Source organism: Cavia porcellus, unplaced genomic scaffold, assembly GCF_034190915.1.
Source record: "Cavia porcellus strain 051 isolate PalLab524CR breed Dunkin Hartley unplaced genomic scaffold, mCavPor4.1 scaffold_10, whole genome shotgun sequence".
In the NCBI taxonomy this organism is placed as follows: Eukaryota; Metazoa; Chordata; class Mammalia; order Rodentia; family Caviidae; genus Cavia; species Cavia porcellus.
This window is the reverse complement of record NW_026947493.1, coordinates 88,495,363-88,567,451: the sequence shown is the minus strand read 5'-3', so window position 1 is coordinate 88,567,451 and position 72,089 is coordinate 88,495,363. Positions and strand designations below refer to the sequence as shown.

Sequence of the window (72,089 nt, the reverse complement as noted above, 5' to 3'; positions counted from 1 at the left end):
AATCAAAGAAACTAGAATGAAACCATTCCAACTAATGAATGCAGACATTATAAGGCTTCAAAGCAATGTAATGGTGAATCATGATTACTATAAACTCTTATGTACTCTTACCATTTCTTACATTAGGGAAACTACATGGTATTTATACATGTGGCTTTGATTTATTTCATTTATGACTATGGTCTCAAACTGCATCTGTTTATTTATAAATATATCAATGTGATCATTCTTTATAGCTGAGTAGTATTCCATTGTATAAAAATACTACAACTTTTTTATCCATTCCTCAGTTGATGGACACTTACGTTGTTGCCAAAATCTGGCTATTACAAATTGAGCTGCTATAAACATGGGTGCATACATATCACTGTGGTATGATGTTTCAGTTCTTAGGGGATATGCCTAGAAGTGGAATAGCTGGGTTGAATGGGACTTCCAATCCCAGCCTTCTTAGAAATCTCCAGACTGACATCCACAATGGCTGCTCAAGTCCACACTCCCACCAACAATGCAGGAGAGTTCCCTTTTCCCCACAGCCTCTCCAGCATTTGTTGTTGGTAGTTTTCTTGATTCTGGCCATTCTTTCAGGAGTCAGATGGAATCTCAGTGTGGTTTTCTTTTGCATTTCTCTAATGACTAATGACGATGAACATTTTTCATGTATTTATTTCCCATTTGTATTTCTTCATCTGAGAAGTGTATGTTCATCTCAGATGCCCATTTTTTGATTGGGTCTTTGAAGTTCGGGGGTCCAATTTTTTTAAACTCTTTATATGTTTTAGACAAAAGTCCTTTGTCTGAGGGACAGTTCGCTAAGATTTTTTCCCAGTTTGTGGGTTTTCTTTTCAATATGCTGGAGATTTCTTTTGACGTGCGGAAACTTTTTAATAAGATGTGATCCCAGCTATTGAATCTGGGAAATATTTCCCATGCAGTTTGATTCTTGGTCTTGAATTCTCTACCTACCCCTATGTCTTTAAGATTTTTACCTCCTTTGTCTTCCAAAAGATTTAGTGTTTCTGTTTTAATATTCAGATCTTTGATCCATTTAGATTTTCATTTAGTACATGGTGATAGTCATGGGTCTAGTTTTAGTTTTTGGCATATGGAGAGCCAGTTTTTCCAGCACCATTTCTGAAAGAGACTGTCGTTCTTCCAGTGAACATATTTGACCCCTTTATGAAAGATAAGGTGGTTGAGTGTGTTGGCAGTTGTGGTTGTATTTTCTAATCTATTTCATTGATCTTCAGCTCTGTTTTGATTCCAGTACCATGTTAATTTTATTATAGTTGCTTTAGAGTATAACTTCAAGTCAGGGTTTGTGATGCCTCCTGCCTTGCCTTTACTGCTTAGAATTGCCTTTGCTATTCTAGGTCTCTTCTGGTTTCAGAAGAGACCTAGAATTTTAGGATTGATTTCTCTAGCTCTATGAGATATGTTGGTGGTATTTTTATTGGGATTGCATTGAATCTGTATAATAGTTTGGGGAGAATGCCAATTTTCACAAAATTTTTCTTCCTATACATGAGCAAGGCATGTCTTTTCATTTTCTGAGATCCTCTTCAATTTCTTTTTTTCAAGATATTATAATTTTCTCTGTATACAACTTTTACTTCTTTTGTGAGATTAATTCCTAAGTATTTCATTTTATTTGGATGTTTTATTTCTCTCTCAGTGATTTTTTTGTTAGTGTATAGAAATGCTATTGAATTTGAGTATTGATTTTGCATCCAGCTACATTACTGAATTTCTTTCTTATATCTAGGAGTTTTTCAATGGAGTTTTGGGCGTCTTCTATGTAGAGTATCAAGTCATCAGCAAATAATGATAATTTAACTTCCTTTCTTCCTATCTTTACCTCCTTTATTTCTCTCTCTTGTCTCTTTGCTAGGCTAGTATTAAATAGGAGCAGTGGTAAGGGACCTCCTTATCTTGTACCTGATTTTAAGGTAAAGGCCTTCAGTTTTTGGCCATTTAATATGATGCTGGCTGTTGGTTTGTCATAAATGACCTTTATCATATTGAGGTAAAGACCACCTATTCCAATTTTCTGTAAGTTTCTTATCATTAATGAATGTTGGACCTTATCAAGTTTTTCTGCATCTATAGAGATGATCATGTGATTCTTATTTTTGGCTCTATTGATATGGTGGATTGCATTTATTGACTGACATATGTTGAACCATCCCTGAATGTCTGGGATGAATCCCACTTGGCCATGGTGTATAATCTTTTTCATGGTTTGCTGCATGGTTTGCCAATATTTTATTGAGGATTTTTGCATATGTGTTGCATCTTTTTCAGTTGGGTCTTTCTCAGGTTTTGGTACTAGAGTAATATTTGCTTCCAGGAATTACTTAGTAATAAGTGCTTCCCTTACAATTTCATTAAAGAGTTTGAGGAGAGTCGGTATTAACTCTTCTTTGTATTTCTTGTAGAATTCCGCAGTGAATCCGTCTGGGCCTGGGCTCTTCTTTGTAGGTAAGGACTTAATTACATTTTCTATTTCATTAACAAAAATTGGGTTATTCAGCAGTTTTACATCTTCTTGATCCAGCTTTGTTACTTCATACATTTCTAGGAAGCTGTCCATTTTTTCTATGTTATAGAACCTATGAGAGTAGAGGTTTTTGAAATAGTATTGATGATCTTCTGTATTTTCACAGAGTCTGTAGTGATTTTGCCTTTTTCATTCCTTATTGCATGAATTTGAGCTGTTTCTTTCCTTTTTTAAATAAGGTTGGCAAGGCGCTTATCAATTTTATTTATTCTTTCAAAGAACCAACTCTTTGCTTCATGGGTTACTGGATTGTTTTATTAGTCTCTATTGTATTTATTTCTGCTCTTATTTTTATAATTTCCTCCCTTCTTTTGACTTTGGATTTGATTTGCCCTTCTTTTTCTAGATGTTTGAGGTGTAGCATCAGGTTGTTTATTTGTATTCATTCTATTTTCCTGATGTGGGAACTCAGAGCAATAAACTTTACTCTGAGGACAGCTTTCACTGCATCACACAGATTCTGGTAAGTTTTATTTGTATTTGTATTTGCTTGTAGGTATTGTTTAATTTCTTCTTTAATTTCCTCTGTGACCCACTGATTTCTCAAGAGTGTATTATTCAATTGCCATGTATTTGTGTGGTTTTTGCAGTTTCTTTTATCATTAATTTCTAGTTTCATGGAACTATGATCTGGTAACATGCAGGGATAATTTCCTCTCTTTGGCATTTATTTAAATATTATCTGTGGGCTAGTATATGGCCTATTTTAGAGAATGTCCTTTGTACTGCTGAGAAGAATGTATATTCTGATGTTGTTGGAGGGAACACTCTATATGTGTATCAAGTCCATTTGTTCACAGTGTGATTCAGTTCTGTTGTTTGCTGATTTTCTGCCTGCTTGATCTGTCCGTTGGTGTCAACGATGTGTTAAGCTCTCCTGTTATAATTGTGTTATGCTAATTTGATTTTTCATTTCTATTAATACTTACTTTCCATAACTAGGTGCTCTAAAATTTGGTGCATATATATTTAAGCTTGTTATCTCTTCCTCTTGAAGTTTTCCCCTAACCAGTATGTAGTGACCTTCTTTATCTCTTAGGATCATTCTTGGTTTGAAGTTCACATTATCTGCAAACAGAATGGCTACCCTCATTTTTTGTTCGGTTCCAGTTACATGAAGTATTGTTTTCCATCATTTGGCTTTCAGTCTGTGAGTATCCTTTTGGGTTAGATGGGTTTCTTGCAGACAATGTATGGTTGGATGTTGTTTCTTGATCCATTCTGACAGTTTGCTTCATTTAATTGGTGAATTGAGACCATTTACATTAATGGCTATGCCTGTTATATATTGGCTTATTGTTGACATGTTATCTTTCTGCTATTGCATCTTTGTCTTTCCATTCTGGTTAGCTGTCTACCTTGCTTAGTGGTTTTTCCTATGTGTCTCTAGACTGTTTTTCAGTATTCTTTGTAGGGTTGGCTTGGTGTTCGTGAAGTTCTTCAGCTGTTCTTTTTCATGGAAGTATCTTATTTCTCCATCCATTTTGAAGGACAGTTTTTCAGGGTACATAAGTATAGGTTGAAAACCATTTTCTTTTTGGATCTGAAATACTTCATCTCATCCTCTTCTTGACTTCATTGTTTGTGTTGAGAAGTCTGCTTTGATTCTGATAGATTTTCCTTTATGGGTGATCTGTCTTTTGTCAGTCACAGCTTTTAATATTCTATTCTTATGATGGATTTCTGGGATGTGATTATTATGTTTCTAGGTGTAGTGTTATTTTGCTTATGGCTATTTGGAGTTATATATGCTTCACTAATCCTTTTATTGTTATTATGATTTAAAGAAAGTCAAGACAAAATAAAAAACAGGCAGAAATAGTACATACTTTCAAAAAAAATAAAAAGTAATAAATCACTAGTTGATGTATACATATTGTCCCCCCACAAATAATTGTTCATGATAGAAAAGTGGAACATATAAATGGGAATTCAACTAGGGAGACTGCAAACAGTTCTGTTCAGCTATCCAACAAAAAATAAATAATACGGCTATCAATCCTATACATTTAGACACCTACACATTTATCCATATCTTCATTTATGTTGAGACCTAACAAAACTTACTAGATTAAAATTCTTTTGAACAAAGATTAATAATACTGCTGGATTTCACATCATAACACTCCGGAATCAGCACTGGTACTGCAGTGCCCCTTTTCTTCAAAGTATTTCTGCATTTCATCATGTGTCATAAGATCAGTTCTCATAAACTGTTTATATGTTTCACACAAGCATGAGTCTTAATATGTATTTCTATACTTTCTATATTAGAATGAGAAACAGAACAAAGCAGGACACAACTAAACATATTCCTAGAGACACATAAACTAAAAAGACACATAAAACTGCTGTATAAGGAGTTGTACCATGGTCACTGTGCTGTTTCTTGTTATCATCAACAGAATTGGCTATATCATCAGATAAAGTATAATTGAACATATCACTACATAACAGAATTAATAGAAATATAACTTTGTAGATAGTGTAGAGCTACAAAAACAGGTAGTAATCAAATTAGAATAGATATCATGGTGAATCATTTTCATTTTCAGTATAGTTGTCTATACTCCTCAGCTTGATACTAGTAACCTAACAGTTTTAAATAAAACCTGTCAATAATAAGCAGCAATCAAGTCAGATTTAACTAAGATAAGTCATGATACAACAGTGTAAGTCATACAGGGATCCTGATTGAGTTAATAGGAAATTAAAGATGACCACTGTGCTACGTCCTGATATCTTTGGGACAGCAGTCTGTGCCCTCAGATCTAGTGCTTGTATACCAACTAGAACAGAACAAGTTCCAACCAAGCAGAGTGGTGCGAGTAATAAGGGTTTTAATTCCTGATACACTATGAGCTATATCTTCTGCTGGTTTTTTTAAAGACTATTTCTCCTCTTTACTCCCCCAGAATGAACTGTGTACTTCTGGGTCTCCTCAACACTCACGGTTTTATATTGGGGGGGGGGGGACCTGCTATTTACCCAAGTATTTCTGAACTTTCTCACTCCTGAACTGGGTTTTTAGTTCTGTTTCTTCATTTATTAAAGCCTGTCTGTTCAACCTGTCCATAAATACTGTTCCAGTTACCCCTATTACTCTCTGGTTCCCTATCACATCGAGTTCCATTTTCTCATATTTGATTTTGGTCCATATAACCTTCTTTAGGATAATTATATTTCCTATAAAGAGCCTCTTGGTGGACCCTACCTCTTGATTCACTCTGCCTGTGATTCTCTCTTTTTTCGCTTAAGTTAATGTATCTAGCCCATCTATATTAGAAATTATATCCAACCTTCTCTGCCTTGTTTCTGTTGTGTTCTTTTTCTATCATTAGTTGTCTGTTTGTCTTCTTCATTTTGCTTTCTAGTCCATTCAGTGGGGCCTCTCTGCCACTGTGGCTGAAATCCTGATGCTTTTCTCTCTCTTTAGAATGTCTTGCCATATTCTCTGTAGAGTTGAATTGGTTTTTGCGAATTTCCCCAGTTCCTCTTTATTCTGGAAGCATCTTGTTTCTCCATTAATTTCTAGGAGCAATTGTGCAGGATACATCAATCTTGGCTGGAGGTTATTTTCTTTCAAGGCTTGGATTATTTTGCCCCATGCTCTTCTAGATTTGATGGTTTGTGCTGAGAAGTCTGCTGTAATTCTGATGGGCTTCCACTTGTAAGTGATCTGTTTCTCATCTCTGACAGCTTTTAGTATTCTGTTCTTATATTGGATTTCTGGAATCTTGATTATTATATGCCTGGGTGTAGTTCTGTTTTGATTGTTGGTGGCTGGAGTTCCGTATGCCTCATACATCTTAGCATCTTTTCCTTTTCCTATGTTTGGGAAGTTTTCCTTAATTATTTCTGTGAATAGCTTTTGTAGTTCTTTGTACCCCTGCTTCTTCATTCACATTCTTTATTCTCAAGTTATAGATCCTCTTGTCATCTTCTAGCCTTTGTATTGTTACAGCTTGTTTCCTTGTTATTTTTAAAAAGTTTTTCCTTTCATGTTCCTACATTACAAACCTGTCCTCTAGTTTAGATAATCTATCCTTAGTTTCTTTCAAGCTGTTATGCCAGCTCTCAATAGAGTTTTTAGTTTCCTGGTAATCTCTTTTAACCTCCTTCATGTATTCTATGTTTTCTCCATCAAACAATTCTCCCCCTTTTTTTGTCCTTCCATTCTACCATCTGTTTTTTCTTGGGAGGTGTTTAGCAGTTCTTTAATTATTCTATTTATATCTTCATTTACTTGTTAAATACTTCACTTTTGAACTCATCTATGAGGTCCCGAAGATATTGCTTTATGTCTATTGGTGCCATGCCTGCTTCTGTTCTCTGTTCTCATTCTCCTTTGCATTTACCTTTCCTGGTTCAGTGTTCTCAAGATTGGGGACCAAAAACCCTTTCTTGTTTCCCCCTCTTCTTATATTTTTTGTTCCATCCAAACTATAGGAGGCCCAGTTTCTTTCTTTGTCCCTTTCAGTTTGTTTGAAATGTGCTGGCTAGGTGGTCCTGCCCACTGCAGTGTACTAGGAGGTACAGACCCAGGCAGCCTATGTTGGGCCTGCCCCTGCAGGTTAACCTACTGAAGGCTTCACTGTGTTAGAGTGTACTGCCAGGTGCAGGGACTTGGTTTGGGCTAGCTTATTGGGCCTCAGTCCATGGCATCACCCAGGTCAAGCACTCCCCACCAATCTCACTTGAGAGAGGAATATGTGATTGAAGTCACTGCAGTACCGTGTTCTGCAGGCCAGTCTGCCTGGTCCCAGAATGTCCTCTGTTGGAGCCTCTTTGTCTATGGAAGGGTCTTTATTCTTTTCACTCACCACAGGTCGATGCAGGGTCGATGCACCCCACCAACTCTGCTCTCAATTCAGTTCACTGATTCCTACTCTCAGAGCGTTTGCCTCTCCAGTGAGTTGAAACTAGCAGGCTATACCGGCTACACCAATTCAAGCATAGTAGCAGCAGTGAGTTCAATCCATGAGTTCAAGTGGTGGCACCAAGACTTCAGCTGTTCCAATCGTAACACCGGGACTGAATTTCCAATTGGTTTCTCTCAGCTTGGTTTGTTCCTGGGTTGGCAAGGTATATCTCCCTCTGTTTGGGACTCCCCGTGCCACACCATTCTGGAATCTAAGCTGGCTATCTCAGAGAGCCTCTGTAGCTGCTGTTACCTATCTGCCATCTTTTCTCGATCGTGCTTCACTAATCCTAATGTCAGTTTCCATTCTCATGTTTGGGAAATTTTCAGCTATTACTTCTGTAAATAGCCTCTTGATATCATTTGTATTGTTCCCTTTGTTTTCATTTATCCCTATCAATCTTATGTTGTTTTTCTTTGCATCATCTTGCAGATGTTGAAATGTTATTTCTTGATTCCCTGTTATTTTTAAAAGATCTTTCCTGTCCTGTTCACTAGCTGCAATCTTGTCTGTGAGGTCTGAAATTATATCTTCACCTTTGTTGAGGCGGTTTTGCCAACTTTCAATGGAATTTTTGATTTCCTGTATATCTCTTTGAATTTGCTTCATGTATTTTGTTTGTTTCTTATATTGTTCATCCAGGGACTCTATCTTTTTGTTTTGTTCCTCTAATTTTTTTAACTGTGCCTTCTTTAGATGTGTTCAGCATCTCTTTCATTCCTTTTATCATATCTTCTTTTACCTGGGAGATTATTTCTAGTTTGAATTCCTTTAAAGCTTCCTGGAGTTGCTTCTTTATTTCAGTTGTTATTATTTCAGATATTTCAGACATATGGCATATATTTTCTTCTATGTACATGGCTCCTAGGTTTTCTTTGGATGGGCTGGAGGTTTAAGATTGCATTTTGGTCCTTCGTTTTGTCATTTTCCTCTATTTCTGTGTTTCAAGTGTTATTCCAAGGCTTCCCCTGGATGCGTTGGAAATTGTCTCCTATGCCCTAGACACCTCGGACTGAATGGAGGTTGCTGAGTGTGGTCCAGTCAGGTCCTCAGGCCCTCTCATGCCACCTTCAGTGTTCCAGGTAGCTGGGCAGGCACCTAACCACTGTGCATGATGGGCTAAAGCTCTCACCCAGGCAAAGACCAATGCCCTGGAACTCACTTCACCTGCTCTCAACTCCCATAATTGAAGAAGATCACTGGGCGTCGGTCCACAAAATATCCAGAAGCTAGTCTAGTGTGGCTGGGAGCTGGGCAGGTCCTTGAGCTCTGGGAGTGATGATCTTAAAGTCTCCTGGGGCTTGGGATGTCACGTAGACTCACCCCAGCCATCAGCTGAGTTTCCCAGTTTAAGAGAAGGTCCAAGTGTTGATTTCTGAATTATTTTTCAATAAATGTTCACTTGTTTCATGTTACTATCATTTGACATTTGAGCACATTTTGATAGAATTTTAAACAGCCCACACTACTTTTTTGGAAAACTTCTAGCATTTTAGATATTTGACACTGGGTAACAATAAAGAGCCAGTATATTAAGCCGCCCCTATGAAATGTCTCTGTAATTTTCACAACTGTGCTTTTATGTATGCCATTTATTACAAATATCAACCCTAGAGCACTATCCAAGCTTGCCTGGATATTCTAGTTGGTGCTCAGAAGACCAGAATGCTGAAAATTTCAAATTGTCAGTATTAGTCATCTTTCCCATTGCTGGAACAAAATAACCTAATACCCACAACTTAAAGGAAGGAAGTTTTATTTTGGCCATGGATTCAGTTCATGGTTAGTTGGATCCAAGCCAGAAACCTAAAGAGAGGGTATGGCTAAAGAGAACTGCTTCATTCATGGCAACTAGGGAGTAGAATAATGCCAAGGAGAAAAGGTGAGAGATGCAACATACACTCGTAAGGCCACACCTCCATGATCCACCCAGACACACTTCGAAGTGTGCTCCACCAATCTTGAGAGCAAATGTTAAAGTCAATTATATTGAAACTATCCTTTTAAATTTGCTTCCCAAACACATCTTCTTAAACTATACTATGGCTTATATAAGAAGCTTCCCCAAACAGCAGTGCAAACATTAGCCCTGTAGCTCCATATTTGGCATCTGGGTTACTTGGTGGTAAAATGTGAGTTCCAAAGTGTTTGGTGGTCCCATTCCATGGCCTTTCCAGTCACAGTCCACATAGTCAATCTCTTGAGCTGGCTCCAATTATACCTTCCAGCATTCCTTGGCTGACATTACATATTCTTGGAACCTCCACATTTCCAGAGTCCCTGTTGTACCTTCAGCTTTATTCCCACAGCTTCTTGTGGTGTCCTCCCAGGGGTTCCTTGCTTGGCCTCTCCAACATTTCTTTGAATCTTAGATGCCTTATTGACCTCACAATTCTTTCATTTCTGAATGCCAGGAAAACCAGTAGCATGTGGATGACATCATGATCTGCTGCCAAAGAAGCAGCATTCAGGCCCCCTTTGACAATGGCTGAAATAGCCTCTCAGTGCCTGAATAGTGGAGCACAGTATATAATACTAATGGACCAATTAGTATTATAGGAAGCCATTTTCAAAACTTCCTAGGGATTATCTTTTTAAATGAAAGGTTTATCTTCTCACACCCATGAGCTGACCATCTGAGATCTTGCTGATTCCTAAGGTATCCTCAAGCTATACTCAAGGCATCTTTCTTTTATTTGTTATTTGGCTTCTTTTTAATACTGCTATTATCTTTAGCAGCTGTACATTCTTTGGTCCCAGCTTCACATGTGGTTCCTTCTGGACCAAAATTTGAGGTTTTCACATTTTTCTGTTCTTGCATTTGGCCTCTTATTCTCACCGTAAATCTAAATAAAAGCATCCAGGGGTATCTACACCAGTGCCTTAATGTTGAACTGTCTTAAAATTTCATTTATTAGGTTAATTAGTCTGCAACAATTTCAGTCTCCTAAAAATCTCAAGACATGGGTGAAATGTAAACAAATTTTCTATCAAAGTGTAACACTTCCCTCTAGTAAAACTGCCAGTGGAATCCTTGTGCCCAACTGAAACATTCTGAGGCTAGTTATTTACTATGCACATTCTTATCACTATCCAAGTCTTCTGAGTGCCAAACAAAATCACCCATTAAACTATCTGAAACATTCTAGGGCTTCTCCAACTCAATTCTCCAAACCTTTTCATAAGCCATTTACAAATACGTAAACTACCTGATCAGGTACAGTTTCAACAACCACCTCACTTCTTTATTTAACAATTTTCCATGTTAGTCAGTTTTCACATTATTGGGACAAAACATCCAACACTTACAACATAAAGGAGAAGAGGATTATTTTGGGCAATAGTTTCAGTACATGTTTGGCTGACTCCAAGGCAGACAGGCATGGCAAAGGAAAATTGCTTAGTTTGTGGCAACTGGGAAGCAGAGATGAACAATGTTAGAGAGGAAAGAGTGAGAAGGCAGAGATAGATCCTAAGGAGCCACCCCCATGACCATCCTTGAAATGCCTACAAGTGCATCTGCTTATGTCTGAGGTGGATTCCAGAGCCAATCCAGTTGAAACCACCCTGCCCCACATGCATAAAAAGCATGGTGATAAAATTTCTCCAGTACAGCAACCAGAAAGCATTTATTTCTACAGATCAACCTATTTTCTCTCAATTGATAAACTGATACTCTGAGTTATGTGCTTTCTTATTTGATAATCCTATCAAATTCAGATGTATTGGTTTCAATCAGTTGCTGCAGTTTTATCCCAATTTGGGAATTTGATCCAAAAGCAATTTTGCTTTTAATATTGTATTAATGCTTTTTACTCTACTACATAGATTTCAATATCATCAACTGTCACAAATCCTATTTTAAGGTAAGGTAGATGTATGTACAGCCCACTGGACCGACCTCTTATACTAGGCCCCAGATCATACCAAATCAAATGAGTCATTCACCTTGAATGCCACAAAATCAAGCATATAAATTCTGAAAACAAGACCAGCTGAAGGCCTGGATCCCATGGTAATATCCTGCATGAGTCTAGCTGAAGCTCTAGAGTTCATGGCAATGTCCTCAACAAGTCTAACTGGAGGCCTAGAGTAACAACAATGTCTCATGCAAGTCTGTGTTAAGGATCTGTACTAGAAATGTCCAAAGATCAGTGGTGGAAGCTACAAAGCCTATTCCAGGGGGATGAAAGATCTGTGCCAGAAGACTGAGGGATCTGCACTGGAGCCAGAAGTGATGTTCAAAGTAAGGACCAAAGCTTCCCCAAAGAACCACAGCAACAGTAAGGACTCAAGGGCCTCCAATGATGAGAACAGCTGAGGCCCTATCAGGAAAGCCAGAGTTACAAGCTTCTTCAGCAAACCGTCTCACCTTCCAGTTCTTTTTTTATGTTGTTGACAGAAATCATTTGGTGAGTCATCCATAACTAGCCCCATGCTGATTTAGTTCAGCTGGGTGTTACAAGGTCATCAGTAGTTAATCGACCACAAGACCTAGTCCATTCCACGGCAAAAAGAGGGGAGTGCCAAACTATTTTATATTTTGAGCAGGTCTCTTCTTCTTAAAAAGCAGTTTGTTTAATGGAAGATATTAGGGATAGAACTGATGGGCTCAGAATGCTTAGAAATGCTTCAGTGGCTTAATTGAGATTTGTAAAGTAATGACAATGACTTTTTTTTTTTTACCTTACAGTTATCAAACACATCTGGAGTCCACATGATAGGATCTGAGTTGGGATAGATTTGGGTAACATAGTTGCTGCCAGTTAAGTAGGGTTGTTGTTTACCTTGTTTTTTTTTTTTTTGTCTTCACCTCTTTTAATGATTTTGGAATCACATCTAACAGCTGTCCTACTGAGCAAATGGATGGGCTTCTCAAGGCAAAAAGGCAAAAGTCATTGCCTAGAGTATGGAGTGTAGGGTTAAAAGGCAGAGTTTCCAGGTCACTTATCTGGCTCCAACACCTAGTACTTTGACCTTTGGAAAATTTATGTAACTTATTTAGGTTCTAGTTTCCCCAAACATAATATATACATGATAATATAAACCATATAGGGCTTTGCACATAACAAATACAGTTAAGCATGGAAATTGTAAGTATAGTCTCAGGCACAAATTTGATCAGGAGTGCTAGCTGGCAGAATGTTGAAGTAAGAGAGTAGAGAATGTAAAGCTGGAGAGCCAAAGGATCAGGAAACAAAGGAAATGACACTGACAGACAAGTAAGCAAAACAAAAAACCAAAACAAATCACTGGAAATCACATATTCTTTCTTTCCATCCAGCTCATTATCTCCAGTTATGTCCATTCACATGGCATAGTTTCCTTTGTTAATGGAATTACCAACTTTCTAGCTTAGTGGTTACAATATCTTAAAAATCTCAAAGGAATTTTCTGTTCAAGTTTATTATTTAATGCATCTAGCTGCAATCTGAATACAGATGGACCAACACATGTTGTTCTAGCAAGGAGAGTACAAAAAAGGTGTTGCCCCACGCAGGCATCAAACAGTGACAAACTCTGATCTCTCCAAGAGCACAAGAGAAATGGTTTATCAAACAAGGTTTAGAATCCAAAAAGAGAAAAAATGTTTTATTGACCTTATCAAAGCCTTTAGCTGAATATTTATTAACCACAGGGTTTTTATTTCATCCACTTTGGAGTTGATATAAAATGCTTTGCTAATTGTAATCTCCAAGCCCATAAAATTGCACCATCTTTAGTTTGAAAAGCGGTTTTAAAAGATTTTATATTATTATTAACACTATACCCAAAGTAAATGAGATCATTGCCTATACAACTGTAAGTGTTTCAGAAACTCTGCAAGACAAATGGAAAGTCATGCACTTGCAGAGGAAGTGTTCCTAAACTATTACTAATCTCTACCTAATTTAACATTATATTTTTCTCTTTAACTTTTCTATCTAGTTAATTTTGTGATCTGTGGGTAAGGAGTCATACTGTCATTAAGGAGCAAATTTAACTGCTGTCTATTATATTTTAATATGATATTGATACTGATGTTTTCTATTGTTGATTTAAGAAGACTCAGATAAAAGATGTGATCTTCTCTGAAAATGTTGGAGAACACCAAATTCTCCAAATAAGTGGTCACTCTCCTTCTACATGAGTTTAAGCTGTAAGATGAACTATTTGGTAGGACCAACACCCCCATGACTGGCTCTTTAGCCATAATTGATCTTTACATTTCCACAAAGACTCAGGTAAGTACTGATTTGAAGATTACAAAAATCAATATTGTCCAGAAAATTTTAAATCAAGTGGTGTATTAGCCAACTTTTTCATTGCCAAAAACAATACTGACACTCACAGCTTTAAGTTGGAGAAGTTTATTTATCTCACAATTTCCAGTATGTTTACTTCATGGTTAGGTGCTTCCAAAGCAGAAGACACGAGAAGAGCCTGGGACAGAGGAAAGCTGCTCAACCACGGCAGGCAAGAAGCAGAGAGAGAGAAGAGAGGAGTCAGGAAAGGAATACAGCCTTCCAGATCACGCTCCAGTGACCGCCTGTAACCAGGCCCACCTTAACAGCAGGTCAGTTGTGAACTCAACAATGAATTAATCCATAGACAAGTAGAGTACTCCCACAATTCCTTCACCCTCCAAAGGCCCTACTTCTGAATACATGGACTTGTTGGACATTTTAGATACAAATCATAATGAGTGATAAAAATGTGTCTTAGAAGAAAAGAAATAAATTACCCCTACTTAGAAGGAAAGCTTCAATGGGGCAATCCTGTTAAAGTGAATGAGACAGCTACAGTGTCTCCAAATTGACCAAATAACTTGAACAGGACATGTGAGATGTGGGCCACAAATAGTCCAGGGGACCCACGAAAGTGCACTCACTCATTTAAAGAACATACCTTCTTTCACCGTTACTTTTCAAGTCTTCTGATGACACCAATGTGGTAGGCTTAGTTTGGTGAAAACTGTCTGTATAACATTTATCTATTCCCATTTTTAAGAATATGACGATCAGGACTGAGGCATATTTCTTTTCACAACATCAAGAACATCAATAACAGCACAGTAATGGCTAACACTTTTACAGCCTACCGCGTGTCAAGTGCCTTGGAACTTCATATGTGTAATCTCACTTTCTAAACTTTTTAGAGAAGTTTAATATACCAGTACAAAAAAGTACACATTTCATGTTTAAAAGCATGAACTTTTAAAGACTGAACCCACTCCTTTAACCAGCACTAATGTCAAGAAAAAATATTGCAAGTAGATCTCAGTGGTCCCTCCAGTTCCTGCCTCCTCTAGGATAACATGTAACATTATGGGTTAATCTTACCCTGTCAGCTATTTCGTAATACTCACATCTCATATATTTTTTTACTCAATATTAGGCTTGTGAGATTTATCCATATAATTAAATAACTATCAGGATATATAATCAAATTACTTAACATCTAGAATCTCTCAAAGTTCCCTCTAAATTACTGACAGTCACTCTAGACCTGCAAGGCCTTAGTGACAAGATTCCACAGATGAGGTGTTCTGAGTTCATCTGTTTCTACTTCTCAAAGATTAGGAAAGACATCTCAGCTTGCCCTAAAATTAACTCAATCATAGTTTGAGCTTTTTATGTAGTTAATTAGTATTGATTCTTCCAACTGTGTTGTCCTTTCCTAGATAAGGAGTAGTAGATTTCTGTCAGTTCCTTTTGATTTTCCTTCCTAACAGTGTTTTCTTTCTAGTTTCTTGTCACTATACTCTACCATTAGGAGAAACTTTGAGATTGAGAAGGATCAACTCAGCCTCTTACAGAAAAGTCTCAGTGGTTCAGAGCAGGCAGTTTTGAGGATATAGGGCTCACCTATACAAAGCAACCCGTGAGCTAATTAATCTCAGAATAGTAAAAGCTAGCAGGCAAATCATTGCCAAGAGTAACCAAAAGCCAAAATGTCTGATACCTAAGCCAATCATTACATCTTATATTTTTTTTCTCTATTTCATTAAGGAAACAAATACTATAAGTAAGAAAATGACCTTGGATCAAGGTAGAGGTAAGTATTTTCTGTGCTTGAAATATAGTTAAGTACAAAATAAAAAAGAATTTCAGAATAGGGAGGATGCAAGTGGCACTGATGAATTCTAAGCTGCTTATCAGACTATTCTACAGATAGCATGCTGGGATAGTAGTAGTATGCCTATCATGTAAGAGTGACACCATTTTAGTGAATGCTCACTATATGCCAGGCAGGATCTGAAAAGCTTTAAATAAGCTCTTCCTCCTGCATTATTTGAGCTATCCGCATACTATTTCATGACAATAATATCAATTAAAAATAGCTACAATCTACTGGGTGACTACTATTTACAAACCTCACTTTTATTCTCCAACTCAATTCTCCAAGCAATTTTATTAAATTGGAATAAGTACAGTATTTTACTGATTGGAAAGTTTACTTGCACAAAGCCCCTACCAACACAAGTCCTACAGAAAGAGGATTAGAGCACATAAACAAGTAGTAGGAGCTCAGGTTATCTGAGCAAAACACTTGGTCTTAACCAATACTGTGGCAACTATCTTTTGACTTTCATTTAACTCTAAATGCTTTTAGCTAAAATTATAAAAGCTCATCTCCCACTTTTCTTTGCAGGGTGCTATAAAAATGCCTTAGAGAGAAGAAATACGGATTCATTCTTGCCATGTATGGTATACAGGAAAAGGAAATTTGGATGACTATATTCAGAATTAGGGTACATTAAGAAAACTCAAGAATTCTTTTTGAGAGCTTACTGGGATCCTTCATCCAGCCTCAGGCTAAGATCTGGGAGTCCTTCTGTATCTGATCATATACTCTCTCACAAGAAGCAGATTGCAGTTGAATTCTGATGGTTGGCATTTCGCACCCCTTAAAACTTCTAAGCTTCAGTATAAACCCATCCTACTCCAAGTTCACCTCCAATACTATGTGTCAAACTTGAAGGGGACAATAGACCAGAAATCTCAGCATTCTCATAATTCTCTATGCCTGATTCAAACTTGGTATCTGCAGTAACTTCTAGAAAACACCATTCTGTCCCTTGAGGTAGAGCCTCTCCGGTTCTTGAGATGAGTGCTCAGCTCTGCAGGCGTCACTGAATTCTTACAGTGTTACTGCCAAAAGGCAGGACTTTCTAAAGACAATTCAGGCAACTTATTTTCCTCTTTCCTGTAAACTCTTATGTGGGTTCCTCTCTTGTTTATGATTAGAGGCAACAGTCACTGACAGGGCTTTACATCCGTGTCTTCCTCCTCTTGGTGTCAGGAGAGTATATTTGAAAGAGTATACGGCATCACATCCTGACTCTGGGACTTTTTGCTGAGTGATGCAAGGCTAGTTTGGTATCTCTGAAGCTTGGTAAATAAATGTCACTGTGAAAGTGAATAAAACAAAATAATTGCATTTAATTGTATACACTAACTCTTGAGTAGTGGTGTCACTTATTGCTGTACTTTCTCTCACTAATGTGTTTTTCTAGGTATTTTTTTCTTTAACTGTGTCAGTATCTTTGTGCTTTATAATCAATCTATTCCTTTCTTTTCCCTGCTACATAAAAGCATACTCTCTCAACCATCTGCTCTGGATCTTTACTCACCACTTGATCAAAGCAAATCTGGTCTGATGCTCCTTCATATCCTTTCCCAACACATGTCCTGATACCTCCACCCAGCTGTTCACAGCAGCACACAATGATGGAACTCAGTTATCATTCCACCGCTTCCTGGCGCACAAGGATGAGGCTTTGATAATTCTTCTTTCTGCCAAGGCCATTTTCCCAAAGCATGAGAGCACTCTAAAGGAGGCTTGCAGAGCCTCAAGGACACTGGTATCAATTAAGGGGACGCCTCAAAGAAAGGCTCCCACAGGAGTGCTGTGCCTCACACAGGCCTGATCATGAGAGCTAAGAGGACAGTGCATAGCTGTGCAGAAGCAAAATCCAGACTCACTCTGCATCAGGCAGCAAGCACAGAACAAAATCCTGCCAAGGACGTGGGCTTTGCAATCAGCTTTCCACCTGTGTGGCACTGAGCAAGTGATTAAAACATTTTTGACTTTCATTGATCTAAACACAAGAGGATAAGTAAAGTTGGTAATTTTCTACCATGTGTGTATGCATATGTATGTGTAAAATAATCGTTTGTCTCTTCCACTACCTCCATGAGGCTTCTTGACTGTGATCATACCTCTTTGGAGTAATATGGTAATTTTTAACTGTCCGCTGATTCTGCTCTGCATCTTAACTCCATTATCCATACAGCCATCTGAGGCTTTTGAAAACATGTAGGCTGATTATGCCATACTTCTAGTCATGTCTTTTCACTGCATATAAGAAAGCAAAAAGCCCCTGCAGTCTTCAGCAAGTTGGCTCTGGCCCCTGTTTTCTTCTCTCCATTCAAGTTGTTTCCCTCTTCCTGGCCTCCATCTAAATTTCAGCCACATCCCTTTTGTCATCCCTCCGCAAGCCATTGCTTCTCTACTCAAAACCCTTTCCCATCGCTCTTCCAGGAAGCTTCTCTTCTGTTGATTTGCCTGCTATCTTATTCGTCTTCAAATCTCAGCAATATGTCTTCAGAGGCCATTCTTTATCCCTTCTTTAAATTCATTTCCCCTTTTCTATTCTTCCATAGCAGAGTGAATTTTCCTTTAAAGATCTTATCCCTATTTGAATTTATATATATATATATATATATATATATAGGACTTCAGTATAATATCTTTCTCATGATGGTGTCTCAGCATAATAAACACAGGAACTATACCTATATGGTTTATTCCTTTACAAGTTGTCTACTCCACTGTGGGGCTCGTAGAAGACACTTCCTGAAGGTTTGCAGGAGCAGGGAGGAGTGTGTCTGACAGTGAGAGAAAGGAGGCTCATGGTCTCACCTGAGCACTGTTCTTCCTACCAGCAGCATAAGCAGTCTCCAAGACAGCAGCGACCATGCTTTATCAATGAGTGCCGTGCACATGCATTTGTGTTAAAGCTTTTGTGTCTCTTCGAATTCACTCCTCATACCACTCTAGCATACTTACAGATAAAGGAAAGAGAACAGGCCCACGGTCATCCAGTCATGGTGGAGCTCAGAATTAAACCGGATCTCTCTGACTTAATGCCTATGACCTTGTCGTAAGGAGAGAGAATGTAGCAGGCTACAACTCTACAACTGGATGGCTTAGTACTTTTCTTTTTCAAAAATCAAAAACAAAATAAAAGGAAGGCTAATTTTCATAAAATCTTTTAAATGATATGTTACAGGGCTTAAAATTTCCAAATGACCAACAAATCAGACTTGACTCAAAATTGCCTTTCCTCAATGCTAAATGAAAATAAATATATCACCTGTCTTCTAAGTTCAGTAAATCTTTTTGTGATGGTTCTATTCTTTTAGTCTGTTTCAAACTAAGAGGTAGATAATTGAACATTAATATTTCTGAGACATCAAAGAGTCTCAGCTTTGATTCTGGAAGGGTCATTTCCTGTCACCTTATATGTCTATCTCATCACCAGAACTATCTTTTTAACTCACAAAGGCAGTAAGATCCATCTTAATTCATAAAGAAAAAGAATACCAAAATGTTATTTATTACTTCCCAAAGTAGAGGTATTGATCATAATGGTCACAGATAATGTTAATTAGTCAGTCCTCTCAGAATTGAATTAGAGACCACTGATTTCAGTAGGCTTTTATCTATTACCATTGTTTTAACAACAATAGCAAGTATATACAGTGACAAAATGTTTCACATATGAATGACATCAAAGGAAGATATGAACTATTAACAATAATTTTTAGACTTTATATAGGCAACATGTTCCACCGCAGACAAGAAAATCTACCTACTTGTGTTGCCTTTTCATTTGTCTTATTGGATATCATAAAGCAGTGAATGGCCAACTGCATTGAATATGAAGCTGACCTTGAGTAACAAGATCACCAGCATTCAGGATTTTTCTTTAAAATGCTTACTTCTCTTTGGCTTCCAAATGAATGTCTAGGAGCATTATGAATAACTTCCTGGTTTTATGTTGGTATGAAATATATATGCTCCCATGCAACCTCCACACGTCTAACAAGGAATAAAGTTACTTTGATGTAACCACATGACCTATTTCTTCAGCTTGCAGTACAACTGTGGTCATTCCGTTAGTTTTCTAAGGCTACTGTCTTAGTTACTTTTCTCTCATTGCTGAGACAAAATACCCAAGACCCAAATTGAAGGAAGGAAAAGTTTATTAACTCATAGTCTGTAGAGGTTTCAGTCCACAATCAGCCAGCTTCAAAGCACAGTGCCACGGCACAGGGGCAACAGCTGACAGTGGCAAAAGACAGCAAAAGCAGCAAGGGCAAAACAAGGGAAAGGTAGAACCCTTTTCCTCCTGTATATTGTATGCAACCTACCCACTCTAGTGCAGGAGCAGCACTCACAACACTAATTCCAGCAGTAGACAAAGAACCAGTAATAAACTCTAGATTCAGGCACCTCTGAAAAGCCCACCATCTGTGACTGCATGAGGCTTTGGGAGACATCCAGTCACAAACCTTAACAGCTGCCATAACGAAGCATCATATAATTGTCTCACTGAAACAACAGAACTTTCTATTTTCAGTTCTTTAAACTGAAGATATAAGATCTAGGTTCCAACCAGTTTGGTTCCTTGCTCGCAGATGAGCATTTTTCTTAACTGTCCTCTCAGAGGAGGTGAGGCATGGGTGGGGCTGGGGGAGAGAGAGAAATAATAGATAGATCTAGGGTTTCTCCTTTTAAGAACACTAATCTCTAAATGCAGGGCCCAGCCCTGGTGATCTCACTTAATCTTAATTATTTCCCTAGAGAGGCAAAATTTGTCTACAACAACCATTTTTATTTTAAATGTACACAATCCCCATGTAGTCAAATAAGCAGAAAGTTCAAAAAAATCTCTTTTTGTAGCTGTCTTCTATCCCTGAGTTATTTAAGAAGTCTTGAAGTTATTTAATTATTGCAAAAGGGTCAATTCTGCTTTCAAATACTGGGTACAGAAAAATTAGAAATAATTTTTGTCTGCTTGTAGCGCTTGGCTTCCTGCCTACATTGCTTCCATCTCCACCATCAGATGCACTTGAATGCTACTTCCACTGATTTCCGATTTGGTCACCTTTTTTTTTTTTCTTTTTTTTTTTTTTTTTGTACTGGGATCAAACTCACAACCTCATGCTTGCCCAGCAGGCGCTTGTGTCACTGAGCTAAATCCCTGGCCCCAACTGGTCACAATTTGAACAGGCCATAGTGCTGCTTGTGACCTAAAAGTTCTAAATCACCCAACAGAACACTGAACTGGATGAAGCTCTTGCCATCAACATTTGGGACCAGGCATTCAGCCCAGATCAGCAGTCCAGATCTCTGCTGCATCACGGTGAGTTTTCTTTCAAGGCCTTGATTTCCTTTCTTGCCATCTCTAAATATGAGAGATACCATCTCCATCCACCACTGTAGTAGCTTGGATATTGAAAGAAAAATGTCCTTGGTTCTTATGCACATAATTAAGCCCATTTCTAGCAAACAGAGCTGCGTATCAAGGATCATAGCCTTCAAAAGGACATGCTTTTTCATGTCCATAAACATCTTGCAGTATCATTTTTCAAGGACTGCGAGTAACCAGTACCCTTACATTTGTAAAACTGGAAAGGTTCGTTAAAATGATTGTTTTGGAGGAAAAGTTACACAGATGAGGGAATGGCCCAAGAAATACTTTTATACTTGACTCACTAGATTTATTTCTATCTCTAAGTTATTTCATCTGTCAATCCTCAAAATAACCAACAGGACCTTCTTTTGGATCCAACCGAGAAAGTAAGAGAGCTAGTAATTATAAATATCTAAATTTATTCTCTTCAATGTTTTCTATATTTTGAAGAAGTAGAAATCATATAAGAATTTAATCAATGACATCAAAAAAAGGGGAAGGTAGAAAAAAGCAATACACAGAGTTTGTGTAAGCCTGTTGGACAACAAGATGAGGAGGTCAGGATGATGGCCCTTGGAGTTCTCTGCAGAGTATGTTCAGGCTTGGATGCATTGCCAAGCTCCATAAATGCACAGACAAATATGGTACACACAAGTTACTGTGGACAGCCATCCTTATGCAGGAATACAGAGGAGTCCAAGGGGCTCTCTAGAGTGACATAAAAAGAAAATGCCTAGGGTCGGAACATGGGACCTCCTGTTTGGAATACAACTATAATTAAATAGAAGTGTAATAAAGTAAAATTAAATTTTCCTCTTGGCTCCCAAGAAGGAACTTACAGTTTTCATGGCAAGGAATACTTTCTAAGTATAGTATTAGAAGATTATTAAACAAACTGACAAGCTAGGGGTTAAGATCTTATATTTCTACAATACTAAAAGAGTTTAGGGATATTCTGTGACAGGCCTCAATAATATAATTTATAGTCACACAGTGATTCCATTTTCAGCTTGCAGGTAGGTACTCCTACCTATATTTTCTAACTAGGTAGATATTAAATAAAACATTACAGAGAAGTAGTGTTATGTGACTGACATTGAGAATGGGCTGAGCCCTCGAGGTTGTCTCAGAGAAATACCTTTTCACACGGGCTACTCATGGAGCTCTCAAACTGCTTTAGCCTTTTAAAAGATTGCCTTAGGTACAGAAAATGCTTTCAAAGCCAGGTCATGTGTTTCCCAGAGGAACCCACAACTAATGATTGACAGAATTAGGGACATAAAGGCCCAACAGTTCAGATCCCTAGTAGGACCTGTCTCTTGAGCAATTCATGGGGTTGGCCAGAGCTGTGATCCAATCTACATTACGTTATAGCTTCTTCTGCTATAACCTGTCCCTTCACACTTACGGGGATGATGCTGGTAGGATTAGTATCTGCCACCCAATTTCCTCTTTATAAATAATGCAATTCCAAATTTAGATAGAGATACTGTAGCTCAGGCAAAATAGTTTCTTTTCTAAGCTTCCTCCTAAGGTAGTATATAGGTAAGAAACCATGTTTTAGCCAAGGAAATTGTTTTCAATGGAGGGTATATCATTTCCTTCTCCTTTCTCTTCTCTATTAGTTAGAATAAAAACCTGATGGCTGGAGAATGAGCAATGCTCTTGGACAATGAGGAAATGGGTTAGTATGGCAGAACAGCCAAAAAGGAGCCCGGGGAGATGATATATGTATCAGCCAGGCTTTCTACCTCTGAATTAATATTAAAATATATTTCATTATTTAAGTACATTCCATCATTTGTCTTTCCACATACTAAGCAAGAGATTTAGGAGGGGTAAGAATCCATAAAAGATAGAAGCAAAGGCACTTTCCAATATGTAATTAAACAAAAATTCAAGGGGAGATAAAACATGGTTATGGAGTCTAGAGATCAACCTCTTCAGATCAAAGTATAAAAGCTACTTCTAAAAAATACCTAGAATTAATAACTCATCTGACATGTTTGAATGTCAGGAAAATTGTACTGAGAGGCATTTAAAGAGCTATTAGAAAATGTAAAATTAAAATTAAATGAGAAACAAACAAAATGAGATCTACAAGAGCTACACAGTAGAGATGTTACATTAAAACTTAAAATTTGAATAACTTTCCTGATGCAGTATGAATAGTACTTATATACTGATATTAGTGAAAACCTTGAGCATTCTTTTAAGTAAAAATTAGTGTATGCTGAGAAGATATGATGGGTAAGGAAGGAGGACTGTGAATTAAATCCTTATATACCATGTTAAATATAAAATCCATAGACAATTTAAACTGAGTCTATCTGCATAAAGAATGATTCATGAATTGGACAGCACTCAGGACTAGAAGAGGATCAGAGTTCCACTCACAGTGTGAGCAGAAAAACAGAAAATCAAGGAAGCGAATCACCAGATGGTCAGTAGCTTGCACTTAACTTATTTGGACATGCGGTAATACATTTGCCTCACTGGGATTTAGGGATGGTCTGATGAGAAGTCTCTCATTACATAAACAATAATCTGAGTGGTTGTGATTCGTTGAGGCTCATTTTGCTGTTGTATTATTTTTAAATCAGCTACAAGAAATATTTCCAAGTTGTTTCCAGTATGATTTTTATTAAGTACTACAGGTGCAGAAACCAACCCCAGGCTAATTGGCTTCCTTCTTATTTTTCTTACATACCATAATTAAAAATTTTTGTTGATGATGGAAGAACATTTAGTATGTGTATGTGATTTAAAATCATGGAGATAAATACCTAGAAAACAAGCAAAATGAGCCAAATGCAGTCATTCCTGGGGAGCACGACACCGGATCAAATGGTCATTTTTATGTATTTTAATTCTATCTATATTGAACATTTTTTGCAAATCTTTCTTTGATGTGACTCTTTTTAATAAAATAACATTTTATAGTACTGTCAATAAATCAGGGAACAAAATTGAAAAGAATTTAGAAGAAGGTTCAAAGAAATGTGAGAATTCTACACAAGAAATACAAAGCAGAAACCTGAGTACCCACTAATAACTTTGTGATGCCATTTCTTATCACAGGACATTTGTGAAGCCTGACTTACAACAATTATAATTGTTACTCACATCTTAAAATTTCTCTAAAGAACATTTGCTTTCTGCCAAGTCACACAGACTAAATGTCCTGAACTGTCATCCTCAGAATCACTGTTAGTTCCAGAAAAGATCTGTGCCACATTCATTTCTTGTCTCTGTCATATTGTGAACTACTTAAAATTTCAGAAGACATTCAAAATCTGGGATTGATAAGAAAAAGTTTTTTTTTTTACTATCTATTGATTACCAGACTCCACATTAAATTTTTAAGAATAAAAAGAGAAAAGCTTCAACCATTTGAAGACAACTTGAGGATTATTAAAGATTTTTAAAAATTTACTAGGATCTCCTTCTGAGGGTTAACTTGTTTTTTCTCTTAACTACATTCAACCCCTTTAAAATATTTGCAAATTATGCCTCAGTTACCTTCTTTAGAGAATACAGGAAGGCCTATCTTATGTTCTTGTGTAATGTGTACTTGATGGATAAGCTAGCATTTTTACTGCATTTGGCCTCAAATACTACCTGTTTATGTAAGATTTGCCTTCCCCCTTGTGTATTCATCATGAATATCTTAATTATGTTATTATGAGCTATACAAATATTTAAGTATATTATGGGTACTTTAATGAGACTTACTAAAATTTTGTCCATGTTTCTGTCTAAATCAGTAAACAATGACAAATGATGAAATATTTTAAGCTTTTCAAATCATGTAGTGTGATCATTATTGTTATTTCCTCCAGTAAAAACAATTTAGACTCACTTCCTCCCAAATTACATCCTTTACACTTGACTTTTATATTTAAAACTATTAAACACAGTCTTACGTGACCTCCCAACTTGATTAAAAGATTCATAAATGGAAATGTTCTGGCTAATATTGTCGCATAACAAATTACCCCTAAAATTTAGAAAATAAAAACTACATGACAGTGGTTTGGACAATGATTTTTCATGTGATTCCAAAAGTACAAATAACAAATGCAAAAAAATAGATGAATTGAATTATATCAAACTAAGCTTCTATACAGCAAAAAAAAAAAAAAAATAGAGGAAAGAAACAACATATATATTGAGAAGAAATATTTGAAATCATACATCTGCTAAGAGAATAATATCCAAAGTAAATGAGAAACTCAAATAACACAATGGGTATAGAAAACACCTCAATTTAAAAAGGGACCAAGGACCAAAAGAGACATTTCTCCAAAGCAACACAAAAATAACCAGCTGTACAACATGGTGATTTGGTTAACAACAATAAATTGTTTACTGTGTTAAAAGACATGTTTACCATAAATTTAAAGATCTAATTGGCTTTTATTTATGACCCTTGAGTCAGGTAGCTTCTTGTGCAATAAAATATAATGAGTACTCCTTTGAGCTAACAGAGGACGGAAGCTTTATAGACAAAAAAAAAAAAAAAAAAAAAAAGGCTGAAATAAGACAAAAAGGGGAACAAAAGCTGACTGATCACATCAAAGTTATCTTTCTTATTGGGTTAAAACTGAAGGGATTCCTTACTACTGCTGACTCAGGCTGACCTTTATCTCCTGATTTTTGTTTTGGTTTATGTGGGGGGTTTTGTTTGTTTCGTTTTTTTTTTTTTTTTTTTTTTTTTTGCAACCGACTCTTTCAAAGTTCAGTTTGATGATGCTATAGAGAACCTTTTAAAGTATTCCCCCTAGATAACAATGACTTTTATAATAATCACAAGTACATGAAGTAATACACAGTCATTCATTCCATCTAGGAATTCTACAATTCTACTTTCAAAATACCTTTTATGACATAGACTCTACTTTTGTTAATTAAAATAAATAAAACATATAATTTTGTTTTTAGCAGATAGCTGGTTTGTTTTGCGCACAATTTTACAGTCATAAATCAGGAAGCGCCTGTAATCCTAGCACTTGGAAGGCTGAGGCAGGAGGATTGTTGCAAGTTCGAGACCAGGTGGGCTACAAAGTAAGCTCTAGGCCAACCTGAACTACACAGTGAGATATGCCTCAGGGAAAAAAAAAAAAAAAAATCAGGAAGGCTTCAGCTGGATGTTTCTTATCTGGCGCTTACGGGGCAGCAGATCTCCCTTAATGGCATCAAAGGGGCTATGCTTCTATGAAAGCTCAGAAAGCCTGGATATTCCCAATGACCACTCACACAACCAGCAGGTGGCTGAAACTACTTAGGTTGTATCAGCTGGAAATACACTGAACACCACCATGGCCTCTCCAGCACATGAGTTTCAAGGAAGACCAACTTCTCTGCAAGTGAGGCTCCACGTGTTTGAGTACACAAAATGGAAACTGCATGACTATTGTTCGCTTATCCTTGGAAGTCACGCTGGCTTCTGCTGCCATCTACTGGTTAACAATGAGAAACAGCCCTACTCCCAGAAGATGGCCAAGACTACCTATGGGTCATGTCAAAATACAGAGAAAAATAAAGGCAGACAACAGAAAGCAAAGAAAGATCTTTCTAAAATAGAAAGGAGATCAATAAATGAATGGAGTGAGAGGAGATAAGGGAAAGGGGATGAAAAAAGAAATTAAGATGTGTTATGTACGTGGACAACTCCACACGAGGGAAACACTACGTACTACAAACATGTTCTAGTAAAAATTTTAAAAGCAACCTTGAAATACCAGAAAACAAAAAAAAAAAAGCATAATAAGCAAGAATGTGAACACCATAAGATTTTCTTCTTAACTTTGTTTGACAGTATATGATGATTTGCATGATTCTAAATATATGTACAAACATTGAAGAAAATGTATTATAAGCAAAGAAGGATATTTCATTTGGAAAAACCTGGACTTTTTAAAAAATTTTTTATTTTAAAGAGATTAAGACAAGAGAGGACATAGTAAAGCAGATCAGAAGAGAACACTTTAAGCAACACAGTATTTCACCACAAGACAAACTGATGTAACAGTAGCTACCATAATGTCTCTTTATTTGAAATAGCTGAGCATATCTTCATATACAATAGTATCAAACATAACAAAATAGTATAAAACAATTCAAGAGGATGAAAGTATTACAGGGCATTCAGAACCAAATAACAGAAAATGAACAATGGCTACTATATTATCTCATTTTCCATAAAATATTTTATTCTATCACACATAATAAAATCCAATAAGATAGAACCAATGGAAACAGAAGAACAAAAGCATGGTAGGACTTCAAAGCTAGATGATATTAAATCAGTACTGGCTATTATAATGTCTTAAAATAGCTGTTCATACCATCACAGATAATAAAATCAAACAAACCAGGATAAAACCACTCCAGCTAATGAATGAAAACATTATAAGGCTTCAAAGCAATGTAATGGGGAATCATGATTACTATAAACTCTTATGTACTCTTACCATTTCTTACATCAGGGAGACTGTATGGCATGTATACTGGTGAGTTTGATTTATTTTGCTAATGAGTATGGTCTCAAGTTGTGTCCATTTATTTATAAAACTCTCAATGTGATCATTCTTTATAGCTGAGTAGTACTCCATTGTATAAAAATACCACATCTTTTTTATGCATTCCTGCATAAAAGTTGATGGACACTTAGGTTGTTTCCAAGATCTGGCTATTACAAATTGTGCTGCTATACACATGAGTGCACATATATCACTGTGGTATAATCTTTTCAGTTCTTCTGGGAATATGCCTAGAAGTGGAATAGCTGGGTTGAATGGGACTTCTAATCCCAGCTTTTTGAGGACACTCCAGACTAACCTCCACAATGGTTGCACCAGTCTGCACTCCCACCAACAGTGCAGGAGAGTTCCTTTTTTCCCCACAGCCACTCCAGCATTTGTTGTTGGTAGTTTTCTTTCTTGATCCTGGCCATTCTTTCAGGAGTCAGATGGAATCTTAGTGTGGTTTTAATTTGTATTTCTCTAATGACTAATGTTGATGAACATTTTTTCATGTATTCATTTACCATTTGGGACAGTTCACTAAGGTTTTTTCCCAATTTGTGGGTTTTCTTTTCACTATGTTAGAGATTTCTTTTGACGTGCAGAAACTTTTTAATAGGACATGATCACAGTTATGATTCTGGGAAGTATTTCCTGTGCAGTTTGATTCCTGTTCACGAATTCTCTACCTACCCTTATATCTTCAAGATTTTTAGCTACTTTGTCTTCCAATAGATTTAGTGTTTCTGTTTTAATATTCAGATCTTTTATCCATTTAGATTTTTGTTTAGTACATGGTGATAGGCATGGGTCTAGTTTTAGTTTTCGACATATGGAGAGCCAGTTTTTCCAGCACTATTTATTAAAGAGACTGTCGTTCTTCCAGTGAACATATTTGGCCCCTTTATCAAAGATGAGGTGATTGAGTGTGTTTGTAGTTGTAGTTGTATCTTCTAATCTATTCCATTGATCTGCAGATCTAAAACCTGGACTTTTTGAACTACTTATCACATCCTTTTATGTAACTGTTATATTCCAAGCACTGCCTACAAAAATGAGGACTTATAAAAGGGAACAAAATAATGAAACAACACAGAACTATAAGAAGAGTGAAAGTTCCTTGTGAATGTTTTGCTTTCAAGTCTCATTTCTCTAAGGAAAACTTTATCCTTTAAAGAGTTGTTTTATTTGGTATGGACACACAGCAAAAGATCTATTCTCCTAATTTTAGGTGAGTACAAGACTGTTTGCTGTAAGGAAACTATGATAAAGCAGATCTCTAGAACTTGACTCATCATAAATATTGAGCCTTTATGTCAACTAATTGGTAATCCTCCCTCCCCATTTTCCCCTCTCTTCAGTCTCTGGCAATTCTATTCTTGCTCTGCTTCTAGGAATCTGAATATTTTACACATGTCAGATTAGTGGCTTGATGCAGTATTTGTTCTTCTGTACCCCGTTTAGTTCACTCAGCCCAGTATCCTCAAGGTTTATCCATGTTGTCACATACCACAGTATTCAGTCTTTGTGTTAGGCTGAGTGTATTAATACGCTTCCTGTCACTGTGACAAAGCATCTTAGACAATCAGTTTGCAAGGAGGAAACGTTTGATTTGGATCACAGTGTCAGAGGTTCCTGCTCAGAGTCATTTAGCACCTATGTTCCTGCACGTGTGGTAAGGTAAAGTACCAGCACGTGTGGAGAGCACACAGTAAGGCCAGCTGCTCACCTCTGAGCAGCCAAGGATGTAGGAGAAAGAAGAAAGGGAAGGAGGATGGGAGAGAGGGAAAAGAAGGGAGGGAGAGAGAGTGAAACAGAGACAGAAACAGAGAAATAGAGAAAGAGAGTGACAGAGAGGAGATAGAGGCATAGAGATGCAGAAGGACAGGGAGAGAGCAAGAGCCCGCAGAACTATGCCCACTGTGCCCTGCTGGTGTGCACAGCTTCTGCTCATTAGGTATCTACCACTGCCTCTGAGCTCCCTCAACTGTGAAGCCATCAGTGGATCAACCAATCTGTGAGGTCAGAGTCCTTACGATCTAATCTCTCTCCAAAGACCCACCTGGGTACACTGGCACCAAGGAATGCAGCCTTTCCCACATGGCATTTTGGAGATCACGTCAGAAGAAAACCATGCCACTGAGGAACAACCCCTTCCATGCATACTCTGAATTGTTTGTGTTCACTCTTCTATCCATGCACATCTGGGCTATTATGAATAGTGCTATTATTTTAAAAACTGAAGAGCTAATATCTCTTTGGAATTCTGATACTAATCCTTTTGAATGAATATAGAGAAGTGGCATTACTGGATGGTAGGCAAATTTGTTACAGTTAAACAGCAGTAGGGAGTATACACTTGAGAGCAAGTTGTTAATAAATGTATTATTTTTGTGGCATTTTTGAAGTTTCTAATAAAATAGGCTTTTGGAGCCTCTGTATTTTGAAAGCATTTACTAATGTTAGTCATGCAAGTTATGGCTTATATTCAGATGTTGCCCCAAAGCCTCCTTAAAAAGTAGACGAGCTTTTGGAAGGTGATTAAGGGGTTTTATAGATGACTTGTTGCCAAGTGGAGTCTGGTTAGAGGTGGCATGGCCCTGGCACTGTGGCCCCAGGGTGCATCTCCCTCTCCAGCTTCCCCCACACTCTACTTCCCCACTGAGGTCCTGAGCAGTCTCCTCCCCTGGATCCCTCTGTCTTGCCACCTCACCTTGAAGCCAGCTGAGTACAGACCAAAACCTCTACAAACTGTAAACCAAAGCAAACCTCTCCTCATTTAATGGTGGATGCTGAGCATTGTGTCTCAGCCACACAGAAAGTAACTAAACCACTCCATTACATGTTGAAATTGTTCCTTCTCCCCAGTGCTTTCTTTCTCTTCTTTGAAATAGTGTATTTTACTCTTACTTCATGGTTAAATGGAATGGAATGAGAATTTTGCTTCATTATAATTTCCATGACAAAGGTACCAATGATCCCCCTTTAGGGTTAGAGAATCAAATGAATGTTTCCAATACAGTGTACTAATATTTTAACAAACATGACAATTGTTGATTTCATTCTGCTTCTTGGTGCTTCTCTAGCCTGGTTCCTCCCTCTATGTCAGCTGTGTCCTCACGCTAATTTCCCTTGTGGTGTAAGCAGAAAAAGGACTATGAACACCCACCATCTTCAACCACTGACCACAATTTTGAACTTTATTTTGAATGAATTATTTCTGAGCTAATTGTGGCTAAGGAAATCCCATATTTGATTTGGCATAGAACTTTTTCCTCCCTTTCCCTGAGCCAATCACAGTAGCAAGGAGAGTGTGATTAGATGTATTGATTTGTGTCTTTGAGCAGACAGTAGAGTCAATCTCCCCCAAACCACAAAGTTGCTACACAAAGGAGAAAGACAGTTGCTTCAAGGGAAATCCAAATGCTGCTACAAAGAGGAAGGGTAGACAATTGATTTTGGTAGAGCGACCAATGTGATTGCATCTCCATAGATAGCATCACTTTCTACTTTACAGTCAAACTCAGCACTTTATTATTGCAGACATGGTCTTAATTCTTTCATATTCCTGGTGACATGACTTTGTAGGATATTCCATCAAGAGGTAGAATCTATTCCAATATCCTATGAATATAGGTTAGGCTGCTGACTTGGCTCAATATAACTGTTGGGAAACATTGCCACAGCTTTAAGTCTAGCTCCCCTGTTTTCACTCAATCTTCTGGTCCCCTGCTATACCTCTGCAAATGAGCCTGGTCTAATCAGCTGGAGAAAGGCAGCCTTCAAAAAAGAAAAACCAGCTGTCCCAGTTCTGGCCATCAAGACCCATCAGTAACTCACACTTTACTACAGACACAGAAATTTAGCCTAGTAAAGACCAGGAGGATTCAATGTGAGGTGAGAGCAAGGGTTAATTAATTAAGGTTATCATTTAGTTACCAGTATGAAAGTCAATAATTCTTAAGACCAAAAGAGTTTTTTATCGATTGGTGTTAAACACATTTGACAGCGAAACCAAATTTGAACTTAAGTAAAGCTACTTGTACTCTAGTTTATCTAAACTAGGGTGACTGTTCAGACTTCTGCTGATTAATGTGTTTGACTAAAGGGTGTTGCCACAGATTCCTCTAGTGATTTAGTGAAATATATACAAATTTTAGCAAACTGTATATACACTCAAATGAAAAACACAAAAAAAAACCCTCAACTTTTCCTGAACATGTAAGAAAATAATGAAAATGTGGTATACATCCATAATGGAATATTACTCAGCCCCTCGCGAATAAAATCCTATCACTATGATAGCATGGTTGAACCTGGAGTAAGCCAGAAACAAAAGGGCAAATATCACATGATTTTCATTAGTCTATGAAATCTGAAAAAGTTGATGCTATAGAAGTAGAGAACAAAATAGTACTTAGCAGGAGCTGGGGAGGAGAGAAGAGAAGGCATATCGTAATCAGAGTTTGCAAGAATAAGATAACATGGACACATAATTTATAGTATTATTTTATAATGGTCACCTTTCAAAGAATCAAATACAACAGAAAGAATGCAGGAAATCATTCCACACACAAAGACCCAAAGAATCCAGCTAAGGTCCTAAGTCCCATAGCAATGTTCTACATGAGTCCACTTGAAGACCTAGAGCCCATACCAATGCCTTCCATGAGTCTAGATGGAGTTCTAGAGCCCACAACAATATCTCATGCAAGTCTGTTCCACACATCTGTGCTTAAAAGGCACAAAAGTCAGTGGTGATAAGTCTACGCTAGTGTTTATGCCAATAGTTTGAGGGTTCCACACTAGAGCCAGAAAACAGCATTCAAAGGAAGCACCAGGGTTTCCCCAAAAAGTACCATAGCAATCCTCAGTGACAATGTGGTCCAGAGCTCCTCCAAGGATGAGAACAGCCAAGGTCATATCCGGAAGCCAGCATGACTAGCTTGTCTTGGAGATTGAACAGTACAACATCTTTCCCTCCAGAGCCAGGAATCAATACTCAAAGTAAGGACCAGAGCTCCCCCACTGTGAACCACAGCTATTCTCAGTGACAAGGTCCTGAGCTCCTCTGACAAGAGTAGCCAAATTCATGTCAGGAAAGAACTCAACAAGCTCCTCCAGCTGAACCAGCAGCAATAGGAGAAGTAACAGTGCCACAGAGAACCAACAACACTACCTCTTCCTCTCCAGGTCTTCCTTATCTTGGCAATAATCCTCCGGTGGGCCATCCACACTTAGCACCATGCTGATTCAGTTCAGCTGCAATTACAAGCTGACCACCAATTATCAGGCCATCACAGGGAGTGAGATTGCTCAGCAAGTGTAAGGTACAGTGAAAAAGACGGTATGAACTCTGAGTTTATAGAATTCACAGAACAGTGACTAGAGCTAAGAATAATGAATTGCTTATTTCAAAATAGAAGTGAATATTGAGCTTTCCCCACACAAACATGATAAATTCTTGAAATGATGCAATTACTCCAATTTGATCAATATGCAATGTGTATATATATCAAACACCATGCTATCCCCCATAAATATGGACAGCCATTATGTTTTAATTGAAAATAAGACTTTTTAAATAAAAACCGGCTTCAATCTTAAAATACACCTAGCTCAAGAATTGATGGATTTGAAAATCCATCATCCCCCAGAAAGTCTTAACCATTCTTGGTTTTCCTCCTCACTCTTTAAAGTCCTTTTCTTCCAGCACCATTCCCACTCTGGATTTGCTTTCCCTCACTTCTTTATCTAGATAGAGCCATTTAAATCATTTTTAGCTTTCAAGTTTGCACATTTATGTGTCTTGAAGTTCAGCAGATTGAAAAACATTCCATTACTTCTGCCCTATTTAGGCTGAGAAGTGAAGTTTGGAGATCAAGGTTTAAATTATGACTAAGGTTCTCCTCTTACAGACAACTAAAAATAATACATCCCTCATGATGTCTAATAATTAGCTTTATCTGGGAGTCGAAGAACATAATGACCAAATCTACGAGGGTACAGAAAGGTTGGTAGGACAAAGCTTATAGAGAAAAACATAGTCTAGCAAAGCTGACTCATTTGTAAGTGTTCACTGGACTGAAAATTAGCAAGTGAGGTACAGAAACAGCCAATCTAAGCAGTGGAGGTAGCTGAGAAAAAAATATATTGAGGGCACAGCTAAGAAAACTGGTTGAATTTCATAGTGTACAAGATAAATTCCTATGTTGGGAGAAGAGATAAGCACAGGGAAGTCAATGCCAAGTTTCCCTCAAAGGAAAAACTCCTCTTAGAGGAACAGAAGTAAACTGACCGGCGCAGCTCCAATGAAACAGGAGACAGGAGACGCTTTTGTGGACGACAGTTAACTGCTAGTTTATTTATGTGGGCTCTGGTTTATATATTTGGCAGTGACCAATCACAGGCTGCTACAAGGAAGCAGGGCGGGAATGGGACATAGGCTCCGGCTACCATATCCAGCTGTGGCCGATCAGGAGTTGCCACAGAGTTCGGAGTGAGCACGAAGTGCGCACGGGTTGGCTAATTTAAAGAGGGACGTAGGGCATTGCGGAAGCTGGCGTGGTCCTTAGTCCCGGGTGGGGTATGGTATGTTGAGCGCCTGTGCCCAACATCTCCCCCTTTCTTTATAACTGATGCAGGGTCTCCAGAGGTTGGTGCCCCTTGTGAGGTGTCACGCTGTCATGACTGTGTCTCACTACTCGTTGGTGCTCTTTTGGAGGGGGCGGGAGTATTGTTTTATGAGCCCAACCCACATGCTCACCGACATGGGGACCGGGGTGTCTCCTGGCCAAGGACGACACCCCCTGCGATGCTTTGCTCCACACCTGCGTCACAGCATGGCGAGCCATGCTGCCGGGCTTTGACCAGATTCCATGATCAGCAATGCTTGTTTGATACTTTGTCCCTATTCCTTTGTCTGCGAATCCGACAGAGCAGAAGTAGACTGCCGAATGCGGCAAGTGTAGTTATGGTAGCCAGAGCCCCTGTTCCTGCCCATTCCTTTATGAAAGCCAATTGGAGAGTTGGCCCGAGCTGGATCACAGGAAACTCGTCTGAGTCTGCCATAACTGGAACCGGTATGAACTGGAGTACCTGTATAACAACAGCTGAAAGTGTACTGTTATCTCAACATTATAACATATAACAGGTTGCGGTGGAGCAATTTAGAAAAGTCATTGGCTGCAAGGGCCGTACGAGATGCAAGAAGGAAGGGAAAAGGAGGCTACTAACAGGGGAGTTGGCCAAGGTGCCATAGTTAATGGGAGTTGTGGGTATACTTGCTAGGTCTGGCTTGTGAGGCTCCTGTTGGTTCCCCTGTTCTGTGGTTGACGTTTCCTCTGGGTCGGGGTCTGGTGGTTTGCAGGGACGTATCAGGCATTCCGGGACCCAGACAGGTTCGCTGCCTTCTTCCTGCGGGAAGATACAGACCGCCCCTCTCGCCCAACTAAGTACTGGGCTGGGGCCTCTCCACACCCCATGCAGGAGGTCTTTCCAGCGTACCCAACCATGTTTGGGTGCGACAGGGTTGGTATGTAGCTGTGCTGGCGTGGATCCTTGTGGGTTGATGTTTACAAAATTGTAAGTGAAGAGGGCGAGATTTAGTCTGGCCCTAGGTGTCATGCCCTGGGCAATACCCTCCTTTTGTTTAAACAGAATAGACTTGAGGGTTTGATATGGCCTAACTTTAATTGCTCTTGAATAAGTTTGGATGCGGCTTTTGCTTTGTCTCGTGGTAGGGCCGTCAACAATGGCAAGCCCCGACTCCTGCCAAGTTAACGAACTACACCTGGTGTTGACCCAGAGCAGCTGTGAGCTGCTTAATGAGCGGCATGGCTGTCTCTGTGTCTCTAAAAACTCTCCCTGCTGCCTCCATCATGTGGGCCACAAAATCTGAAAAAGGCTCGCTCGGGCCCTGCAAAATTTTTGTCAAGTGGCCTGAGACTTCTCCTCTAGCCGAGACCCGTTTTTATGCTTGTATGGCTATTTTATTTATCTGTGCATACACCTCTTGTGGAAATATCAGCTGGTTATTGAGATATTGCCCTTGTCCTAATAACATATCCGCGTTTCAGGCGGCCTGATTGTTCTGGGCATTAGCTTGGGCCTGTTCTGCGGCAAGTTCAACATTTTAAGCTTTCCAATCAAGATATTGGCCTGGGCTGAGCACTGCCTTGCACAAACTGGCCCAATCAGCAGGTGTCATGGCATTTCCTGTCAGGGCTTCTACTAGGGACAGGGTATACGCCCCGTTAACACCGTACATGGTGTTGGCCTCCTTAAGATGCTTTATCGCCTTCATATCTATAGGCAGGTGGGCTCTGTTTCCCTGAGCATCTACAGCAACCGGAAAAGCCTGGAGAAAACGGCCCAGGCCTCCTGGGTCCTCTCTTTTGACTTGATGCCAAAGGTCTTCCTGGAATGTCCCAGGGGACGTCTGGACCCATTGTGGACAGCTACATAGCTGATGGCAGGGTCTCTGGTGAGCATGATAATCTGGCGGGTCGGGAGGTAGAGCCGTAGGTCTTATACGGGGTGGCCCTGGGATTCCGTACTCACTTTCATTGACCCATTTACTCTGAGAAATCCTGCGTTGCAGCTCATTTATGGCCTCAGAGTAAGGCCCCCTCGACTGCGTGTGTGTGTGACTTCCCCTCTTTCGGTGGTGTCTGCATCCACCATTTTGTATACTTCTTCTTCCTCCCCCTCATTATCTGACGAGTCCTTTGTTTCTGGGTTGGGTGGGGTCACCTCGCCTGCGGCACTGGGCTCACGAGATTGCTCGCGGGAGGATTTTGCCTGATGGTAATCAAGCGCCATGGCGCCAGCCCTTATATGGTCACGACAAGAGGTGTCTGCAAGGCAGCTTCTCACCACTGCCCAAAGGGGTCTGACTCCTGGCTCTAAGAGGCCATTTTTTGCTGTAAAGTCAAAATCTCTCCCTAATTTATCCCAGCTGGGGATGGTAATGGACCCCGTGGGACCAAATCAAGGTGTTATCTTATCGACCTGATCGAGGAAGTTTTGAATTTGTTTTTGTTTTATTTGTAATCTCTTTTTTCTCAGTAAGTCGCTTAAGGCGACTGACAGTGGCTGAGTAGCCGTGTTATCCATGTTAACCAGAATTTTAAGAGTTTTTTTTTATTATTTATTTATTGTTTTTCCTTTTTTTTTTTTTTTGTAACAGGGACAGCTTAGTCCCCGGCCCCTTTACGGCGCCCCCAAAACCTGCCTCTTTACGGCACCGGGAACTCTCTTTACGAGTTCCTCAACCCTTGCGACGCATCCGCCCAAGGTTGCCCGATAGCCCCCGCCATCCGGCCCTGCAGCCCCCGCTGCCTGTTGCGTACGCCCCGCTACCAACGTTGAGCAGTTTAACCTGTCAGCCCCCGCCCGCCGAGTAGCCCCCGCTATCGGCGCTTGACGGTTTTACCTGTTAACGTCTCTGTTCCGTCGGAGAGAGGGTCTCAGCTCTCCTCGTACTGTCGGAGAGAGGGTCTCAGCTCTCCTCGTACTGTCGGAGAGAGGGTCTCAGCGCTCTGGGCTCCCCGTACGGGCCACCAGTTGACTGGCGCAGCTCCAATGAAACAGGAGACAGGAGACGCTTTTGTGGACGACAGTTAACTGCTAGTTTATTTATGTGGGCTCTGGTTTATATATTTGGCCGTGACCAATCACAGGCTGACACAAGGAAGCAGGGAGGGAATGAGATGTAGGCTCCGGCTACCATATCCAGCTGTGGCCAATCAGGAGTTGCCACAGAGTTCGGAGTGAGCACGAAGTGCGCACGGGTTGGCTAATTTAAAGAGGGACGTAGGGCATTGCAAAAGCTGGCGTGGTCCTTAGTCCCGGGTGGGGTATGGTATGTTGAGCGCCTGCACCCAACAGTAAACAAGAATTTTTCAAATATAAAAAGCACATGAACTATGATTGAATAAATACAAAGTCATCTCAGGGATGCTACCAAAACAGATGGAGTGCAATATCCAACAGAAAATTTTTGATAGAGGGATGAGCATGATAAATACAACTAAACAATCTTAGAAAAGACATTTCATGAAAGAAAGACCAAATGGAAGTTGCTACTCCCAATAGATAAGAAACACATTAATCAAAATGGACAGTGTTATAACTTTGAGACTATATACAACTAATATCAATAGAGAGATAAGGTAAGATAACACATTGATAAAATAAGAACTAGCACATATGGTTATGAAAAAGAAAAAATTAAACAGCAAGAAAATGAAAAATTACAATTGCTGAAATTTTAAAATTTAATAGATGAACCAAACAGCATAATTGAGACTCTTGAAAAGCAGTTATAACTATAAAATAACATGTTTTGGATCATTTATTAGACAACAGACACTCCTCTAAGCATTTTGCATATTTCATTAAATCATCCTCGTAATAGTCAAACAAATAGGAATATTGTGATCCCTGTCCTACAGAGAAGGAAATTGAAGTTTTATAAAACTTGTTTCAGTCATATTGCTATAGGGGAAGGAAACTCCCATCTACTAGATAGCTGGTAGAAGTTCTTGTTCTAATGGAAGAATGAATTTTAGGAACATGGAGGTTAAGAACAAAATATATTTATTGAGCAAAAGGTTTCCGTCTGAGAGACAGAAGGGTCCTGAGTGGGTTGCCAAGGACCCTATATTTTCTAGGGGTTTCATAAAGAAAACCCCCAAGATGAGGCAGGTCAAAATTAGGAATGAGGTGGGACAGAACTATGGTAAACAAATAAGTTTAACTGTTCAGGTAAAATTGACCAAATCTGGGACAAATGGGGAAGCGAGTCACATACCAAGTGGGCATACTTAAAGAGCAGTGACTTCCTGTAGGGGGTTGGGATGATGACTCCTGGCTTCCTCAAGGTGATCCATACCTATTTTAGATGTTTATACTTAGGGTGTGGTTGCATTTGTTTTGCCTTTTGTTTTGAAATCTGGCCCACAGCAGAGGTGTCTGTGTCCTTCAAGGTTGTGAGGTATCTGGTCTTCTGCACTGGCTACTTCAAAGGCCTAGCCCTGGCTGTCTGCCTATAATATTTCTAACTCGGCAGCCTGTAACATTCTGCTGTTGATGGGCAGTTTCTTGGATTGAAAAACTATCATAATACACTTGTCATAAATAAATAGATTTGACTGGCTAAAAGAAAAACATGGGAAGAGTCAGTTGTGGTAATCCCAGCACTCACAAGTTTGAGGCAGGAGGATTACCTCAACTTCGAATCCAGCCTGGGATACACAGTGCATTCAAGGCCAGGCTGAACTACATAGTGAGACCCTATCTCAAAAAACCTGGGAGAGAAAGAGAGAGGGCAAGACTAAAAAAGAGGAGAAGGAAACAGGAAAAAAGACTTTGAAGGGAACAGGTTGCAAAGTCCCCGGAACCATGAGCTTATGACCTCTGTCCAACATAAAGGAAAATCAATGCAATAGTTAGTATAGGAAAGACAAACAACGAAAACAAGAAACGGGAGCATTTATTGAAGCTACTCACAAGCAGCTGAGTACCAGCAATCGAACTCATGCCCTAGTGCTTGTCAGGCAGGCGCTTATGCCGCTGATTAAATCCCCAGCCCCCTCATACTGTTTTGACTCATTATCATTCCTGCATCCCACAGATATTGCACACTGCACTAAGCAGAGTAACTTGGTGGAAGGACAACTTCCTCCTCTGAGGTCACCTTCCCTCATCTATGGGGAAAGCAATGGCTTTGGAAGCAAATTCCTCGATGCCATTTTAGAAGTGGCCGTTCATTGACACTGTACCTTTGCTTCCTCCTCTGAAAAATGAGGATTAATAAAATCAATCTATTTTGATGACTTCTTAACTATGAAGACAAAACATGCAAATTACCTGGCAAGTTGTTGTAACTAAATACACACTCCTTCCAGCCAGTCCCTCCCTCATTCTGTGACCACCCTTGAAGTTGCAGGACCCCAAGGCAAGAGAGAAGTCATGGCTTTCCCCAGTGTAGGTAGGATCTACAGTGCAAGAGGACGTAATCCTGCCCCCAGGAGCCAGGCGGGATGCTCGGCGCCCTAGACTACAACTCCCAGGATGCTCGGCGGGAGGGGCCTAACCCCGCCCTCAGGCCCCGCCCCCGTGCCCAGCCACGCCCGGCTCCCGGCCTCGCCCACCCGCGGGCCCTGTCGCTGCCTGGTGAGTGCGGAACGTGCTCGGTTGCGGTGCGGCGCGGGCGCCTGGCGGAAGGTGAGTGCAAGAGCCGGCGGCCCGGGAGGGCGCGGGTCTGGTGGGGCGGGCCGTTTCCGAGAGCGGCGGTGCCGGGGCGCCGTCCTTCTCCGCGGCCCCCGGGGACCGCGTGGTCCCGCCACCCCCAGGGCGGGCGGAGGCCTGAGCGAGGCTCGCTCCCGCGGGTCTTTGGCCGAACCCCCTGGGAACCGCGCCTGGCGGAGTCTGGAGCGACCAGTTGCCTGGGCGCCGGCCTCTCCTGCAGCTGGTGCACTGTGGCTTCTGCTGTCTGTGCCTTGCTGTGCGAGCCATCCACTTGGCAAAGCAAGGCTCTAGTGAGTTCAGTGCTGGTTCTCTTGCACTTAGTGGTTTTGGTGGTTATTCTGCTGTTTTGGGCGCGGAGAAACTGACAATAGAAGACTAATGTTTGTTTAAAAATACAAAACGAACAGTCCTTCGATGCACCGCAGAAAACCAGATCATTTCTCCCCCAGGCGTGGAGTGACTTGCTGGGTGGTCTTAGGGAGCTTTGGCCAACCTGCCACTGTTGGAGCTGTGGATTCTGAAGACCAATAAGCGCCAAGCTGTGGGTTAAAATCAGTGCTCACCCTGGATTTGGAATCAAAATAAAAGGGTCCTTTGATTAAACTGAACATAGAGTGACAATGGAAAGTGGATTTCTCTTCCTCAGAAAGGTGATGGAGGCAGCAAAGATGGGCAGCTAGCCTTCTGCTGGACCCAAAGTCCACCCTGGCCATAGTGCAGTAGAAGAGAGGGCAAGTCCAGGATGTGAAGTCCCAGAGGTAACCTTGGAAACAGCTTCTCACCTATTTCCCTGCAACAAACTCTGGGTTTATAATCTGTTATTGTCAGCCTACTTGTAGACTGGGTTTGTGAAATTTACTGAACAGTCAACTTCTTGTGGTTGTTTATTTGCAAACCATAGGAAAAGAGAGAAACTCTGCCCACTAAGACTGGATAAGTGGAAATGGCAGACAGGCACAGCTGGAGCCGAAGAGTGTGCCTGGAGTGCAGGGGTCACCATGACGCGTGCTGGCTGCACCCCTGGGGACTAGCACATACTTGCCTGTGGGGTAGAAGGAAGTACAGGGCCCAGGGCTACACAGTACAGCCTTAAACAGGTGGCTGGTGAACCTGCCATTGGTCATCACCGCAGATCTGCTGAGTTATCACGCTGGGCTCTGGCTCCCCAGGAACCCAGCTGTATGGGCATATGTTAATTAAAACATATCTGCATTAGAATCTGTTCTGACCAGAATATAAACACAGTATAATCAGATTGTTAACAACCCTGTGCTTGAAGTCCTCCAGAGACTCAGCAAGCAGTTCTGCTCAAAGGGGCCCCTGCCTTTCTGCTCCTGTCTTTCTACAGGAAATCTGCCTTCTCCTTGAGGGATTCTGTCATGGGAATGTGTGCGTCCTTGGATAAATCTGGCTTGGTGACGGTAGTGTGTTTTCTCCAGAGACACTGCCACTTCCTCCCTGCTCCTTTTCAAATGTAAGTTTGTCAGTTTGTGGCAAGTCAGATAGTTTGCCCTTTCACATTTTCCTGGCACTAGGACCTCCCCTTCTTTTGCTCGTTTTAGGAGGAATTGGGCAGAGGGACCCTCGAAGTGACTGCAGTGGAAATGGGGTCCTAGAGAGCAGAACTTCTGGCAGTGCATCATCGGCCTTAGAAGTACCAAGTCCTTACTTGTGCTGCTACCGGTGAACTTCTAGAAAATTCTGGGGGCTACCTACGTAGCTCCATGGAGCTCCAGTGCCTTGCTAAGAAAAGCAGCCAGGCACAGCTATGTGACATCATGCATTGGGGTGCAGAAGGATCTCCTGGAGACCAGGAAAAGGCAGCCGTTGGCAGAGCTGCTCTGTGCTGTCAGAAACATTGTGAGTCTGTACCAAGAGCAGCTGTGGTGGAAAGGTCTAGACCTCACCCTTCCCCAGAAGCCCCTTCCTCCTCCCAGCGGGACAGCGCTACTCTGCCAGCCTTCTTCCCAGAAGGACCTCCTAGCAACAGCCACATGACATTAGAACGGAAAGTCTGCCAGTGCTGCAGCCAGGAGGTAGAAACTTCTTTCATCTATGTGGACGAGAATGTCAACTTGGAGCAGCGAGCCCGGAGGTCCCCCTCAGCAAAAGGGAGCAATTGCCCTGGAGACCTTGACTGGGGAAATCCAAGTGACTGGTCCCACGAGGCTGCCATATCCTTGATATCTGAAGATGAAGATGATACAAGTACAGAAAGCACCTCTTCAGGGAAGTCGGTGGACTACGGTTTCATCAGTGCCATCTTGTTCTTAGTCACTGGCATCTTGCTGGTGATCATTTCTTACATCATCCCAAGGGAGGTAACTGTGGATCCCAGCACGGTGGCAGCCCGGGAGATGGAACGCCTGGAGAGGGAAAGTGCACGGTTGGGGGCTCATTTGGACCGCTGTGTGATTGCTGGGCTCTGCCTCCTCACTCTTGGGGGCGTTGTTCTGTCCTGTTTGCTAATGATGTCTATGTGGAAGGGAGAGCTTTATCAGCGAAGCAGATTTGCCTCTTCCAAAGAGTCTGCAAAACTCTATGGTTCTTTCAACTTCAGGATGAAAACCAGCACTAATGAAAACATCCTGGAACTGTCCTTGGTAGAAGAAGATGTTCTTGCTGTACAGACTTAACTCTGACTGAACTTAATGAGAATTTGCCTTGGCATTTTATATGAAAACATGTTTTCTTAAAATTAATAATGACTTAGGGCTGGGAATTTAGCTCAGTGGCCTAAGCGCCTGCCTGGCAAGCCTGAGGTCATGAGTTCAATCCCCTGTACCACACAAAAAAAAATAATAATGATGACTTATTTGCCAAGCAAGAATAATTTATTTCACAAACTAACAAGCAGCAAGTGTTTTGTTCTCCTGAGTTTCTTCTATTTAGAAGAAAAGTCCTTTAAAATGCATTATAAACCACAACCAGCCACGCCTAGCTTTCTGAGAGCTGTAAACAATTAGTCTGTAGTGGGCATAAGTGTCTATTTGTGTAACAAAATAATTCTAATGACCCAATGTACAAACAACTTCTTCTACAAAAATACAGTACACTATTCCTTGGGTATGCAGAAGTTGTATATATAATGGGATTGATTGGCAATCTATTTTGTGAAAAATAAGACTAGTCACATAGTATACATTGAATTCTCAGGTGCTTATTCATTTTCTTGCTGGATTTTTCATGACATAATTTGACTAAATACTAAAATACAGATGTGTAGGTGTGGCTATTTTGAAGCTTGAGAATGTTGGTTATTTTTTTTAAAAACTATAAAAATATATTTAAATTATTCCTGTATTCAGAAATGGCAACTATGTCATTAAACGTTCTATTAAAAGGAAACTATATGAATCATCTAAGAACAGTGTGAAATAAAGCCCCAATGTTAGTGCCAGATATTTGCCAGTGTCCCATGTACTTTTTCTGAGTAAAGTAAAAGTAATTGCTGATATAAAATCCATTTCTGTTTGTGGTTTTGTCATCCTGGTTATCTGTGCTCTTGAAGTCTTTGCCATTTCTCACACCAGAGGGGCAAAGCTTGAGACTTTTTAAAACACACCTTCAGACATCTGACCATTGAGACAAGTCTGAGTCATATGTGGCTGTGGCGTGCTCCCGTGTGGTGTTTCATTGTGGCTGCGTGGCGAAAATCCGTAGCTTGCAGCTAACCTTTGGGACCTTGCCTGGCAGGTTGTGTCACTTGCAACAGCCATTTCCACAGGAGTCTATTACCTCAGCCAAAATATTGCAGTTTGAAGAGAAAGACCAAATGTCCATTCAGTGTCAATAATATCCACCATCAGTGTGCCTCTCAGAACGGTCCAGGCACCCTTTTCACCTCCTTACGTTTCAGCTGCTCAGTAACTGTGCGTTTGCCTCATAAAATGCAGTTTCTTGGTCTAGGAGGCATGAAATGGGCATTGTGATCACATACCCAGCATCCACACTGGCATTGCTACAGTATGGTGGCACTTGCTCAGTAAGACATGGGGGAATGCAGCCTCAGAGATGCCTTGCAGTGTGGGACTATTCCTGAGGAGTTCCCAGCCTCACGCACGCTCTGGGAGTTGTCACTTTAATCATGTGTCTGAATTTGTTCAGTCAGTGAACACTGTGGAACATGTGGATGATGCTGGTTAGCAGTGTGGGAGTCAGGATATTATGTTAATCAGCACTTGTAGGTGTCAAATCCATTTGATGAATAGGGTACCCGTGTGTTACTAGGAGTCTAGCTAAAGTGCAAAAAGAGTGGATGGGGGGCAGATATGTGAAGGAAGCATGGGAAATCATGAATTTTGTTTTCTATAGCTGGCTCACTGTGCTTTTTAGATATACTTTGTGTTTGACTCTGATTCTCATGCCATATTTTCAGTTATATAAATTTTATGTCCTTAAGGTTTATAAATTGTCCAGATAGAGAATTTTTATGCCTATATCGTGTACTCTGAGTATCTACTTTGAAGATTACAATACACAGTGTATTAACTATTGTTATTCTATTTTGTTTTGAATATTTTTTCCATAAAATAAAAAAAAAGCAGACACTAAAAAAGTAAAAGATTGAACCAGGTGTGGTGGCATACTTCTGTAATACTCAGGAGGCTGAGGCAGGAAGATTGTTGCAAGTTGAAGACTAGGCTGAGCTACAAAACAAAACAAAACATTGTCTAGTTCTAGCCTGCATGGGTAGCTACTTTGGATGAGGCCGAGGCAGAAAACAAATAATCTGCCTGAATATGCAACCAGGTCTTATCTGGGATAAGAAAAAAAGCTAGAAATGACATCATAAAATCTATGTGTTTATTCATATAGCCCAAATGAGACTAACTGTGTTTTGTTTCCATTTAGCAATGAAGCAGGATTCATTAGCCAAATGGAAGACTAAACTGAATTAATATATGGCCAGTTGTCGTTTGATGACACAGGGTGAAAGTCTTCAGTTCTGTAATATTGATGACAAGGGAGAAAAGCCAGCACTTTTCATCTGGAAGTGTTTAATGAATCTTGCTACCAAATATGTAGAAAAACTATTTAGGAAAATATATACCTATTCAAGTGGGAGTGGGGAGCTATTTCTTTCAGAGAACTGTGTAAAAGTTTCCTTAAGATTTAAAATTGAAAGTTCAGAGTTAGCAAGTTATTTCTATAACACTATAAAGTCTGCTAAAATATACAGCACAGTTCTTTTAAATTTAACTTTTATGACCACGCACCATTCTAGTAACAGGGGTCATCAGAAAAATCATCCAGATGACTCCTTGAGGCTTTTTGACATAATTCAGATAATTCTCTTAACTAGCTTCCCCCTCTATATTTAGTAGTTTGAGTAGTACACTATCTTGTCAGTGCCGGAATTAAAGATTGATGGTTACTTGATTTTGAAAATAAGGGTAACCCAGGCCAAAAACACCTGTAATTTTATCCACCATTGTCTCCAATCTGATACAGAGTGTTTTGATGCTAGAATTACTTTGGCCAGAACAGGTGAAAACTGTTGCAGACATTGCAGAGTCAGGTCTAGGAATCTTCATAGAGATTTGTGTTCTTACATCTGTTGTTATCTGTAGAAGATTTTATTACTAGACCCGGAAAAGCAGATGTTTCAGAAGTCCCATGCCTTAAACTTGTTCACTGTTTTCAAAAATCTCATTTCAGTGTTTCCTCCTAGTGTAGATGGGAAGACAGCTAATCCTTCAGCTACATGAGGACCGGAAAGTAACATGCCTTTCTGTGCTGTTGAGTTCTACATGCTACTAGTGGACAATTCAAGCTTCCTAACGTCTTTACAGAACTACCTATTTAGGACACCTTTAACTGTGGTAGAATCTGCAGTTTTCTTTGCAGTGCTATGGGTTCTTGCCAGCTCTTGGAAGCTCTTGAAGCAGACCATACAATGTGATGTATTGCCCTTTCATATGAAGAATGTCCTCTCTATAGGTTTCCCATTGCTGAGCTTTATTTGTGGTTTATAAGAATATAAATGGGCTGCTTGAAGTGGGCAGTTCTTGGTGGCTGTGGGTGGTGGACCTTGATTTTGTGTTAGCTAGATTCTTACATTGATAAGCTTTACTCTCTGCTTAAAATATCTTGAGTTTATCCCCACCTATTTACCTGTTTTGGAGACCCAGTTCAACCAGTGCTGGGATATATCCTTTGAGGTGCAAATTTAGACAAAGAAACTACCTATCAGAATCATTTGTGTATAACCTTTAAACCCCATAGTAAGGTCAAATGAGTGAATGAACAGTATGCCAATGGCATATGCTGGTTGTCAGTGTCTAGAAGCAGATGGAAATGACAGCATGAAGGATTTTGTGGACAAGTTTTGGAAGCCAAACACTACCACTTCTGTAGCAGTATAGTCATTAAAATAGTCCCTAAATCCAGCTGACAGTCTAGGAGTGGACTAGGTGCTATTGTTGAAGGAAAGAAGGTTATAAAAGGGTCTACATCTAAATTAAAACCTTCATACTCACTATTTCTAAATTATTTTCAGTGTTATTAATGGAGTACTTTTTATGTACTTAAGTTTTTAACATTTCTATCTTTAATGAACATTAATTACATATTTGATTTAGGATGTCCTAACAACAATGTTGAATTTGATCTTTTAGAACTCAAGGATGACTTTGGCCTTTTAGAGAAAAACTGGGTTCTCGCATTCCAATGTGGGGCCATGAGTAATTCACTGACCTGAAGGAAAAGCTCTGCTTTAAAGACAAGGTGTGTGATGTGATTTGGGGGAAACTCATACCTTCAGACTTTTCCTCTCTTTTTCTACAAAAATCTACCCAAAGTCTCAATTGGAACACTCGTAAGTATCTAGTGTGGCAGAGTATCATATCATCCTAGTTAATAAGTAACTTACTAGATTTGCTACATTGATGATGAAATTAGTTACTGATACAAGTCAACACTACAGAGGAAGTGTAACGCGTCAGGCTTCAGTTTTCACATCTACTCATTTAATCCCACAACAGTCTTGTTAGGTAGATGGATGTATCTATGATCCTAATGAATGAGCAAAGTTAGAGTTACTATAAAATGTTTTAATTTGCCAGGTCACACTGTTCATAAGTAGCAGAGCTGGAATCTGAACTTAGAATGCTTGACTAGACTTTTAAGGAACTGTTAAGTCAAGTGGCTGAAGTTCCCCACTTAGGTCTGGTTGAAATCCACACTCTTCATCGGTAAAAGACTGTTAACTTCTGTGGTTTTTTCCTGAACAGCCTGCCCTTTCTTCTGCTGGGGCTCTTTAGTGATGATAACTCAGGTTATCATTGATAGCTCCTTTTTTAAAAAATGGCTATAGCACTTAAAATCTGCAGTCTACAATTCAGTCACAACAGGATGTTTTCTATTAATCACTGATTTGTGTATTCGTCTTTTTAAAATTTTCCAACTAGACTTTAAATGCAGGGCATGTAAGGACATATTTTTTTTTAGATTTTCACACTACCTAGACCAATACTAACTCACACTAGCCACATGGTGACAGTTCATGATGTGCATAAATAGGAACATGATCCTTCGAAACACATGTCAGTTTGTCTCAATGCTACCAGTCTGTAATCCTGGTTTTAAATGTAAGAAAATAAGCAAAAGGGGGAAAGTCACATGTGGAAATTTAGAAAACACGACCCTAAGGAAAACATAAAACAACTATGAATTCTGCATGGAAAGCCAAAGACTAACTCAGGACTTATTAAAAAAATATTAACTAGTTTACCATAGTTAATATATACAAATACTCTAACAAGGAATCAAAAGAAACATATTACAATGTTAAACTGGTGTGATTTTTAAACATTAAATTGGGTGCTTATTTTTTCCTTTTTTGAGAAATAATTCACATTATTATGTAAGATGTTATCCTATACATTCAGTCAGAAAATCAGTTAACATGTTTCTTTATGAAACATATTTTAAAGGAATGTATCTAAAATCTTTAAAATATCTCTTCTCCCAGGTATCCTACTTCAAGATTATTTAGAATTGAAATATTCTAAGAGATGGGTAAGAATTGACCTACAAACATTATTGCGTTAACTAAAAGAAAAAAACTATAAACAACTTCACAGCTCAAGGAAGGGGAAAGGGGATGCTCAACCCATGGAGTGGATTGCAGTAAAACCACTAAATCTAATTTTCAAGTATTTTTAAAGACAAGAAAAATGCTCATATAATAACATGCAGTGAAAAAGTGATACAGCTTTTGCTCAAATATATCTTCTAATTACAAACTGATTTATGTATGCATAAGAGAAAACAAACCTTAAAATGTAAATAATGTTATATCTAGAGTGAAGTTTTGTTAGTTTTTTGTTGTATTTTTAAATTTGCCTTTTTGAAATTTGCTTTAAAATTTTTCTTGACAGCATCATTTTCTATTTATTTATTTATTTATTTTTGGTTTGTCTTTTGTTTATAAACAAAGCAAAAGAAATGATACAAAATTTCAAAAAATACATAAACACTAGTTAATATATTGCATATTGTTATCTTAGAAGTAGTTGTTCAGGTTACAAGATTTCAGCATGAAAAAAAATAATAGGAGCATAAACTTACGTTTGATGAATTTACAGAGATTAGTAGTATATTTATGTATCTTGTACAGATACATACATATCTATATATATATATACACACATACATGCTTGCACACATATATCTGTATGCCTATAGACATATAATCTTTTCCCTTCTTGTTCTCCTTTCCACTGTCCCAGTTGCTCTTTCCTTTTGATCACTTTCTTCACCTTTCATTTTCACAAGATCTACTGTACATTTTGAATCTTTTTACTCTTATAATGACTTTTTTATACTAGGGAGACAGTACAGTATTTACACATATGAGTTAGATTTATGTCACTTGTGAGTATGGTCTCAAGTTGTATCCATTTATATATAAAAGCTTAAAGTTTATCCATCTTTATAGCTGAGTAATATCCCATTGTATAAAAATGCCACATCTTTTTTATCCATTCCTTGGTTGATGACATTTGGGTTGTTTCCAAAATGAAGCTATTACAAATTGTGCTGCACGTAAACCATGTAAACATGGGTGCACATATATCATTGTGCATGATGTTTTAAATTCTTCTGAGAAAATACACAGAAAGGCAATGACTGGATTGAATGGGACTTCTAATCCTAGTTTTTTGAAGAGTCTCCACACTGATTTCCACAGTAGTTGTACCAGTCTACATCCTCATCAACATTTATAATTGGTTGATTTCTTGATGGCAACCATTTTTTTTGAGTGAGATAAAATCGCAATATTGTTTTAACTTGCATTTTGCTAATGACCAGTGAAGTTGAACATTTCCTCCTGTATTTATTTGCCATTTATATTCCTTTATCTGAGAAGTGCATGTTCTTCTCAGGTGCCCATTTTTGGGTTGGGTCCTTGAATCTGGGGTGCCTGATGTTTTTCAATTTTTTATATGTTATACATATAAGTCCTTTGTCTTAGGGATACTTGGCTAAATTTTTTTTGCAAGTTTTCTTTTCATTTTGTTGATTTCTTTTGAAGTGCAAAACTTTTTAATATGATAAGACACCAGTTCATAGTTTGAAGTACTTCCTGTATGGCTTGCATTTTATTCATGAACTCTTTGCCTATCTGTATGTCTTCAAGATTTCTTTTTTTTTTTTTCAAGATTTCTACCTACCTTGACTTCCAGCAGATTTAATGTTTCTATTTAATATTTAGATCTTTGATCCATTTGACTTTAGTGCATGGTGATAGACACGGGGCTAGTTTTGGTCTTCAGCATGTAGAAAGCCAGTTTCTACAGTACCATTTACTAAAGAGGTTATCTTTCTTCCAGTGAATATGTTTGGCCCATTGTCAGAGATAAGGTGGCTGAGTGTCTTTGTAGTTGTATCTGCATCTTCTAATCTGTTCTATTCATCCTCAGATCTGTTTTTTTCCAGTACCGTGCTGATTTTGCTTGGAGCTTTGTAGTATAATTTCAAGTCAAGGATTGTAATACCTCCTACTTTGCCTTGGTTGCCCAGGATTGCCTTTCCTTTTCTAGGTCTCTTTGGTTTCCAAATAAATGTTAGGAAAGTTTTCTTTAGATCTGTGAATTATGTTAATGGTAATTTGATCAGGCATTAATCTGTATAGCAATTTTGGAAGTATGGCCATTTTCACTGTGTTGGTTTTTCCTATGCAAAAGCAAAGGATATCTTTCCATTTTCGAATATCTTCTTCAATCTTCTTTTTTAGAGTATTATAGTTTTCAATGTAAAGATCTTTTACATCTTTTTTTAGGTTCCTAAATATTTCATTTTTTTTTGATGCTACTGTGAAAGCTGTTATTTCCATAATTTCTATCTCAGTGAATGTGTTGTTTGTGTACAGGAATGCTATTGATGTTTTAGAATTGGCTTTGTATCCAGCTACACTACTGAATCTGCTTATTAACTCTGTCTTTTCATGGGAGTTTTGGGGGGCCTCTATGTAAAGTATCATCATCTGAAAATGATAATTTAAACTTCTTCATTTCCTATCTTTACTCCTTTTATTTTTTTCTCTTATCTAATTGCTCTGGTTAACATTTCCAAAACTATATTGAATAGGAGGGTGTTAGCAGACATAGTTGCCTTGTTCCTGAATTTAGAGTGAAAGGTTTCAGTTTTTGTTCTTTTAGTATGTTAGCTGTTTGTTTGTCATAGATGGCTTTTTATCAAATTGAGGTATAGAACATCTATTCCAATTTTTATCAGAAGCTTTTTCTCTATCTATGGAGATGATCACATGATTTTTGTCTAGCTCTATTGATATGGTATATTACATTTATTAATTAGCATATGTTGACCCACCCTTGAATTCATTCATGGGATGATTGCTGCTTGGTCCTAGTGTATAATCTTTTTTTTTTTTTTTTTTTTTTTTTTTTTTTTTTTTTCCATTTTTACCGGTACCGGGGATCAAACTCACGACTGCCTGCTTGCAAGGCAGGTACTTATGCCGCTGAGCTAAATCCCCAGCCACCTAGTGTATAATCTTGATAGTTCGTTGCATTCTGTTTGCAAGTATTTTATTGAGAATTTTTGCATCAGTGTTCATTAAGAGATTGGCTTATAGTTCTCCTTTTTGGTTGCATTTTTCTCTGGTTTTGGTATCAGGTTAATCCTTGCCTTCAAAAATGAGTTAGAGAGAACTGCTTAGCTTTCAGTTTCATTAAAGAGTTTTGAAGAGTTTTGGTGTTAAATCTTCTCTAAATTTCTTATAGAATTCAGCCATGAACCCATCAGGACCTGGGCTTTTCTTTTTTGGTAAGTTTTGAATTAAGTTTTCAATTTCAGTAACTAATATTGGGTTATTTAAATTTTTTTATGTCTTCCTGATTCAGCTTTGGTGATTCATGCATTTCTAGGAATCTGTGCATTTCCTCTGTGTTTTCCAGTCTATGCTGGAAAGTAGGGTAGGTGTTGATAATCTGAGTTCAATGTAGGTGTTGATGATCTGAATTTCCACAGGAGCTGTAGTAATTTCAGCCTTTTCATTCCTCATTACATGAAATTTTATTCTTCTTTCTTTTTTTATAAGATTGGCAAGGAGTTTATCAATTTTGTTTATTTGTTCAAAGAACAAACTCTTCAATTGGTTATTTTTTTTGCTTGGTCTCAATTGTGTTAATTTTTGCTCTGATCTTTATCATTTCTTCCCTTGTATAAGCTTTGGTCTTGACTTGCTCTTTTTCTAGAAGATTGAGGTACAGCAGTAGGTTGTTTACTTGTGCTCATTCTGTTTTCCTGATGGGAGAATTCAGTGCTGTATATTTTCCTGGTAGGACCACTTTCATTGCATCCCACAGGTTCCATTATGTTGTATCTATCTTGTCATTGAATTTTAGATATTGTTTAATTTCTTCTTTAATTTAATCTGTAGCCCATTGCTTGTTCATGAGGGTGTCCCTTAAATTTCCATGTGTTTATGTAGGTTTTGCAGTTTATTTTGCCATTAATTTCCAATTTCAATGCACCATAGTCAGATAATATGCATGGGATAATTTCAGTTCCTTTGCATTTATTTAAGCATGTTCTATGGGCTAGTATATGGTTTATTTTAGAGAATTTCCCACGTGCAGCTGAGACGAATGTGTACTCTGATGTTGTTGGGCGGAACACCTGTTAACATTTAGTAATCCATTCGTACCAGCTTTTGTTCACAGGTTTGATTCAGTTCTGTTATTTCTTTGCTGACTTTTTATCTAGTTGATCTGTCTCTTTGGACAATGGAGTATTGAATTCTATTACAACTGTGTTATTCCATATGTGATTTTTCATGACTATTAATATTTGTCTTATATAGTTGGGTGTTCTCATAGTTGGTACATATTTATTTATGATTTTTATCTCCCTCTTGAATTTTTCCCCTAACAAGTATATAGTGACCTTATCTCTTTTGATCATTTTTGGTTTAAAGTTTATATTATCTGCAAACATAAGAGCTATTCCTGTTTTTTTCTGGGTTCCTATCACATGGAATTATGTTTTTCATCCCTTGACTTTCCTTGTTTAACTGCCTGCCCTGCCTAGTGATTTCCTTTTTTTGTTGTTCTGGGAATTGTGGTCATTTTTATCTCTAATATGTCTGTCAGTGCACTTTCTAGAGTTGGTTTGGTGGACATAAATTTCTTCAGTTGTTCTTTGTTATAGAAGTATCTTATTTCTCCATTAAATTTGAAAGAAAGTTTTGTAGGGTACATCAATCTGAGTTGAAAGCTGTTTTCTTCAGGGCTTATAATACTTTACTCCAAGCTCATCTTGACTTGATGATTTGTGTTGAGAAGTCAGCCGTGATTCTAATGGGCTTTCCTTGATAAGTGAGCTTTTTGTTTTCTTGTAGGCTAAATTTCTAAGATCTTGATTATTGTATGTCTGAGTGTAGATTTATTTTGGTTATAGCTGTTTGGAGTTGTATATGCCTCACTTATCTGTATATCACAATCTTTTCCCATGCCTGGAGATTTTCTATTATTACTTCTGCAAATATGTCATCTGCATTGACTCCTGCATTTTCATTGACACCTATCAGCTTATATTGTTTTCTTTGCATCATCTTGGAGCTGGTGAATTATTATTTCTCTTATTTTTTTAGGAGTTCTTTCCTTTTATGATTGCTAACTCTGATCATGTCTTTAAGGTCTGAAAGTCTATCTTCAGTTCCATTCAAGTGGTTTTACCAGCTTTCATGGAATTTTTAATTTCCTGGATATCTCTGAATTTGTTTCATGCATTCTATTTCTTTCTTATATTTATGCAAGGTTTCCATCATTTTCTTTATTCTGTATTTTTAATCTATATCTTCTCTAGCTATGCTGAGCAGTTCCTTTAGTAAGACAGTCATTTCTTTCTTTATCTGAGATTATTTCTAATCTGATTCCCTCTGTAGCCTCATGGATTTGTTTCTTTATTTCACTTGTTATCTTTTCAGAAATTTCAGATGTATGACCACCAGTGACCTCTATTTTGATGTCTCCTGTACTTGTACTTGTTTCAGATGGGCTGGGTACTTGAAATTGCCTTTTGGCTTTTTATCATTTTTGGGGGTTAGTATTTTGTTCTTTTCAATCCCCCTAGTCTCAACTATCTGTCATGTATGTCCTGTTAGGTGGCTGTTATTCACCCAGTTACTGTGTCCTACAGTATAGGAAAGGGGACAGTCACCTGAATTCCTCCTGCAGGGCCAGTTGGGTGAGTCCTATATTCTTGGCACTAATCTAGGAGCATTGATGTGAACCAGCCCTTAGCATATATTGTTATTGTGGCTTCCAAATGTTCCAGGCCACCAGACCCACCTATCCATACAGGACCCTACTATGTCACTGGAGATTTCACAGGCCCAGTCAAGTTTCTCTGGGTGGGAAGAGGCTTCACTGGCACTCTCACTAGCCCACTTGGGGTTCTCTTATGGAAGAAGGACTCACCCATACTCTCACTGGCTTGTCAAGGTCCTCTGGGTGGGGGAAGGGTTCACTGAGGCTCCTGTTGACCCACTGAGGTCCTTTGCTTTGGGAGATGACTCACTATGCTCTCACTGGCCTGATGAGGTCCTCTGAGTGGGGGAGAGTTGGCCAAGGCTCCCACCAGCCCACCAAGGTACTGCAAATGGTAGGAGGGGTCATTGATGATCCCCTCAGCTGCTGAGGTCCTCCAGAAGTGGAAGAGAGTTGGCTGGTGATCCCATTGGCTGGTGAGTTATCTGGGTGCAGGGGAGGGGTGGCTTGTGCTTTGAATTTTTAACAAACACTTAAATAATTCAGTGTGTCCAATCGTAATTCAAGGAGTTTGTAAATTTTAGCTCATTTTTAATTTAAGCTTCATAAGAACACAGTGAAGTAAGTGCTGCTGTGTCATGTCCTTTCTATGGACAATGAAAGTGAAGCACAAAGAGGTTACAATTGTTTGCCACTGAACTACAATATTAAAAAAACCTTCAAAGCCAAAAACAAAAACAAAATAAAAAATTTAAATGGAAAGTAACAAATTATGAATTAATTATTTTGAACTCTCTGTTCTAATGTAAGAATAAAAAGTAACATGAAGAGTTCAGGTATGCACTAGGAAAGTGATTCTGTTACCCAGGGCAGTTACCATGGAATGTGTTACATAGGAAGACACAGGAACCCAACTGGAGGGCATCAGTGTGAGACTAGTTCCCCCCTGCATTGAGGAAGGTGCTCTCATGATTCCTACAGGGTCAGTGGGTCAGTTGTTAATGGAAGTAAAATGGATATGGATGACCTGTGTGCTCACTAATTGCATTTATACTTTCTCCCTTTAAAGGAGTTACAAAGGTGAGACTGCTTCCTGTAAATATGATAACTTAGATGTTTTTGGCCTACAATTTAGAACAGTGAATGATAATCTAAATTTTTCCAAGAAGAGTCTGCTTACTTCTCCGAGAGCAGCAAAAAATGTACAGACTGATTCAAAAGCATATTCTCCATTGTTTTCTATCAATTTAGAAATAGGGAGGGTCTGGAAGGAGTGAATATGGGAGACATAAGTTGACCCCGGAGGAGGTCAACAGCTTGAGGGTAAACAGTAGACCAGGCTGGCAACGTTTGCCCAGGAAAAGCCCACAATTATTATAAACTGCAAAAGCTGTGGGGTTTACTCCTTCTGCATAGTAGGCTATCATTGGAGAAATCCAGTGCAGTGCCCATCATATTGTAGAGGGTTTGATCAGGTGCTCTTTTCACAAGGGTTTTATGAAGACTGAGCCATGGAACAACCACAGAGCAACTTCATTTCGGGGCACCCAGTGTCAGCCTACCACAGTGACTGGATAGGATGTGGCCCTAAGAGACATTTGAAGAGGTGTGCAGGCTAGGTCTAGACCCCCTGAAAAGTCTAAGCCCAACCTTGGAAGGAGCTGGGGGCCCTGCCTTCCATGGAGAGAAGCCAGATCCATAATATGTGGCTTTCAGAGGAGGCTGGGTCTGGAGATGCTGGCATTCAGTGCAGCAGTCTTCTTGAACCTCTGCTACACAACTGACAGCCAGCACTGAGCTCAGTGGTCTGGTTGCTTTTGCAGTCCACTAACATGACCAGTGACATTGGATAATTACCTAGCCTGTCATGTAAAACACAGGCTGCTAGAGCAAGGGAGCCACCTCTTAAACCCATGGGCTGTAAAGCTACATGGAGAAAGCATGACTTAGGATGCACAGAAGGACACAGAAATTGGGAGCTGCCAGAATGACTACAACCTTAAAGCAGACACCATTGATCACCCACATCCAGTGGGAAGGGTAGAACAGGATTCAACATGTGAGTGTGGAAAAAAACAGTTTTACAAATGACTCATCTCCCCCATATCTGCTGGATTCCAACCTTGCAGACTAACCCTGGGAAGAAACCGCTCATTCAGAAACGTGGAGGAGAGTTTTTTCACTCATTTTCTTTTTTCCCTTCTACAGTGATATTTTTCTTTTCTTTTTCTTAACTTTAAATTTTTTCTTATTTTAAAAATGTTGTTCTTTTTCCTTGTTTTTTTTTTCTGTTACTTTTATCTAATTCTACTAATTTCCTTTTAATCCTTGACAAATTTTTATTTCACTTTTCTCTCTTTCCTATCTTCTATTGTTTAATTTTTAAAATTTTGCTTCTCTCATTCTCTTGTTTCCTGCACCTTCTCTCTTTACTAGGATAGCCATTAAACTTTACTAATCTTTAGATAATTCTGTTGACTTCTATTGTTAGGAGAAGTATAGTGATTGTATTTAGTAGATATTATATGTCAATATTTGGTTCGTCTTAGTGTTTATATATAATTATATATCTCTTTTCCATGTTTAAGTATGGTACATTATTGGTTCTTGTGGTATATCAATATCCAGTGTGTCCTTGATGCTATTATTGTTACTGATTTTGTTTCTATTAACATAGTTGGTGTTAGTAATTTGTTTTTCTATGCATACTAATAGGATTGCTTTTGTTTTGCCTCAGTCCATTCCTGGAGAACTGGATGCTGGACCAATTACACTGTATCTTCCCCTCCTAAATTAACAGAGGGAGCTGGATCTTGGAACAGAGGCAAAGGCCTATAGTTATCTATGCCCATAGTGCATAACTGAAAAGCACAATAAAGAGACCACTATATGAGCAAAATGTCTTTCACATGCACAAACAAGACAATAAAACTTGAGGAAACAGCGCAACAAAGTGTCTCAAAAAACTCCCGCAAAGCTGATTCATAAAGCATTAAGAGGAAGAAAATCAAAGTCAACATAACTGAGTTATTCTACCTGATAAAAGGGGAGAAAAAATCAGCAAGGCACTTAGGAAGTTCAAGAAGATATAACTCAATAGATCATGAGCTTAAAATGAGTGAATTTACAGAAGATACTAATAAAAGCTAGCTGAGCTAAATAAAATGACATAAAACATGAATAACCAGGTTCGCAAAAAATCAACATCCATAAAATGATACCAAACAGAAATTGAGGAGAGTAAAATTTCTATTGAGAGTGTGAGCAAATGAATTTACCAATGTGAGGACAGAGAGTTAGAACTATACTTTAAAATAATAAAAGTACATGACAAATGGATCCAACAGCTCCTTAGATGGTGCAAATAAGACTTGAAATCAGTAAAAAATCAGAAGACAGCACAAATGTCATTAAAAAACTGTTTACATAAAAGGTATTAGAAAGCTTTCCAGATGTGGGAAAAGAATGTAACATACAGACAACTGAGGCATACGCAGTCTCAAACAGGCACAACCAGAAAAGAATTTCTCCATAACTCATTGTAGCCAAAATCCCAGAAATGCAAGACTAAGTCACAATTGTAAAAACAGAGAAAACCAAAAAAAAATTTATATCATTTATGGAGAATTATAGGAAACTTCTCAGCATAAATCTTAACGGGTTGGAGAGCTGTGATAACAATGCCAAAACATCCGAATGGATACATCAGCCAAGGGGAGTAACGTGGAAGAAAAACAAAAAGGAATTAGGAAAAGGGGCACAGTGTGATGACAGGAGTAAGTCAGCACCTTTCATTAGTAACTCTGTGAGTGATTTCAGTTTCCCAATCAAAAGACAATTTTCAGAACGGATCAAGAAAAAAAATTCATTTGTATCCTGTATACATGAAACACATTTAAACCAAAAAGAAATTCATAAATTTAAAATCAAAAGATCATATTGGCTAAGGGAATAATTGAATGGGAAGACATAATGATTGTAAACATATATGCACTTAACACTAGTATACCCTACATCATAAAACTTAATATTCCTAGACACAAATCAAGTAAACATCACAGTTATAGTGGGGAATTCCAGTAAAAGAAATATCAAGAGTTGAAGTCCAAAACTATGACTTAATAGTCATCTACAGTATTCTGCTGAAAAATAAAATTTATGTTCTTCTTGGAAGCATGGGGAGCTTTACCCAAAATAGACTACATTTTAACCAATAAGGAATGCTTAAATAAATGAAAAAGTATTAAAGTTATTCTATGCATATTAACAGATCATAGTACAATAAAACTGGAAATCAATAGCAAAAGAAACTGCAGTAACTACATAAGCACATGGAAATTAATGCATTCTTGAATATTCAGTGGGTCACAGAAATCAAGGAAGACACTTTCTAAAATTTATACACTTTCTAAAATCAAGCGATAATGCAAGTATAATGTACCACAACTCAAGGGACACAATGAAAACAGTCCTAAAAGGAAAGTTTTGATTCTGAGTACCCACATCATAAAAATAAAGTGAGCCCAAATAAATAGCCTAATGGTGCACCTCATGATTCTTGAAAAACAAGAACAAACCCAAAGCTAGAACAAAGAAGAAATCACAAAAATAGAGCAGAAATTAGTGAAACTGGGACACCTCAAAAAAACTCCACAAGTCAAGGAATTAAAGAGCCAATTCTTCCAAAGAATAAACAAAGCAGACAAACCCTTAGGTAATCTAGCCAGAAAAAAGGAAAAGACCCAAAGCAGTGCCATTAGTTATGACAAAGTTAAAATCATAACAGACACTGCTGAAATTCAGAAGATTAGTAACTAATTTGAACACCTATACTGCATAAATTGAATCAGAAGAAATTGATTTCTAGATGCATATAAATTATGAAAACTGCACCAAAAAGATATAAAAACCTTTAATAATCCAAAAACAGGTAATGAAATTGAAGCAGGGGGTAAAATAACTACCAACTACTAAGAAAATCCCAGAGCTGATAGATTCATTGCTGAATTTTACAAGAACCCTAGGGAAGTTTTAAGGCCAATACTCTTCAAACATTTTAATAACATAATAAATTTGAAAGAGAAGACATACTCCCAAAGTTTTTCCCATAAGCTAGCATTTCCCTGATTCCAAAACCAAACAAAGATCCGAGCAGAAAAGCTAACCAAAACATAATCTCTTTAATTAAAAAAACCTCAAGAAGATACTGGAAAACAGATATGTCATTCAAAAGATCATGACCAAATAGGCTGCATGCCAGGGATGCATGGATGGTTCAGTATATGCAAATTAATAAATGTAACCCACATAAAAGAATAAAAAAACCACATGATTATCTTAGTATATATAGAAAAAGCTTTTGACAAAATTCAACACTATTCATGACAAAACACCAAATAGGTATACAAGGACTCTGTTTCAATCTGATAAAAGCCATTTATGAAAAACCTATTCTCAACATCATATTAAATGGAGAAGACCCATGGCATTCCCTATCAAATCAGAAACAAGACAGATGTTCATTTTCATCACTTTTATTGTGTAGTTTTCAAAACATTAGAACAATCAGACAAAAACAAAATGAATAAAAGAGATACCTAAAGCCAAGGAAGAAGTGAAGTCAAAGCATGATAGTCTACTTGAAATCCCCTCAAAAGTTTCATGAAAAGACTCCTAAAATTAACACCAAGTTCAGCAAGGTTATCAGGATACAAAACACAAAAATTAGTAGCATTCTTCTACATTAATAATGAGCACACTGAGATATATAATATCATTTGCAGTAGCATCAAAGATATGTAGGAATTAACCTAACCAAGGAATTGGAAGACTTCTACAACAAAAATTATGTTATTCTGAAAAAAGAGATCAAGGTATCAGAATATGGCAAGATATTCTACGTTCCTGAATAGACAGAACAAATACAGGTTTTTTGTTTGTTTGTTTGTTTGTTTGTTTGTTTTTACTAAAAATCAAACATAGGACCTTGTGCTTACCAGGTAGGCACTATGTTGCTAAGCTGTATCCCCAGCCCCCAGAACCAATATAATTAATGATACACCGATTTACTGAAATCCCAATCAAAATACCAACAGCATTCCTCACAGATCAAGAGAAAACAATCCTAAAATTTAAATGGATACAGAAAAGATCCAGAAGAGTGAAAGAAATCTTGGGTAAGAAGAGCAAAGCAGAAGGTATCACAATCCCAGACTTGAAGTTGTATTACAAAGTTACAATGATAAAAACTGCATGGCACTGGCAAGCAAGAAAGAAAAAAGACATGGATTGATGGAACATAATAAAGGAAACAGAAACAACAGGGATATTTGGCTATTTTATCTTCGACAAAGAAACCAAAAACACAATGGAAGAAAGCCTCTTAAATAAATGATTCTGGAAAAATTAAACATCTACATCCAGATGACTGAGCCTAAATTCAAATATCTAATCATGTACTCATCTAAAGTCAGAATGAATCAAATAGAATAAACAATCTTCTAAAGATATAGTAGGTAAAACTTGAAGCCATAGTTTAACAAAGAATTTCTGGAGAGCTCTCAGTCACACAAAAAGTACATGAATCAGCAAATAGAATCATATCAAACTGAAAAGCTTCTACACAACAAGGGAAACAACCAACAGAATGAGAAGATCACTTACAGAATTGGGAAAACATTGCCAGGTTCTCCTTGGACAGAGGACAAATATCTAGGATACATAAAAAACTGAAAGAAAAAAAAAAAACAACTAGATTCCACCAAAATAAAAGAAAAAGGTAAAAATTGGGCAACTGAAATAGAACATCTCAGAAAAAGTACAAATTGCCAATAAGTACATGAAAAATGTTCAACATCACTGACCACTAAAGAAATGCAAATAAAAACCATATCAAAATTCCATTCTACTCCCAAAAGAATGACTACCAGCAAGAAATCAGTGCTAACAAATGCTGTGAGTTTCTGAGGGAAAAAGAACTCTTCTGCATTGTTGGTGGGAATGTAAACTGGTGAAAATCAGTACGGAGATTTCTTAAAAAGGTAAAACTAGAAATTCTATTTCACCTAGCTATACCCCTTCTAGGTATCTTCCAAAAAAGAGTTAAAGTCATCATGTTACTATAATGCATGCATATTCATATTTATAAGAGCACAATTTAATACCTCTATTTTACAAACAGCCTATAAGCCCATCAATAGATGAATGAATAAAGAAACTGTGGTATTTATATGCAGTGGCGTTCATAAGTAAAAGTATACACCTTAAGACTGTAAGATGGTATTAAGGTAAATAAACCAGACATATGAGCTTAAATATCACATGGCTTCTGATATAAGAGAAACTCAAAATACGAGCAAAATAACATGACAGGAAGTAGGGAGATCTTTTTCAAATGCGAAGGTGTGATAGTTAACTGAATGTGTCAATTTGAGTAAGAAGTGCCTCACTAAATTGGATCAGCATAATTCTGGGTGTGAATGAGGGGCTTTCCTGAAGATTTCTTGGTGTTTATTGGGTGTGAGTGACAGTCACCAGTGGGCTGCAGCCTGAATGGTATGAAAGAGAAATAAGGCTTGTTTCCTGTTTCTTTAGAGGAGCTCCAGTCTTCACTTTCTTCTCAGATGTCTCCTGGCTTCCAGCAGAGAGCCTTCAGTCTTGCATCCCAGACCTTTCGGCCTTCTGATGTGTGCTCCCAAGACACTGCCGTGGGTTCCAGGTCTTCACCTAGACTCTTCAGATCTCCAGTGTGGAGACAGACTTTGTGTGCTCTTCTACACCTGATTCTGTGTGCAGTCATTGTAAGCCAATCTTGTAAATTCTTATATAATTTTATGTCTTGCATTAAATCTGTTTCTTTGGTAAACACTGGCTGATACAGAAGGGCAGCAAGAGACGGAAGGAGGGAGACAGGGGGAAGGAAAAGGTTATAACAAAGAATTGAAAGAACAGATAAAAATAGAGCTTTTGTGAATAGGAAGGAACCAAAGATGGAAAAGGCAGGGCGGAGCGGTTGGGGTAACAGATGAAAAACGAATCATGACGTGTTCTGCACACAGGCCCACTCCCCACGAGACATGTAATCATTATGTACTGAAAACATGCACTAAGAGAAAAAAACGAATGTAGGAATAACTGCCCGGGGCAGAGAAATATTCTTTAAAGGCTCCCCCACCACCACCACAGGCCTTTCCCCAGACCTTCCACGTCCTGTGGCTGTGAATATTTTATGTAGTGATCTGATGGCAAATAAGTTTTAACCAGTTTCTTTGCAATAGAGAGTAATTCATACATTTTATAATCATTGAAACATAGTTCATAAATAAATTATCTAACTTTCGGAAGGTTTGTGTGATGCTATAAATGTCCTCATGTAAAGGCTAAATAGAGAGAAAAAAAATCCTCACCACTTGGAAGAGCTTTAGAGCTGCATGTAATTTGAACAGATAAGGAACAGGAAAGAGTAACGTTTTTTCCTGTGGCTTTTGTGAACAAAGATTTTGCATATGAGATTATCAGCATCCAGGTCCAGATGATTTTTCTGGGCAGGAATAAGAAGGGTAGTTTAGAGGCTATTAAAATATTCCCTCCATGAAGATGATAAAGGCATCTTTCAGACAGGGCCTAGATACAGAGTTATAATTAAAGTTTTTATTTGAAAGAATAAAGTAAATAATTTTCATAGGCCATTAATGAGAGTTTGCATCTAGAGCATGCTTACTGTACCCCATCCTCTGTGCAGATCTCTACACTTATTATCTCACTTAATCCTTAGGACTGAGGTATAGACAGATTAGATAACTCACAGAGAGATCAAGTAAGTGGACAGTCCTAGGCGGGAGCCGAGGTTTCTGACTCCTGAAACCATGTTCTGAACTGCAGAGGCATACTGGTTTTCACCCTCAAAAGTAAAATATGGTATTGGTTGTACTGTATATGTTTATTGCACTGATGTAGGAATGACGACAAAAGAAAATAAGATAAATGAATTCAATTATGTTTTTTTCAAATAAAACAAGTATTTCGCCAAAATAAAATAGTGAAATTTAACTACTACTACTACTACTACTACTACACACATACACACACACCATTAACAAAGGATCACCTAGGAGTAAATGGTGACTTCTAGGAAAAGTATTAGGCAGATGAATTTTTTCTCAAACAAGAGTTTCATAATACTCAGAAATACAAAGACAAAGCATGTCCTGGAAATTCATTTAACCCAGGAATCCAGTAGCTATTGTATCCACACTGTAAAAAAGAGAGTATCACAATCAGAGGAGGCTCCTTTAACTGACATATTTGTACAGGTATAACCCAGCTCCCTAGCCACCAAATCATCTTTCCCTTCTCCTGGAAGCTACTTTTGAGTGTTGGACCAGCAAGTTTTCGGGGTTACAGCACTTCTAGGATAGTTCATTATATATCACGGTGTGGAGTTACATCACTATACCCTTTCCAGGCAATGACACCCTTGGCTAGAGTTTCTATCAGACCCCAATCATGGGGTATGACATTCCTGCAGCCAGACTCAAAGTGACATGGAAAGAATTCTGAGAAAGCGCAAGGAGAAAATTGCATCTCTTCTAAGGATAGCTCCAGGCACTTAGCCAAATTAAGGTTAAACTAAGGTAATATTGCAGTCAGAACAGGAACAAGCCCCAAGTATATTCTGCCTCTCACCCTCCTGCCAATGGATGCTTTCTATCCAAACCGCACTCTGAATGGGCGTGCTAATAATCTGGTTCTCCTTTCGGCAACTCCTCTCCTAAAATGGCATCTGTAAGCAGCTTGTGTGATCCAGATGTGCTGGCCACACATTTTCGACCCTGGTGTACTTGATTTTCAACCCTGAGTGCCAGCCCTAAAAGACTAACTCACCTTTGTTCTCCTTTATCCAAGATAATTAGTGGTTCCCCTGGGAATCAAGTGAAGCGATCTTAGCCCCATATAGACTCTTTGCCAATGTGCTCTGAATGTTATAGTGGAACCCTTCTAGACAGTGCTTTGCATATAGTTCTTGGCTGCCTGAGATACACAAAATTGAAATTGTTGTAGGTCAAAATAATGTAATGATTCAGTATATTTATCTCACTCAGTTTTATACAATACATATGCAACAAATTTATATCCAGCCTAAACCCAGTCTCCCTGTTCTGCTCCAATGAAGCATCTAGATGTCTTTAACATTTTATGTAAACTTCTAATACAGTTTGGGTCATGAATGCTGCCCAAAGGCCAATGCCTTGAAGCCTTCATCCAGCCTCAATGCTACACTTTGCAGACTCTTCAGCCTTCCGTCACAGACACTTCAGCATCCTGATATGGACCTGAATGGACAGTGCAGTGAGCTCCAGACTTTGGAAGTTTTTGGTCTCCAGTGTGCAGACATCCTCTGTATGCTTCTTCGTCTAACTGTATGGATGATCATAAGGCAAATCTTTGATTTCTTATGCATTTTTATATTTTGTGTATATCTGTTTCTCTTATAAACCAGAGACTGATTTAGATCTCAAAATTTATTAACCAAACTATAGAACTATAGAATAAGTTCTATAATATAATAGTTGAATCATTGGTAAGTGGAAATTTTTACAGATATTGCCAAATTGTCCTCTCAAAACATTGTAACTTATCCCTCCATCAAGTAGCATTTGAAACTGTTAACTTTTCTTAACAATTAACCTACCCCTTATTAACTTATATAGGAAATACTTTAAACATGGAATTACAGGGCCTGGGGATTTAGCTCACTGGCATAAGTGCCTGCCTTGCAAGCAGGCAGTCGTGAGTTCGATCCCCGGTACAATAAAAAGACAAAAATAAAATAAAATAAATAAACATGGAATTACAGAATGCAATTATAGCTTCCATCCCCTCTTCCCAATCACATAAAACTTTTTCTTCTATTAAGGTGACAGCCATCTTAAATTTAGTGTTTATCATATTCACAATCTTTTCTATAATTTTATGTCTTAATACGTGGATTTTATACATGCATTTTAAATGTTACAAAAATTTTATGCATTTATTATAAATGAATATTGTATGTTATTTGTGTATGTTTTTAATCTTTATATGAATGGATTAGTAATGTGTCATTTGGCAACTGGCTTTCTATAAATCACATTTTATTCTTGTGACTTATCCACATGTACCTATATGGTTTTGATTTATTCCTTTTTTTTTTATTGTATATGTAGGACCTCTTGTACCTGTGAAAATTTTGTTCTTGCTTTCTCTGAGAATGTCTGTAGAAAAGAGAATTTGGGGTCAGAATGTAAATCTTCAGGTTCACTAAATACCACTTTAAGTCCATTTGGCAAGTGCAAAAATAAATTTAAAAACTACAGTGTTTATTTTTGAAAGACTCTTCTCTTAATATATTTGTCATTTATTTGCTAATTAAACCAATCAGCAGAATTCACAATGATTTTTTAAGCCTATATTAAAAAAAAAACATGAAACACAGAAATGAAAATGAAATTAGTTAATTACAATACCTTATTAAGTGTGGGTGACTAAGAAATAAAAGTCACTGATGCCCAGTAGGCACTTTAATACAGTGCTATAGGGATAGGCGGGCATAAGAAGGTCGTAGCTGCTGTGGCCCACAGGGCTCTCGAACTTCCTGGAGTGAGGGCCATGCAAAATAAAGATAAGACACAGCAAGCTGATGGAGGGGCCCAGGTGGTGGTCAGGCTGCAGATGTGGGAGGCAGGAGTTCAGCCCTCTGCCCCCGCAGCTGCAACAGGTAACCCTATTCTTTCTCTAGGCTGGGGGTGAATAACCTGAGCAATAGCTACTGCCAAGGCCGCCTCCCGTACATAGGGGAGGCCCATATCTGTACAAATCAGAATTATTTTAGACAGCACCAATTGTTGAATGTTTAACTTGCTAGCCCCTGTCTCATTTATAATCCTCTCACTAGCCTTCAATAAGCATGCTGCAAAATCTTAAAAAAGTTCATTAGGACCCTGACAAATGGAAGTTAAATCTAGGGATGTTTCACCCTTGGAAGGAAGTTCAAATTTTAATTTAATTAAGTTTTATTTTAATTTGCTCATATACGTGCAATTAAAAGTTGATTATTTGTGGCAGCACAGGCACCTTCTCTGGATAACATGCCTTTTGTAATGATTGTGTTGGGAGTGGCACTGCAAGCAATCTGATACGTGCACAATTTACAAACATTTCCTTTCCACAATAAATGATGCCCCCCAATATATACATGCATTAGCTATTTTTTCCAATCATTTAGGATCATAACCTGTTGCTCTAGGAGCTCTAATAAACCCAAGGTAAAAGAGGCCATAGGACCATAGGTAGCAGCAGCTTGTATTAATTTCTTTAAGGTCTTAAAGGATACAGCCTCATGAAGACCCACAGCTTGTTCTGGATTGCTGGGGATTTGAGTTCAGTAACAGGGTAGACACGTTGAAAACTCTCCATGGACTCCCGTGCCTGACTGGCTTCTTTTAGCACTATTGTAAGGAAGAAAGAAATGAGTCTGCTCCCTGAAAAGCAGAAATTCCAATCCATGATGCAGCAAAATTTCTCTGAATTGAAAAGACAGTAATTGTCCCTTGTGACTCCATTAAAATTATCAAATTCTGAAATGGAATTCACAATAAAACACTCCTCTAGTGGGGAAGAAGCTGTTTTGTCCCCCCCGCCCCGGCTCCTTTATATAATTGAGCAAAGCTAGAGGGTATAAACTCTATCAGTGTTCCCATTGCTATGCCATCATTTTTCTGCTCAAGACTTGATTTTAAAAGTGCTCCAAGTCAAATCTTTTGTGGTCATCTCGAAAAATTTATGACCATTAAGACACTCTCTAATCCAAATCAACAGAAAGAAAGTAAATCCAGCAATCAAGAATACAAGCATTCCTGTATACATCTATTGTTCTTGATAACCTGTTTGTCCCATGTTTTATATCCAATAGGGGTTCAGTGTTGATGATATTAATCATCTATATATTAATGATATCAATACACTTTTGGGCTTGATATTGATGCTATCAATGGGCACAATATTGAGGATATTGGTACCCCTCTCTCCCTTTTGTGTACATACTAGAGGTGTCCTTGTCAGCTGCTAACTGATGAATTTCCTCATGCCAGGAGTCCCAGTCCAGACACCATTCTTCTGTAGCCTGTGAGACTCTTGAGCTTCCTGGGGTAAGCACTATGAGGGGCAAAGAAAAGGTGAAATAAAAACAAGATACAGCTGGGATCAGGTGGAGCCCTCTCTCCTGATGGGAGGAAAGGAACTTCTCAACCAATGCGGTGCATTTATTTATACATTCAGCAAGTTAGTATCATGTAAGCCTAGCAATCTGCACGCATGGCCACCTAAGGGCTTGGCATTCTCTGGACTGCAGTAGCTTGTTCACATGGCTTGTCACTGGTGCACTTTATTCTTGGGACCAGCCTTGCTCCAACCCTGCACTTGGGATCCATCTCCAATCAACCATTCCCAACAAAGTGATACAGGAAAAATACACATGATTCTAAACCTCTTAGATATCGGCATACTGAATTTGTGTTCCCCAAAACTGCAGAATTAATTTTAAGGAACAAAAAGGTTAAGAGTAGGTAAAATTTGAGAGAGACAGAGAGACAGACAGACAGACAAAGAGACATAGAAATAGATCTTGAGAGAGGAGGGGACAGAAAAAATGAGTTACATAAAGTTTTATAGAGTAAATTCGTGAGGTGGGTATAAATCAGCCAATAAGATTACAGTTTCAGCCAATTAGGTAATATTAATCCAATGGTGAAGCAGGTCAGATAACAAGTGTACACAGAAAGAACAAGGCTCTTTTTAGGAAGAGACAACCAGAGTGTTCCAACCACCTACCAGGGTTACTGACATGTCTATTGTTTATCTCCTAAAGAGTAATAGGCATAGTCATTTTGTCTTTATCTTGAGGCTTGGCCTCTGGCTACAGTTGTAATATGTTTTCATACTTTGTACTGACTTTCCCAAAAACCTAACCCAATCTAAGTTTTTACCTAGTTTATCTGTCTATAGTAATAGTCAGAAAGCAGGATAAAATAGGATGTTTGGTTAAAGAAATTAATAGGGGGACTTTGGGATGAAGGTTGCATGGAGATTTGGTTAGTGCATCTGTCCATGTCCCTGGTATAATTTTAACACTCCTCCATTCCCTGGTTCAGTTCTCTTTAATTCTCCCTTCCTCCAGCTCTTCAGCCCAAATGAAAAGACTGCATTGTTCCATGGAGTAGGAAAAGAAAAAGTGAAACTGTAACCAACAAAAAAAGAAACTGGGCCTCCTATATATGCCTGTACAGAAGGAACAAAAAATATGAGAAGAGGAGGCAACAAGAAAGGGTCCTTGGTCCCCAGTCCTGAGAACACTGATCCAGGAAAGGTAAATGCAAAGGAGAATGAGGACAGCAAACGTGCAATATCAAACACAGCACCAATAGACATGAAGCGATATCTTCGACCTCATAGACGAGTTCAAAAGTGAAGTATTAAATCAAGTAAAGCAAGATATAAATAGAATAATTAAAGAAATGCTAAGCACCTCCCAAGAAAAAAACAGATGGAAGAATGGAAGAACAAAAAAAAAGGGGGGGGGGGAATTGTTTGATGGAGAAAATAAAGAAACCATAGAATACATGAAGCAGGTTCAAAGAGATAACTAGGAAATTAAAAACTCCATTGAAAGATGGAAAAACTGCTTGAAAGAAACTAAGGATAGATTATCGGAACTGGAGGACAGGTTTGCAATGTGGGAACATGAAAGGAAAAATTTCTTACAAATAACAAGGAAACAAGCAGTAACAATACAAAGGCTAGAAGATGACAAGAGGATCTATAACTTAATAAAGAATGTGAATGAAGAAGCAGGGGCACAAACAAAGGAACTGCAAAGGCTATTCACAGAAATAATTAAGGAAAACTTCCCAAACATAGGAAAAGGAAAAGATACTCAGATAGATGAAGCATATAGAACTCCAGCCACCTACAACCAAAACAGAACTGTACCCAGGCATATAAGAATCAAAATCCTAGAAAGCCCATATAAGAACAGAATATTAAAAATTGTCAGAGACAAGAAACAGATCACTTACAAGGGAAAACCCATCAGAATTATGGCAGATTTCTTGGCACAAACCATCAAATCTAGAAGAGCATGGGGCAAAATAATCCAAGCCTTGAAAGAAATTAACCTCCAGCCCAGACTGATGCATCCTGCACAGTTGTCCCTAGAAATTAATGGAGAAACAAGATGCTTCCAAGATAAAGAGGAACTGGGGAAATTCACAAACACCAGTCCAACTCTACAGAGATTACTACAGGACATTCTAAAGAAAGAGAAAAGCACCAGGATTTCAGGAACAGTGGCAGAGAGGCCCCAATGAATGGATCAAAAAGCAAAATGAAGAAGACAACTAATGACAGAAAACGAGCACAACAGAAAGAAGCAGAGCAGGATGTATATAAATTTTAATATAGATGGCCTAGATATATTAACTTAAGGGAAAAAAGAGAGAATCATAGGCAGAGTGGATCAAGAGGTAGGGTCTACCAAGATGCTCTTTATAGGAAAATAATTAACCCAAACAAGAGTAAATGGACCAAAATCAAATATGAAAAAATGGAACTCGATGTGATAGGGAACCAGAGAGTAATAGGGGTAACTGGACCAGTATTTATGGACAGGTTGAACAGACAGGCTTTAATAAGTAAAGAAATGCAACTAGAGATCAAGTCTGGGAGTGAGAAAGTTCGAAAACACTTAGGTAGATAGTAGGTTGTCCCCCCAATATAAAGCCAATAGTGCTGGGGAGACCCCAAAATGCACAGTACATCCTGGGGGAGTGAAAGAGGAGGAATAGTCTTAAAAAAGACAGCAGAAGATATTGCTAATACTATATCAGGAATTAAACTGATGGAATTACTCGCACCACTCTGCTTGGATGGAACTTGTTCTATCCCAGTTTGTATACAAGCACTGGATCTGAGGGCACAGACTGCTGTCCCAAAGATATCAAGACATAGCGCAGTGGTCATCTTTAATTTCCTCTTAACTCAATCAGGATCCCTGTATGACTTATACTGTTGTATCATGACTGATCTTAGTTAAATCTGATTTGTTTGATTGAAGCTTATTATTCACAGATTTTATTTAAAACTGTTAGGTTGATGGTATCAAGTTGGAGAGTATAGACAACTATACTGAAAATGACAGTGATTCACTACGATATCCATTCTGATTTGATTACTACCTGTTTTTGTAGCTCTATACTATCTACAAAGTTATATTTCTATTAATTCTGTTATGTACTGATATATTCAATTACACTTTATCTGATGATGTAGCCAATTCTGTTGATGATAACAAGAGACTGCACAGTGACCATGGTAGAACTCCTTATACAGCAGTTTTATATGTCTTTTTAGTTTTATGTGTCTATAGAAATATGTTTTGTTCTGTCCTGCTTTGTTCTGTTTCTCCTTCTAATATAGAAAGGATAGAAATACATGTTAAGACTCGTGCTTATGTAAAACCTATAAACAGTTCATGAGAACTGATCTTATGACACATGATGAAATAAACAAATACTTTGAAGGAAAGAAGGGGGCACTGCAGTACCCAATCCTGATTCCGGAGTGTTATGATGTGAAATCCAGCAATATTATTAATCTTTGTTCAGAAGGATTTTAATCTAATAAGTTTGGTTAGGTCTCAACATAAATGAAGATATGGATAAATGCGTACATGTCTAAGTGTATAGGATTGACAGCCATATTACTTAGCTTTTGTTGGATAGTTGAACAGAACTGTTTGCAGTCTCCCTGGTTGAATTCCCATTTATATGTTCCACTTTTTTAATCTTGAACAATTATTTGTGGGGGGACAATATGTATACATCAACTAGTGATTTATTACTGTTTATTTCTTTTCTTTGAAAGTATGTACTATTTCTTCCCATTTTCTTTTTTGTTTTGTCTTTCTTTAAATAAAATTTAAAAAAAGAAGTTAATAGGAAAGCTTACTAAAAACAGCTTCTGTTTCTGCAGTTAGGATAATTAGAAAGACTAACAAGGGAAAGAGAAGCTAGACTTGTACGCCAGGTAACACAATTACAATATGAATTTAACAGAGCACTGACAAGCCAGGGACGTATAAGACAAGGAAAGCCTGCTCCACTCACTCATCTCACAGAATGCAAGGGAGATGAGAAGACAGCCACCTAATGACTCCTATTTAATACTAGGACACACTCGTGCACACACCTGCATATGTATGTGTTCTCACTTTAACATCAGTATAGTACTGCACCAGGTACACACACATACTCGAGTCCCCTTTACTTAATCATTAAGTCCAAGCTGCCTCCCTAAGAGCCCTTCCTCCGTCACTTATTCATCACAGCGGGATAGGAAGAAACCAAATGGCCAGAAGAAATGTAGGCAGACATGCCTGGGTTACAGTCAAAGACAGGAGAACAGATCAGATAGGGACAAGCAAACCCTGGGGCATTGGAAGCCACTAACTGTAAAGAGAGACTGAGATAAGGGTTCCTGGGCTTTCAGCTCTACTTCCCCCTACCATCCCATGGTAGCTGTGTATCCTCTTATTTTTCCATCTTTTTTTTTCCAAATAAACCATCTTTGTTATACTAACTTTTGCCTTTGTTTAATTACTGATCCTAGGTTTAAGAGCTGTGTTTTCAGTGGTGTGGTGTGGCATGATATGGTGAGCTGTCCACCCCTGGATGTCACAGTGTAATGTGTTCTTTTTAGATTCAAACTTTGAAAGATATTACTTAGATTTAAATGGGACTTCTAACTTAAATTTCTCGTACTATGCTTTTACAATATTTTATACCAAAGTAAACTCTTCATTTTTTACAAAGAAATTATTATGAATATTTTGCCCTACTTTAAAGTAACTGGAGACAATCTCAGTGTTACATAACCAAAGCCAGGACACACTGATGACAGCAGACTTAAAAGGGCACTACCCATTCCTTCTGGCCATGATGGAGTATGTTGTCTAGACTTACCATTTGTCTTTAAAAAGTTATAAGGCAGGAAAAACTATATGAAGCAACAGGGATTTTTGGCTTTGAATAGTATTTGGAAGAAATACTGTGATCCCTGGTAGAAAGCAAACAACAAAATTAGATTCATATTTGCATAGCAGTTAGCCTGAGGACACATCCATCACTTAGTACATGAAGAAGAAACACAGCAGATCAAAAGTGAGACTGATGCTTGATGCTGATGGGATGACTTGAATTTGAGGACCTGCTTAGCAGAGAGAAGGGATATCTTAATCATTTTATTGTTGCTGAGACATAATATCCAACACTAACAACTTGGAGGAGGTACCAACTTAACGATTATATTGTTGGATTGTTGTTACAGGCCTAAAACTGGTAGTCTGAGCATGTTTATAGGATAAAAATGGTTGCAATATAGCAACTATCGGAGATTTTCTTCTGTCTTGTTTTTAATCTAATCTAATAATGTTCTCATTGTTTTGTTTTGTTCCATTGTGCTGTTTAGTTTTATTCAATGTTTTGTCTTGATTGGTTTTATTCTGTTCTGCTTTGTTTGACTTTA

The 72,089-nt window shown here is 38.4% G+C and overlaps 1 protein-coding gene across 6 annotated transcripts; it reads left to right on the top strand.

The window, feature by feature from the left end:
• The first annotated feature begins 39,597 nt into the window (after positions 1–39,597).
• Positions 39,598–64,827, top strand: Tmem74 (transmembrane protein 74). 6 transcript variants are annotated; one of them, XM_005008212.4, is made up of 4 exons: positions 39,598–39,708; positions 41,081–41,206; positions 41,295–61,273; positions 63,688–64,827. In XM_005008212.4, exon 3 carries the CDS (start codon positions 41,457–41,459, stop codon positions 42,366–42,368), a length of 912 nt encoding a protein of 303 aa, XP_005008269.1. In that variant the 5' UTR covers positions 39,598–39,708; positions 41,081–41,206; positions 41,295–41,456; the 3' UTR covers positions 42,369–61,273; positions 63,688–64,827. The 6 variants fall into 6 exon arrangements, with proteins under 6 accessions (XP_005008269.1, XP_023417449.1, XP_012999495.1 ...); XM_063257782.1 differs by lacking the exon at positions 39,598–39,708 and having other exon boundaries at positions 39,718–41,206; positions 41,295–60,514; positions 61,068–61,273; XM_023561681.2 differs by having other exon boundaries at positions 41,081–61,273.
• Positions 64,828–72,089: the final 7,262 nt, after the last annotated feature.

Bases quoted from the DNA above. Each gene is read 5' to 3' on its own strand.
- Tmem74 (XM_005008212.4), top strand. From the start codon at position 41,457: ATGGAGCTCCAGTGCCTTGCTAAGAAAAGCAGCCAGGCACAGCTATGT.